General features: G+C 39.5%; 6 protein-coding genes across 6 annotated transcripts; 2 read left to right on the plus strand and 4 right to left on the minus strand.

Moving 5' to 3' along the window:
* Positions 1-12,894: 12,894 nt before the first annotated feature.
* On the minus strand, positions 12,895-18,749 carry LOC138941312 (uncharacterized). Its single transcript, XM_070310875.1, has 3 exons — positions 18,655-18,749; positions 17,979-18,568; positions 12,895-13,079 (listed from the first exon to the last, which is right to left on the minus strand). The coding sequence occupies exons 1-3, from the start codon at positions 18,747-18,749 to the stop codon at positions 12,895-12,897; spliced, it is 870 nt and encodes a 289-aa protein (XP_070166976.1).
* An 851-nt stretch (positions 18,750-19,600) lies between these two features.
* Positions 19,601-20,800, minus strand: LOC138941314 (uncharacterized). Its single transcript, XM_070310876.1, has one exon. The coding sequence runs from the start codon at positions 20,798-20,800 to the stop codon at positions 19,601-19,603; it is 1,200 nt and encodes a 399-aa protein (XP_070166977.1).
* A 3,074-nt stretch (positions 20,801-23,874) lies between these two features.
* LOC138941136 (uncharacterized) lies at positions 23,875-25,315 on the plus strand. The gene has a single exon (XM_070310517.1). It carries the CDS (start codon positions 24,033-24,035, stop codon positions 25,170-25,172), a length of 1,140 nt encoding a protein of 379 aa, XP_070166618.1. The 5' UTR covers positions 23,875-24,032; the 3' UTR covers positions 25,173-25,315.
* A 2,732-nt stretch (positions 25,316-28,047) lies between these two features.
* LOC138941315 (uncharacterized) lies at positions 28,048-28,842 on the plus strand. Its single transcript, XM_070310877.1, has 2 exons — positions 28,048-28,142; positions 28,239-28,842. The coding sequence occupies exons 1-2, from the start codon at positions 28,048-28,050 to the stop codon at positions 28,840-28,842; spliced, it is 699 nt and encodes a 232-aa protein (XP_070166978.1).
* An 11,591-nt stretch (positions 28,843-40,433) lies between these two features.
* Positions 40,434-41,204, minus strand: LOC138941316 (uncharacterized). Its single transcript, XM_070310879.1, has one exon. The coding sequence runs from the start codon at positions 41,202-41,204 to the stop codon at positions 40,434-40,436; it is 771 nt and encodes a 256-aa protein (XP_070166980.1).
* A 134-nt stretch (positions 41,205-41,338) lies between these two features.
* LOC138941317 (uncharacterized) lies at positions 41,339-42,352 on the minus strand. Its single transcript, XM_070310880.1, has one exon. The coding sequence runs from the start codon at positions 42,350-42,352 to the stop codon at positions 41,339-41,341; it is 1,014 nt and encodes a 337-aa protein (XP_070166981.1).
* Between the last annotated feature and the right edge of the window lie 29,737 nt (positions 42,353-72,089).

The following is a 72,089-nucleotide window of genomic DNA, read 5'->3' on the forward strand; positions in this document are numbered from 1 at the left end:
ATGTGTACGTATATTCGAAATCGCTTCAACAACCGAAATATCGATACTTGGAAAATTTGCTATTATCGATCGATGAAATTGGCTATTTTACATTCTCTAATAATAGTGACGTTATTCCACCGAGCGAGGCGCTTCCGAATTCCATTTTTATCTTTGACGACGTGGCGTGCGATAAGCAAGATACGATAAGAGAGTACTTTGCAATGGGTCGACACTCGAGCGTCGACTGTTTCTATCTTTGTCAAACGTATGCCAAGATACCCAAGCATCTTATACGGGACAATGCAAATTTACTGATTTTATTTAAACAAGATGGTACAAACTTGAAACATGTATACAACGATCATGTAAATATTGACATGTCTTACAGCGATTTTCGCGCATTCTGTCAGAAATGTTGGCAACACAAGTATGGATTTGTAGTGATTGATAAGGACAGTTTACAGACTAATGGAAGATATCGAAAAGGATTTAACGATTTTGCAATACCCTAAAGTGGTTAGTCGCTATCGATACATCGATCGAGCAACATGACGACGACGATTGACAGTGACGATCGTGAGAAGATTGCGAGAGAGATTGTAAAAACGAGTGAATCAATCCGCAAAAAATATCGTTCTTTAAAAACCGGTCAAATGGAGGAAGACGTCGCATTGGAGAGGCGCTTTAAACCAATTATCAAACCTCTAAAACAACTTGTCGAAAATACAATCAATGTGGAATCTAATGAAGCGAAAATCGAACCATCGAGTATGCTCGAAGACAAGCATCTGAAAAAAGAGTCTGGAACAAAGCGAACAAGGTCAAATATATCATTGAACGGTTCGCTAATAACTTCTACTCCAAATCAATCGAAACGTAAGCGAATGAAACAATTATCGAATGTGATTACTTCTACTCCGATAAAAGATGTACAATCGAGTCAAATATTGCACGAAAGATCGTCTCCGTATGTGGAAGAAGTTTTCGAAACCACGCCTGAAACGCTTGTGACATCGGTTCAACATCTGCTACAAACGTCCGAGGGTCAAAATACATTGCGCACACATCTGGGTCCACTAGGGCAAAAATATGTTGGAGCTATTTTGAGTCAAGATAAAAATAACAGTATGGATTATGTTTACGGTGTTAAATTTTGCAACGAAGGAATGATGCTTGGTGATCAAATTTTTGATGTGGATAAAGATGACAATATAATTATCGGTGGAATAAGATACATGGGAACACCAGGTCTCTATGAGTTGATTTTCAAGAGAATACCCGACGGTGACGTATACAATGATGATGATAAAATTAAATACAAAAATATATTACTGGCGACAAATGCACATAGACGTGGCAATGATATGCGTAATCCAGTGTTAAGTAACAAGGGATACAAGTATAAAAATATAATAGCACCATTAATCTCTATTAAAAATATAATAGCGCCTGGAAAAAAAGCTGGAAGAGGTATAAACATACCGCGCGCTATGACGTTAAACGATAATAAGATCGATTACGTGCATTGGAATGATCCCAACGAGTTGGTAGATCGCTTGCGATTGCTGGAAGCTTCGCGTCAAGCCGGCAACAACAATGAAATAGCCCACGACAATGAAATATTATCAATTATCGAGGAACTTTACGAAGCTGGCCTTATTATAAATTAATCTATGCGTCGGCGAAACGAGTCAGTCTGTTATTATTGTTTGTATTGAAATGTCGATTAATAAATTTGGATTATCGTTGGGAACACCCAGCAACTCATACTATCAATGGAATGGATTACTAAGAAATTACGTGCGCGATAACGCTCTGTGTCAGACAGCCTCCGGCTTTGACGCAAGGTCGCGCAAGATACGACGCGTAGCGCAACCGGAAGATGATACTGATGCAGCAAACAAACAGTACGTGGAAACACGTGTCAAGCTTTTGGAAGACAGACAGGAAGAACTTGAGAAAAAAATAGTCACGCTCGAGACGAATGTGCAAACGCTGCAAATAATGATGGATGAGATGAAGAAAATGCTTTGGTATGCAACTCACGCGCAGACTACATCTAATTCAGCGCAGGAGAAGAAAGATATATAAAGAATATATGTGGAGGAATTATCTCATTATTGCAAATTATGCCTCGATCAAATATGTCGCAAAAGACCTCTGAAAAACAGCTGCTCGTGGAAGAATTGCATGCTCCAGCGAGAAAAAATTTTCCACGTAGACGTGTCATAGTACGCGGATACGACGATCTGTGGCAGGCGGACGTGGTCGAGATGCGTCTATATGCACGATTCAACAAAGGCTATAACTATATACTCACAGTTATCGATGTGTTGAGCAAGTATGCGTGGGCTGTACCGCTCAAGAGTAAGAGTGGAAACGAGACGGCTGATGCTATCGCAAAGATAATTCGAGACGATGGAAGATGTCCGAAAAATTTTCAAACCGACAGAGGAAAAGAATTTTACAACGCAAATGTACAGAAACTCGTGAAGAAACACAGCATTAATCATTATTCAACGTACTCTATCATGAAAGCCTCGGTCGTGGAACGATTCAACCGAACGTTAAAGAGCAATATGTGGAAAATGTTTACGTTTAATGGAAATTACAAGTGGATCGACGCGTTGTCCCGGCTCGTTAGAGAGTACAATGCGCGAAAACATCACACTATCGGCATGAGACCTATCGATGTTACCCCCGCGATCGCCGATAAACTTTTAAATACGGTATACAACAACGTAAAGATTGCGGCACCGGCAAGATTCAAAGTAAGCGATCCGGTACGCGTGAGTAAATTCAAGACCATTTTTGACAAAGGTTATACGCCAAATTGGTCGACCGAAGTGTTTAAGATCGTTAAAGTGCAGAAAACTAATCCCGTGACCTATGTACTCAAAGATTCGCGCGGAAATGCCGTCGCCGGCGGATTTTACGAATACGAGTTACAACGCGTTGCCAATCCCGACATACATCTCGTGGAAAAGGTAATACGCAAAAAGGGCGACGAGGTTTATGTGAAATGGCTGGGATTTGATGCAACGCACAATTCTTGGATACATAAAAATAATATATTATAAATATGTTAACAATAATATATAATATTAAAGATATTTTACAAATATATAAACAAAATTGTACACTTTATAAAATATACATATAATTTACAATAAATATACATATAATTTTAATTTACAATAAATATACAATTTTTATTTACAATAAATATACATGATTTTTATTTACAACGGTATTTTGTAATGTCCCCACGGTAGCGTGTCGGTGGTTTCGGGTACGATATACCGCTTGTCATCGTACGGACTTAGAGCAATTTTTGTCTCGCGAATAGTGTATACTTCGTGTAATTTAGATCTTATACAAGACTGCTGACGCGTCATTTCAATCTCTTCGTTCAAACACCGCGTGTAATCGTTGAACGTTATCGTTCTCGCGACGACGTTACTCTTGACACCTTTTACCTTTTTTGTGTCTTTCTTACCATCTACTCGCAACGCGTACATTTTTGCCCTAAGCCCGACGAATTCGGTCATGATGGCGCCATTATTTTCATCCTTCATTAAACCCGGTATCTTTTTATTCGCGAGCGGTATACCGTACACATTGTCCACCGCATAATCGCTGGTATCGAATCTGTCAACGTTGCACTTTATGTTCTCATATACATCTTCACACTCGATGTGATATATGAGACTGTCGGTGTCGGTGTACATGACTTTACATTTCTCTCGATACATAGGTATCATATAATCGTGGTGAAACTCGTACAAACATATCTTGGATATGTCGAGTATACACATACCCACGTAGATTGGTTTATTAAATTTCACCTCGAGATTGCGCAATTCAACGGCGATCAGATTCTCCGAAAACACGCTTCTACTATGAAAATTTGGTTTTGCGATCATTGCCTCTGCGCCATATCTTCCATCCCAATGTGTCACGAGCTTAATATTAACGTGATTGCGCACATTTTCCATCGTTTTGCCAAATACCGCATTATTCATTAATTTATATAAATTTTTTTCAAAATCATTTTTCGCGAGTGTTCGGAATTGTGTATTCAGTTCGATATAACTGTGAAGCCATGGAGATTGCGAAAACTGTAATATTCGATGTATTTTTGTAACGCGAAGTCCGTGTCGCGTGCATTGCTGCAGGTTGCGGTAATGTATTACGTAACGTTTCTTATCGTATAAGGTTGCGAGCAGCTTATCCTGCCGCTTACCAGGTGGTTTGTCGCGTGTCGGGCAAAACGGTAGATCAGTGTGCGCATCGTGAACACGTTGCGGATACTCGAGATCGACTTCAAGGATGTAGCCTATAGGCGAATCGAGCGCGATCGATGATGTATCAAAATCGGATACGTCGTCGACCCATCGAAAATCTGCATAGGGCAAGGGTTGGCACATTGCCCATCCGTACAAATTATTTACATCAAAGTAGGTAAGATACGTTGAAGGTTTCGATGGGTCGTACGACTGCATATACTTATTATTAGCATGTGCGTATCTGTTGGAACATTGACTCAAACCACCGCGTATTCCGCGTTCGATAAATAAAACCATGTCGATATCCGTAAGCAATTCGAATGTAATATTTGTATGCTTCAACATGGCATCCCACGTATATCCGGGAAGAGTGTAGTAATACGCAGGGTCGAGCCCATAACTTTTAATACAACTCTCGCGGAAATTTTCAAAAATGTCTGCTAATAACAAGACATCAATTTTGAGATACAAGTCGCTATATTCGCCCAGCGTTCGAATGGAGAACCGCTCCCACACGTTCTCGGCGTGCGCGTAATCGCTCTCGGATATCGTGTCACCGGTCAAGGAACTGTAAAATGATTCGCGCGGCGGTAAACACGTATCTTGCAACCTGTCGACGCAGTCAATATATTCGTATGGAAAGACGCCCTTCCGTGTTAATAAATTGAAATTGTCATTCGATAAATTTTGAAATTCAGATTTTAAAATTTTGAGTTTGTCTTTATTCAAGAATGATGCCAATTTATCGAGACTAGCTGTGAGAAATTTATACGAATCGATAAAACGCAATTTAATATAATGTTTTGATTTCTCTTCGGTAAGATTAACATTTTTCGTAAATGATATATATTTTTCCTTTGTTATTGGAAGTAACTCGATTCCCCCTTCGAACGCTGTAGCTATTTCCTTGATAATGAAGTGCGCGTCGTAACCGGATAAATTATGAAAAACTATTGGAATGCAAAAAGAATCTTTATAATTTAAATTACAATTTGAATGCGCGACACCTCTGTATCGCCCGGTCAGATGGCAATGATCGCGTACGCGTGTATCGTCTTGTACAAATGGTTTCTCGCAAATGTGGCATTGTGTCGCGCTATGAAAATTTTCCCATTCATCAGATGTTAAATTTACCATGGGGACATTAGCTGATAAAATACTTTTTACACGCAGTGCTAAATTTTTAAGTTCTTCGACGAACCATGATATGCAATCGATATCGCGACGAGAATGATACGCGGATAACGAATCATCGTACAAACAATGTACATAATATGCTAAGCTAAATACTTTGTGATGTTGGTAGTTTCTCTCTTCCTCCGTCTTCTCTAAAACACACTCCAGATCGGCGTACACGACGAAAGGAAGCCGCTCCTTCCGATTATAGTTGGTGAATGTGAGCCACTTGTCCTTATCGCTCGGTAATCGGATAGCGCACTCGTTCATCTCGCGACAGTCCACCGTATGTGATTGTAACTTGTTGTTCGAGCCAAAGTAGTGCAAACATCTGTAACAGAAATAATTTTTAATTTTTGTTCAAAGATTTCTTTAATATAATTTATTAAATATATACGTACCGATCGCAGATATATTTCTTGTGTTCTTTTTTGCTCAATTGCGAGCTCACGAGGCGGGATAGATTCTTGATCCACGCGAAATGTCCAACGTTGTTGTCTTCCACGTACAACAGGTTGACGTGTTTGTCTTTTTTCAGCTCACTCAGACGTATCGGGACAATGTTCTTTTCCTCGATACTATATACATTGATTGAGATATTGTTGGCATGTTCGAATTTTTTAATTTGATTCACATTCACTGGAAACTCAATGTCCTGGAGATTCAGCACTGTCGTGTAATGCGGGTACGAAGATTCCCGATAAACATGATCTTCAGCTGGGTATAGAGCGGCAACCACAGACCACGCGAAACACGCATTGTCATTAGATTGCACGTTGATTACTGCTCTTTTCATCGTTATTTCTCGCGGTAATTTTATGTGACATCCCGCGCGCAATGGATTATATATATTTATATTTACATTTAAATCGAGTATTCGCGATAATGCCCACCCGCTATCGCGTTCTTGAAATTCTTCAAGCGATGCTAGAGTGGGCTCGACAACGCGCCGCTCGTACCATTCGCGTAAATCGGATGTGCGAAAGAGTTCATAGTTTCTCGTATTGATACTTTTATTTGCGCGTTTATCACCCGTCACAAATTCACCATTGAACACTATTAATTTTCACATTAAAGTGTTTTTTCAGCATGGTTTGCACGTGTTCGAGCACAATGTCTTTAGCATCCTCGAAAAATTGACGAGGCTCGATGTGATTATGATTTATAACCGCACCAGTCAATATGCGGCTCTCGAACGCCGTATCGATCTCTCGCCAAATCAATCCGTGTTGCCGCGTGCTGCATCCTGCACCCGCGTGTACAAAACGTGTGCGTAACGAGTTCTTCAATCCCTCGAGTCGTGCAATTCGGGCAATCAGCGATTGTCGAATCCCAATCGATAATCGTGGGCGTTTGATTCGACTTTGCCCTTCTAATGATTCGATATATTCGTCGCATCGTTGCTCCCATGCAACGTACTCCTCTATCGAATTCACCCTTGCAGATTGCTCGCGTAGATTTCGTTCGGCATTGTTTTCCGCCATATTTCCAAATTTATACAAAAAATTTTGAGAATGATGTGCTTTTTAACAGCTCTTGTCTCGGTTGGCGAAAATACTGACAGGGTGTGCCTCTTTACCATGATTTTATATTCTATCTTGATGTCTCTTTCCATCATGTGTATCTAAATCTTTATTTCGCGATTTGTCACGTACATTTTAGCTAATGTCGATTATTGCATTTTGTCGTCTAGAGATGATGTCAAATCCCAGATGTATCGCAAAAGTTTCAAATTACATGCAGCTGCCCAATGTTAGTGCAATTTAATCGTGAGGATTATCCTTATATTTTAGAATTTTGTCATGTTTTGACACGCGCGTTTGAAATCTGATATCTATAGGCGATGTCATCGCGAAGCAGCCGCACATCGGCGCTTGCAAATTTTATATTACGTTGCATTTTTGTGCATTTGGCTAAATCTCACACCTGGTGATGATGTCATCGCGAAGCAGCCGTATATCGGCGCTTGAATGGAAAAATTGAAAAAAATATCGCGTCATCAATAATCCCCCACCACATTGCAATTTTGAAACGCTAATACATATTTTAAATATGTTCAATACGTTCAGTATTGCATCAACCACTTGTGTGAAAGGTTCATATAAAAATGTATCCCACTGAAGGAAGCCGCATGAATTATTACCGATTCAAGATGCTGATGAAACTTCACCGTGTAAGAAGAAATGTAACAAGTAAGTTTTAATTAACTTGAATATTTTTTATACTTTTTAAATATTTTTTATACTTTTTAAATATTTATATAAATAATATTGTTTTTACTCCCTAGCATTTCATCCGAGTCTCGTCGCGCGGTTCGTATACTCGGAAGACGATACGCCTTAACTCCGACGTCGTACAAATATTTGGACATTGGAATAAACGTTGGAGCAGTATCTTGCGTGGAATTGGTTCTCGGCGATAATCGGGGCAATCAAATAATATTGCCCTTTGAAACGTGGAAATCGCTAATGCAGAAACGTGCGGACATTGAACGACTTCTACAATCGGCTGAAATCCCATTGCGGATTCGAGATTTGACATTCGAAGTGGTTAAAATATCTGATTCGAATATTATAAAAATTGGATTATCAAATAATTCTTTATATATGAAGCTGCCAACTCTATTCTATTTATTCGATTTTGAAAAATGTATAGATCATATGTATTACTGGTTATGCGAAAATACGCATATTGTAAATGAAAAATTCAAACAATTTGTAACTGTTTTACAACAGAATATTATTGTTAATGTATGCGATGCTACAAAAACTATACATGAAAGTGATATGTTTAACAGCGAATCGCTCATAGATTGTGAGTTATTGACATGTGCTGTAAATGATATTCTTCACGAGGCTTGTAATAAATAAGTGATTTTACTAATTATCTGTGAATTTAATTATTTATCCCATCCTTTATGTATGAATAAAACTGTGTAATAGATATGCACAGTCTGCAAAACTTAAATCTTTTTCTCGACACACTCTGCTAAAGGTGTAGAAAAAATGATGAGGTAGATGAGACGTGATACTCCAGTTAGAAGGAGACAAAAGATATAAAACTACAATATATAATTGAGAGGAGTGTGTAACGTTATAATACGCAACCGTCTTCATCCTTACGACGATCTTAACAATATGTGTTATGGCTGATCAAGAAGTTATTATTATTGAAGATGAGGATGTCATTCTCGAAGATGACAACTTGATGGAAATTGAAATTTTGTCGGACGATTCATCAGACGAAGACCGCATACTTTCTGAGGATTCCGATTACAATAGTGATTGCAGTAGTGTTATTACGGACATAAATCAACGTACTTTAAACCGAGTCGAAATAAATAATTTAGGTGCGATAAAAATGTGCGGTATATACTTTTATTATAAAAGTGAAGACAACAAAAAATTTTGCACATGCTGTTTTATGCGTATTTCAGATTTATTTTCGAATATTCGTGTTGTGCGAGAGCATGAAAGTGCAATTTATGAACTAATCTTGGGATCGTTTTGCAGAGAGTGTGGAAAACCGCTGTACCAGATAATGCCCTGCAATATGTGCCCAATTTGCACAGTATAAGCTGGACAAAACTTGTGTTGTGAAAAGACTTAAATAAGAAATATGGGGGCCTCCGAACATTTTGCGGAATTAGAACAATTTCTATGGGAGGATTTCATACAGGTGAACTCGGTGTGTGCATGTGAGTTATGGGAAAGAACATGCCTTAAATGTCTCGAGTGGTTGGAAGAACAGTACCAACACGAGATGTTACAACAGGGGCATGGAATTCAATCGCTGGCTAGCCGAATCGCGCGACTTGAAAGATTAAGACATTCGTTACGCACAAAATACAAACCTTTAGATGTCCGTGTCCCAGCGCTATCGACAAACACTCCTGTCACTTCAATTGTGCAAATGGTGCAAGGTCAAGCAATCGGTTTGAAGAAATCTCGTACAATAGATTTGGATCATTGTCTGCGAGATCATTATATAGTGATGTCCAAGGATTGGGATTTTGATATATAAAAATGTAAGTATCTATTTAAAAAAATATTATATTAATATAAATTTAATTTTTAATATTTAATATTTTTCTGTTTCAGAAGGAGCGCCGCCTATATATATATATATATATATATATATATTTTTATTATTATTATTTTTATTATTATTATTTTTATTTTTATTATTTTTATTTTTATTTTAACACACACACACACACACACACACACGCACACACACACACACACATTGTAATGTACACACAATTATGAAATAAATTATTATTATTATTATTATTGTAATTAAAGCATCAATTATTTCTACACCTTCTTCTTTCCTTTTCCTACATGCATGCCTCGCGCTATCTCATCGGTATATGCATGCCTCGCGCTATCTCTCTTTATCTCTTTCTCCCGCGAACGTCATCCTCTCCCTCGTGCCTGTGATCGCCTCGCGCCGCCACGCATATGCTCTCTCTCGCACCGCCTCGCGTATGCTCTCTCTCGCATCGCCTCGCGCTATCTCATCGGTACATGCATGCCTCGCGCTATCTCTCTTTATCTCTTTCTCCCGCGAACGTCATCCTTTTCCAACACCATTGCCACACCTACAAGCGGCATCGTACCTCCGCGTTCCCTCTTCCCCGCGGCCCCGCGCCAACCGTTCCGCCGCGGTCCCCTCCCCCTCTCCGCGGATCCCGCGCCAACCGTTCCGCCGCGGTCCTCCTACCCCTCTCCGCGGACCCCGCGCCTACCGTTCCGCCGCGGTCCCCCTCCCCCTCTCCGCGGACCACGCGCCAACCGTTCCGCCGCGGAAATTTTTTCTTGCTTGTATCGTGTGTATTTTGGATTCGATTTCGCGTTCTATGTCTTCGAGTGTGACGTTCGGCGTTTGTATCTCGACTTCCGTATCGGTTGTATTTATGATACTAACGGGACAAGTATAATCCTTCGGTTCTACTAAACAGTTTCCAAGGTAGATTCCTGGAGCTGTTTCCTCTGCTCGTACTATTCCTATCCGATTTTGCTTTGTTATCGCCTTTACGATGGTTTCGCTGCGCGGTTTTAGAATAGTTTTGTTAAACGTATGGAATCTTAGCACGGCGTCTCCTATTTTTAATTGATTTTGATTATAATCACAGGATACCGAATGTTGTCGAAGGAAATCGATTCCTATTATTCCTTCATATTCTATCGGAATGTCGTCTCTTACAACGTAAAATGCATGTTTTACCTTGTGATTGTCCATTTTAATAGTGGCGTACATTTTTCCTATGGTGTGTACTTTATGCCCGGTTATGCCTGTAAGCGCGATTTTACCTTCATGTATTAGTGTGTCATCTTTTAAATGTTTCAATTTTATTAATGAAATGGTCGATCCTGAATCGTACAACATCTGTATTTTTTTGTTTTTCACTTGTCGCATTGGTAATGTTATTAGCAATAAGTCCGTCTTTTTCTTTGCGCGTGGCATATCTTTAATATGTGTAACGCGATACTCAGATGCAGGTCGCGGTTGTCTCTTTCTCGCTTCCTCCTGCTCGTCTTCTCTGCTGCTATTTGCGCTATCGGCGTTCCTTTTCTGTTGTCGCGATTTCTTTCGGTCGCGTATACTTTCTTCGCGCGTTTTTTGCTGATTTCCGATTTTTAGTTTATCTGTACTACTTTTCGGTTTTCCATTTAGACTCCAGCATTCGTCGCGGCTGTGTCCTGTTCTTTTGCAATGCGAGCAGTATTTACTTATCGCGTTTATTCGCGAGGGTTTTTCCGGCTTCGGGAGCGCGTATCGGCTGCTACGGCAATCGCGTCCGAAATGTCCGTTTTTTCCGCATTTAAAGCATTGCGAGTTTGAACTTCGACTATTTCGCGAGTAACTTAATTCGGTTTTATTTTTATTAACAAAACTACTTGTTCTCGCGGTTCCCGGTCTGAGTTTTTCTTCGGCGCTCGCGCCCGTTATCGCTTCTTGGAGCGTCGTATATCGCTGCGCGCGTACGAGCACTTGTAATTCGTCGTGTAGCCCGATCTGGTAATTTATTAACGCCTGCTCTTGGATTGTTTGTTGAATGGTGCGTTTTGATGATGCGGAATGCTCTTTTCCTTCGATCATCGAATCGTATAATTTCATCGCTAGTAAATCAACGCGTTGTCCGAAAGCGTGCGCAGTTTCATTCGGCTTTTGTTTTAACGAGTTGAATTCGATCTGTAAATGTGTCGTGCTTTGTTTCGACTGGTAACACGTCTCGAGTTGTTGCTTTAATTCGTTGAAAGTCTGAATATTTCGTGTCTCGAAATCCTGCATGGCTTTTCCCTTTAGTTTCGTATATAAAATTGCTCGGATTAAAGATTCTTCATCCGCGGGATTTATGTCTTGAACGGCGTACGTGCATGCATTTAAAAATTCTAGTAATTTATGTCGCGATGTTCCGTCAAATTCGGGAATCATTGTTCTTGCTTCTTTTAACGGCAAGTAGTTCGGAGCAATGCTACGTCGATTTCTGATGTCGCGGTCGGTTCGCCCGTATGTGGCATTAAACGCGTCGTTGTCGTTTTCTCGGTGATTGCATCCGTGACGTGGCAAATCCATAAGCGCGTCTTCTACTCGCGTTACTCGCCTATTCAATGCTCTTATTTCTGTGCGCATTTCATTTAGTATTTCGAAGAGTTGCGTATCATCTCTTCTTTCCTCGCGATGTGCTTCTGGAGGCGGCGTACGGTCTGCCTCCGCTACGTTTTGGTCCATCTGGCGAATGGATCGTCGCATGTTTTCTATTTCCTCGTCTACCGCGCTTTTCGGCGGGTTCGCGGGAGTGCGTTCTTGCGGATTTCGCGATTCGGCCATATTATTTTCCTGTTGGCTATAAATCTCTTCCGGATCGAACAGATCGCTCTCGTAGGAAGTTAACGAAAATTCGCGTCGTAATGATACTCTACTTGGAGTTCTGCTAATGTACGGTCGCGTACGTCTAGTCTCGCGTTGAGTGTGGTCAGTGGGGTCAGTCGTATTACGCGGGAGTAGGCTTTCGTCCAAATTGTTAAATGGAAATTCGCGTTCTGTGACGACGTTTTCCGGTAACTCGGGCTCGCTTTCGCTCGAGTATTGCGTTTCTAAGTTTTTTCGCGCGTTATAAATATTTTCTCGCGGTGTTAATCTTAATTGGATCGCTCGTCGGGCTGGTTCGCTCAGTAACCACGATCGGTTCGCTATCGGTTTCGGTATATTCGAACCTTCCGACATTCACGCAATTAATTATTAAATTTTTTCGGACTTACAATATTATGACGGCTCGTATGATCGCTCGCTGTGTTAGTAGGTTGCTGACGCTGCAGTCCTTCGCTCGGCGGCTGATACGGCTGACGATGCTCGTCGTACGGCGGTCGTTGTCCGGCGTCGGTGCGTTGTCCGTAGAATTATCGTAGGTCGTGAGGCTTGGCGGCTCACGTTTCTGCTACAGCTGTTGCGGCGATGCTCGTTCTGTTGTCCTTGCTTCACTTGTGGTTTCCGTCAGCTTACGTTTTACGTGTGCTGGCGTGCCTGTCCTGTTTACACTCTGGGTGCCTTGCAGGTCTTGGGGAAGGCTTAGCTGCTGCTTCCGTCCGTCAACTTCAATTGAATTGATTGTTGGCGTGCCCGCTTTTTAACACAACCGTGTCTTTTGCAGGTCTTAGCGGGACGAATTCGCTGACGTCCTCCGGCAGATCCCACCGCTGCCACCAATTTTGTTATGCCTCGGGTGAGGCACGGTAATTTTCGGGATCGTTGCCGGATTTAGATTTAGGAATCTGGGATACGTCTGGCGGGTTACCCGAAATTCTGGACACTTTTTATATTCAATAAAACTTTTATTCACTACAAATGGTCTTAATTATAATTCGTCCTCGTTTCTATCATCTACTCGTGTCGCGTATCGCGTTATCTGACACTCGCGGACGCGTGTTTGGAGTCGGGTTTACGTCGCGAGACTTGCTTCTCGATCTTCACGATTTTCACTAAGTGTGACTACTCGCGACTATTCGCGTTACGGCCCGCGTAATATTAATTGATGGTAAAGACTGCCCGCCGCTCGTTAGCGATGGGTCTTTTTATTGTCTCCCCTTGGTTTCCCAGGAGGGGATCGTTTAGCGACAAGGCCATGTGTCGTGTCGCTCGATTTTGCGGCAAGATCCGGATGCAAGCTAAGGAGTTCTAAGTAGGACTTCTTTGCTTGCATTTTCGCAATTTCCTTTCTGCTTTTCGGTAGGACTTCTACGTTGCATTTTCGCAACATCCTTATTCCGTGTGCCTTGGTTTCCGCGTTTTCGTAATGGGTGATTGCGCGGTCGCTCGGGCTTCGCGCGTGGCTCGCGTTGTCAGCGCTTCGTTCGGTCAACGTTCGTAACGTGATCTGTATTCGCGTTACACGTTGAGCAATATCTTATTGTATAAAATAATATCTCTCTAAAATAATATGTATCTAATAATTCGTATATAGCCTTCTCGGGCTATAACATCACTGTCATCTGACAATGCACGATCTTCGTCGGACGATTCATCTGATACTCAAAATTATTCTCTATTTCCATTTTTATGCAGATTATCACAAAATCTTCCTCTATACTGAACACTTGACACACAAAAAATACAAGTACCCTACTGTATCTTTTTCAACCGATATACGAACCGCAAGCTTTCAAATCGCATACTGAGTTTTTGACACCCTTCGTTCTTCATTATATATTTTTCATCTATCGCGTTATGGTACCGCGATGGTTCTATCTTGTTTATAATAAATTATAGCAGCAGGACATCTGCGCTAACCTTATCATCTTTTTACGAAATTCAATAATGCCGCACGTGCAATAGTGCAGTGTGAGACGATATTTGTTTATAATGTTTATAAATTCTTGAGCAGCCCAACATCGGCGCTAATCTTATCATCTTTTTACGAAATTCAATAATGCCGCACGTGCAATAGTGCAGTGTGAGACGATATTTGTTTATAATGTTTATAAATTCTTGAGCAGCCGAACATCGGCGCTAACCTTATCATCTTTTTACGAAATTCAATAATGCCGCACGTGCAATAGTGCAGTGTGAGACGATATTTTTGTTTATAATGTTTATAAATTCTCGAGCAGCCGGACATCGGCACTCGCCCTTTGTAATACACCGCGCTGTTTATGCTCCCGCGATAAGCTCCCCCGCCCGCGTGACGTCATTCTCCCGCGCCACCAAAATCCCCCTCCGCCCGCGTGACGTCATGCTCCCTCGCCCGCGCGGTTTCCCCTCGCCCCCGCATACCTCTCGGAGGACCCGGCTTAGAACCCGCATATAATAACTACTACTGCCTCCGGCTTTGCTGCAAGGTCGCGCAAGATACGACGCGTAGCCAGTGTAGCCAGAAACAGGTCCCGCGGCTCACGGCTCAGCAATGGAGGGGATAACGCACACAAGCGCGAACCGCGTACATGTGCGCTCTGCGCTTCGGTTAGTTTCGGAGAGTAGAGAAGAACAGACATATGTTTCCGTCTTCTTCTCACTTTCTACCGAGCTGGCAACGATGGTTGCGTTCCGATATTCACTGCCAGTACTGAAAATCTATAGTCCACGTCACGTGCACTATAGATTTTCAATACTGGCAGTGAATATTGGAACGCAGCCGAAAGCAATGTTGATTGCTTGGCTTATTACATACGATAGCGTTAAATGTTTTTCTGACTCGTGAACTTTTTATTATGCATATATGTATATATATATATATATTTTTTTTTGTTATGCTATATTAGTATAGCATTGGCTATAGTTTATAAGTTTTATTGTGATATAGTAAAAGTAATATATTTACATATAAGGACATATGCAATTTTTTAATTACTTTATATTACTTTAATAATTACTTTATTAATTATTTACACAAATATGTGTTTGTATAAGATTATAAATATTACAATAATATAAGAACAAAGAGTGAATGGACTTCCATACCACCCATGAGGTTCCACTAATGGCGCGTTAGATTTTTTTATTACGTGGATCTTTGCCTGGAGCCCTATTGTACCACATTTTATTCATGTCTTATATAGAAATAATATATTTTACATATTTACTTTATCTTATATCTTATGTGATATCTTTTACGGACAAAATACATGGATGATAAAATTCAAAAAATAAATCTTTCATCAATTAAAATAAATTTTTCCTTTAGACTACCGATATTATTTTTAATGATATTTACCTGAAATATTGTCCAATATGTTCATTGTTTTTCTCGAGCAGATTTCTGCTTGTGTTTACAAATAAACGCACAGCCTATCGTGTCCGCTCGTCTCGATATGCCCAAATCAGCTGACAAAGTATTTTTTTCTTGTTATTGTCTCGGAACAATTTCGTTGTTTTTAAACATGTAGAATAAGCTCTCGTCTCTTTTCTCGCCGAAACGTCTACTAGATAAGTAGTACGCGGGCACAGAATCAATAAATTACATTAATTCAAATTTCATTTCAATAGATTATATCAATTCAAACTTATCTGGAATTCTTTACGCTGCTACCTTTCGTTTTAATAATTTTCTCTAAACAGTGCTCTTATATGAAATCTTAATGTTCAGAAAGTTTATTCATGTCCTTTATAGACATAATATATTTTACATATCTACTTTATCTTATACCTTATGTGATATCTTTTACGGACAAGATACGCGGATGATAAAATTTATGGAACTATTCCAATTGTAAGTCTCAAATTTATTTATATTTTTATCTGTTATATTTATATATTTATATTACATTCTTCATTGTATTTATTCATTATATTTATTCATTATATTTATTTATTGTATTTATTCATTATATTTATTCATTATATTTATTCATTGTATTTATTCATTATATTTATTCATTATATCTATATATATATATATATATATATATATATATATATATATATATATATATTTCATTCTTAGAGTCTTTGTTGTTGACAATTCTATATAGAAATGTGTGATACATTAAAAAAGAAACTTAAGCGAAGCTTTTCAGAAGCTTGGCTTAGTGATGATCGATTTAAATTTTGGATACGCAAAGTATCATTTGACGATAGCCTTTTCCATTGTATTATATGTAATAAAAATTTTTCGTGCGGTTTATCGCACGTTATAAAACATGCGGATTCTGCGTGTCATAAAGAAAATGCATCATTATTAAATAATAACAATATAAGTTCAAATACAATAATACGAAAACGTTTTAAACAACAATGGTTAGAGATCGATTTGTTTAAGCCATAGCTACGCGAAGTATCAGATGACGTTAATTCATTTTTCTGCGCGTTTTGTAATATATCTGTTATTGGTGGTTTGTCTCAAATCTATCGTCACGCAGAATCCAAGCAACATATTATAAAATGTAAAGAAAATGAAACAAACAAATCCAGTGAAGATATGAATGTGTTCAGAAAATATCGCGACTTTTGCGCAAGTAGTAGAACTAGGAGAGTTCTAACGCAGGTCCTCCGAGGGGAATGCGGGTCGAGGGGAAACCTTGCGGGCGAGGGGGCATGACGTCACGCGGGCGGAGGGGGATTTTGGTGCCGCGGGGGAATGATATCACGCGGGTGAAAGCCGATAAGGAACAATCATTCGTCCAAAGTCCTCCTTTTCCTTTACTTAATAAATATAGCATTTCTATTGATTTGTGATAAATGCTTGTATCTATATTTATCACATTTTTCTATGCTATTTGATAAATATTATTTATCAGTATTAATGTTTGATTATTTAAAAAATATGACAGTATACATATATTATTATATTATATTTATATTATATTACAAACAAATAGTGTCTCGCAAGATTGCACGTGCGGCCGAATCGGCGCGGTGTATTACAAAAGCGGGTTATTATATTTATATTATATTATATTATGAACAAATAGCGTCTCGCAAGATATAATGTTGCTTTCATGTATAGCACAATAATAAAAATCAAATAAGATTTGAATATGTTAAACATAAAAATATATTTGATATATACATGAAATTCATTACTTTTTTAACACTTTCTATACTCTCTTCTATATTTCTTTCCGATTCTCAATCGATCAACATATGTACATATCAATAGATATTAAAACTATCGCGTGATACGAACGCCAAAGCGCCCGAGTCCCTTTGGAAGAGAAAGTGGAATTTTTTGGTAGAAAACTAAAAGATACCGACTAGATAATAAAATTCTTCTAACGAAATACCCATATTATTATTATTATTATTATTATTATTATTATTATTATTACTAGATTTTAAAAATGTCGATTATTTCTGTGCTTCCTTCTTTCCTTTTCCTACTCGTGCATGTCTCGCGCTATCCTTCTCCCACACCCATAGAATGCTTTCCTTTTCCTACTCGCGAACGCCTCGCGCTATCCTTCTCCCATCCGGTCGCGCCACAATTACATATCTATCTTATAAGTGGGGAAGGGAAGGGAAGCGAAAGAAATAAACATATTTTTCTTTTCATTTTTTTTTAGCACATTTATTTATGTTAAAATACATCACCTCGTCTCAAGGTTTCAGACAAAATTTCATCCACAGCATAAGCTAATAGTTCGCAATCTATGATAGATGTTTTATCAAAAACATCGCGCAAGATTTTAACAGCGTTATCTTTCTCGGCGCCAAACATATTACCTTGCAAATTAACGACAAATCGATCGAAACTCTCATTTACAGCTTCTAAATTCTCACACAGCTTCAAATATTCATGATTAACACAGTGTTCGAGTTCGAATAAGAAAAATATAGTTGACGGTTTCATGTACAAGCAAGAATCGCGTAACGTAAGTTTTACAACACTCGTATCGTGTATTTTAACAATCTCGATTGTTAAATCGTTAATCCATATTGGTGTATGATCGGGCGTTTGCACAAGTCGTTCAACGTCCGCTCGTTTCAGCATTAGCGATTCCCATGTGTCAATAGATAATACGATTTGATTGCCTCGGTTATCGCCGAGATGTAATTCCACGTAAGATGTGATTCCACGCTGTGATTCAACGCTGATTCCAATATCCAAGTATTTATACGCAGTGCGCGTCAAAGCGAATCTGCGTACCAAAATACGTGGTATACAACGAGGTTTACCGTGTCTGAAAAATACGATTAAATATGAAATAGCATGGAAAAAAAAAAAAATATATATATATATATATATATGAAAATTTGTGATACTTACAAATCAAGCGGTTTCTTGTACGGCCTAATTTCATCTCGAGGAACGTAATAATTCATGCGTCTGCCACCGTTGCTGTTTCCTTCGGCGGAGTACATTTCTCTAAGTTATGAGAAGTAGAACGGTTGACGCGACACTGATCGTGTAAAAACTAACCGATAATACGCTTATTTTCAAAAATATGATGTGGTGGGAGATTAATGCTCAGAAAATTTAGGAGAAGGGGCAACGATCAATGTTAAAAGAATTCTTAGAAACAACTTCTGAGGAAAGGAGTGGGGAGAATAAGAAATAAAAAACATTAAATACGTTTACACATTTTATTTATAAAAATATTTTTTTTTAACGTTGCAACCACCAGTTAAATATTTTTAATACATTCTGTAATGCACAATTCTTAACATGTTTTCCACATCGTATAGTATTAGTAACATCTAGATTATTTAAAGATTCAATATCTTCGTAATCAGCATCCAAAGTCTCGATGATTAGGTTTTCTCTCGCATAATTCTCAAGTAAATCCACCAGCCATTCTCGTTTCTGGCATCCCTTGACGTACACGAGAGTCGACGTATCGCCATTCTCTTCTGTTCCAAGCACGGCTGATGTAATCAAGCGTTTAGCCATGCTGTACGGTACGTTTCCGTCTTCCCATCGTAATCCATGGTGATTCGCGATCAGCCAGGAAGCACACGATTTGTCGGATTTTGTGAGGAGATTCCATGGTAGGGGGTATGTAAAAATGTAATGCGCCAGAACGGTCCCCTTTCTCAGCACCGCCACCTCCTTTACGACAAATTTCATCCCGATGAAGAATCCTTGTAGGTCCACGAACGTTGGTACGGACATGACGTTTTTTTTTATATCAGCACGTCGAAAAGAAGAAGACTGCGATTGATCCTGATGTATTATAGATTTTATATCGTCTCATTCTCCCCTCCCCCCACACTTAGGTGATTTTGCGCACAACATTGGTCAACGGGTTGTACTGAATCACGCGATCGTGTATGATGAGGCAGTACGCTGTGGTATTCGGCGGCACGTTCTCCTTACACTCGAATTCCAATCTCACATCCACGGTTGCGCTTTTGACCGATTCGTTTTGTCGAGAGCAATCGATGATCACGAATGGACCGTTACGTAAAAATTGCGTGACGGTGAGACTCGGCTCGAGATACTCGTATCCGTAATAATTTTTGCAGAAACGTTGATACGTGTCGTACAAAATCGACCATCTGTTTTTATCGAAATCCAGATTCATATCGTCGTACGGATAACATTCCGAGTTCAGATAGAGTTTCACGTTGGTCAATTTGCAGTCGTCGAATCGACTCGTATCCTCAGACATGACGTTCTTTCGACCTGTCTGCAGAACGAAAACAACGTATCGCGGCTTCTCCAGCTGAGTCGCGGTCTTAATGGGCCACGAATGTTTGGTTGTACGCTGCAATAGCGGAAATTCGTACAGATCCCACGAGCGGAAACCCATACTGAGGTATTGTCCGCTTTCCAAGGCACGCAGCATCGATAACTTGTTAATCTCGTTCAATACGACGTGCGGCATTCGCCATTGTATCTTGAATATGTCGATCACAGGCTCCAGCACCAAATTTCCAATCAGGCAATTGTTATCGTTGCGCGATCGTATTAAGATCAATTCGTGACGAGCGTTAATCACCACGCGCCTGTAATCCTCGCAAAATCCCAATAACATGTAGAGCGGTACGCAAAAATTAAAGTATCCATTCGTGTTAATAGGCGAATCCCAGCCGGCGTTTCTCATAATCACGGTTCTATCGGATGATATCGTTACATAGTTCTTGAGTGTGCTGGTTATTCCCACATTTCTGCTACGATCAATCTCCACACCGTCGAGTTCGTATCGAATCTCATCAAACATGAACGCGACGCAATTATTCCCCAGTACAACATCAAATCCTTCAGCTGGTTTGTTTATCACTAATTTTCCCTCGATGTACAGAAAACTCTCATACGGCAAAGTATACAGATCCTGTTGTTGTATGGGTATTCGTATCTCATCGCTGTGCTCAAACGTCGTATTGGCGTACGGGTTGTACGTGTGAGTCTCGATCTTGACGATACGATCGTCAAAGACCGGCTCACCTCCGATATTAAGGATATCGGTCATGTTTTCTTAGATATTTCGCACCGCGAATCCCAAAGATTGTAAAAATTTAACGTTCGATGCGTTGAGCTTCTTTCTGATCTTTTTAGCGCAACCTAATGATGATGATGATGATGATGATCGGATGATATCATCAATCGGTACCGTAAAGATATTATTATCTTTCGCGTGTTTCGAGTCGTTCAACACGAGCATCTCATGTATCGCACGCTAATTTTGTCGCCGTCGTACGTGCAATCTGATGGTAATCTCTTCTCCTCGAAAATCGAGCAATCGTCCGTCTTGATCCGCGACGCGTATCGTTAGATCCGTAATGCTCCGCGCAATGATCGGCAGGTAAATGATCTGCGCCGGTGTTTCCGATATCTTATATCCTGGCGGAACGCTCGGTGAAAATTCATGTATCGTATGAACGCGTTTGCCGTTGCTGAATGCACCCGCGGTCACGTTACACTCTACGCGGATAATGTTTACGTTGATGATATTAATCGGTATGTCCGATTGATACCACTGTTTCGGCTGCAATATACGCTTCGACGAGAATCCCAGCAGCGATCCAATATTGTTAGGTTTGTTAAAGTTTACTCTGAATGCGCACTTGATCTCGCTATTCATCGTATTGTAATTAGCACGGAGCACTATCGGGTATTCTACAGCCTCGTCTTCGTCACCGTTCGCTCGAACGGTCTCCTCTCGCGATATCACCGTGATATCACCGCGATTGTCGGAGCGAACTACGCGTCGCGGGCGTTTCCGTGAAATTGCACGTTTCAAAAACTCGTGTATTGCGTGTATCTCGTACGATCCCTCGGGAATCGTAATTTCCGTGTCATCTTCATCGAAATAAAATTTATTATTCGAGGAATTCACGTTCGATATCGTATGATAAGTTTCAAAATTAGTTAGACCGAGCTCGTAATCACCGTCGCTCAAATCTACAGCTGGATGGTAGTGTGCCGCGAGGACGCTACTCTTCCCGGTTAGCGTGAAAGTCATAGACATGTCGACAAAACTGTTTAACGAATACTGAGTCTTAACGGCGCATCGTCAGGCTTTAAATTCACACCGATTGTCGTCGACCGTTCGGAGAAACCGCAGACACAATTGTCCGCAGATGCTTTGATCGTAAGTTTGAAAGGACGTGCGATTGTACTCGATCTTCGTAACGTACCGTCCGAAATATCGCACCAATTCATTCGGCGGTCGAAGATTACCAAAACCGTCGAAATATATAGCACGATTTCCCCTCTTTGCGTACGCTACCCAATGAGTACCCGGTCCTTTGGTGATATCCAAATTCACGATGCCGCTCTCGTTTCGATATATACCACCGATCGGTAACGAATCACGCATGAAAACCCCTCTAAAGTACGGTATACGCATACGTTTCGCCAATTGTTCTAATTGTATGTTTGTTGTCACACCCGTGGGCATTTTTAGCGTCTTTTCGACGTTTTTTTTTTTTTTCTTCGTTGCCACTCCTTGTCCGCGTTTGTACGGACCGAGATACAGTCCCTGTCCGTATTTATACGGAGCGAGATAAAGTCCGCTGCCTTCCATCGCGCGATCGTGACGTTGCAGCTCCTCCAGCTGACGGCGCGCGGCTTTGCTGTCGTTCACCGCCTTAGCCACGCCGGCTGCTCCACCGATCAAGGATCCGAGCGCGCCCAACATTGGTAGAATCGGCAATACACCGCCTCGTTTCGCTGTCGGAAGTATCCGTTTTTTCGTCGACCTTTTCCGCGTAGTCCTCATCTTCGTCTTCGTCTTCGTATTCGTCTTCGTCTTCATACCCATACCGATTTTTGTCTTGGTTTTCATCGCTGCCCAAACAGCTGTGGCTGCGGCTCTCTCACCGAGAGTCGAATCTTTCGCAACGATGCGTTTTCGCGCTCTCTCGGCGAGTATCTTGTCAGCCGCGTGTCTCTCGGTGAGATCGTTGCTCCGGGAGTACGCTATATCGTGCTCGCAGCACGCCGCGTCCAATGGATTTATACCCCGATTACCTCTCGCCAATCGTTTTTCCAAATGAGTGCCCGGACCGCAAAACTGATAGCCGGGAATATGTAACTCGAAAGGAAGTGCGTTTATCGCACGATTTAAGAAACCACAACCTCTTATAATTTTTGCTGGCATTTGTCACAATTTTTTATTAACGGTGCTGGACCGTCGATGTGCGTTCGCTGCCACGGTTGATTGTAATGTTCGTAACAGTGCCGATATTGTTGAACCTCTGAGTCAGCTTTTATATGTTCGGGAAGCTTGTCCCACATGTAGTGGACGTGATCGCCGCACATTCGCAGCAGAACGACTTTCGGCACAAATTGTAACTGTTCGGCGCTCAAATTGTAAATATCGGAAGGTCTCAACAGCAGCACGAACATTTTTGTTACTGAGCGATTTGCGGTTCCGCGCATCTATAAATAGGCGTTCGATCCAGCATTCCTCAGTCGGCAGTGTGAAAATGAAATTCGTGCGACAACCTTTGGCGATACGCGTGACGAATTGCGACGACAGATTACGATCGATAGGGGACAACGCGGAGATGCGCAAGCATGGTACGATGCTACCGACTACTATACGCGCGATCGTTTGTGGCCCCTCGAATTGCGGTAAAACCAACGTTCTAATAAGCCTGCTGGAAAGTCCGCACGGTGTACGTTTCGAAAACGTGTACGTGTACTCAAAATCGTTGCAACAACCGAAATATCGATATCTGGAAAATTTGTTGACATCGATCGATGAAATCGGCTACTTCACATTCTCCAACAACAGTGACGTCATTCCGCCGAGCGAGGCGCGTCCAAACTCGATCTTCGTGTTCGATGACGTGGCATGCGATAAGCAAAATGCGGTGAGAGAGTACTTTTCAATGGGTCGACACTCGAGCGTCGACTGCTTTTATCTCTGCCAGACGTACGCGAGAATACCTAAACATCTGATACGCGACAACGCGAACCTGCTGATCTTGTTCAAACAGGATGGTACCAACCTGAAACACGTGTACAACGATCACGTGAATACCGATATGCCGTACGATGAATTTTGCGCGTTGTGTTGCGATTGTTGGCAGCGCAAGTACGGATTCGTAGTAATAGACAAGGACAGTTCGCTCAACGATGGTCGATACAGAAAAGGATTTAACGTGTTCGCGATACCGCAAAACGATTAGTCGTTGTCGATACTTCGTCGGGGTGAAACGTGAAAGAGAGATTGACATTTTTGTTTTTCCGCGATGGCTGCGATCGATAAGAACGAGGATATTCGCGAGCGCGAGAAGATTGCGAGGGCAATTGTGAAAACTAGCGAATCGATTCGCAAGAAACATCGCGCTTTGAAGACCGGTAAGATCGAGGAGGATATCGTGTTGGATAGACGCTTTAGACCTCTCATCGAGCCGTTACAAAAGATCGTCGACAACTCTAGCTCGATCGCGGTGAAGAACGAGCCTGCGAGTAACACCAACGCGGGGATCGAAGCGTTGTCCATCCCGAAGCGCGAGAAGGATGATGATGATGATGATGATGATGATGTGCCACCGCAAAAGAGAAAACGATCAAACGTCAGGTCGGATCGCTCACCGACACCGCATAAATCGAAACGATCGGACGCTCCACTGGATGTACCGCTGATAACCTCTACACCGTCCGCGTCAATGAGAACTATACAACCTACGATGCCCGAATTATTCACGAGCCAGGATGTTTTTGAAACCACGGACGACTCGCTCATGACATCCGTTCGAAATCAGTTGCAAACACCGGAAGGTCAAGAAACATTGCGAGATCAATTAGGTCCACTGGGTCAAAGGTACATCTGGCCTATCTTGAGCGGCGATCAAGAGAGCGGTATAGACAACGTGTACGGTGTTTATCTCGGCAAGAATGGAATGATGTTCGGTAATAAACGTTTTGACGTGGACAACGCGGATAGCATAATTATCGATGGCATACGATACGTCGGCACACCTGGTCTTTACGAGCTGATCTTTAAGAAATTTCCCGATGACGTCATCTATACGGTGGATGATAAGCAAACGTACAAGAGCATGCTGTTGACGACGAGCGCGCATAAACGCAATCACGATGCGCACGGTCGATTACTGAGTAACAGGGGATACAAGTACAAAGAAATAATCGCAAAGTTGATACCGATCGAACCCAAAAGAACAAAATCTGGAAAGGGATTATTCGCGCCTCGCGAAATGACGCTAACCGATAACAAGATTGACTACGTGCACTGGGACGATCCCAACGAGCTGGTGGATCGTCTACGATTGCTGGATGCTTCGCACCAAGCGGGTCACAACGGTCACGACAACGAGATTTTGTCGATCATCGAGGAACTTCGCGAAGCCGGCATTATTATAAATTAAACGGTGTCTCGACAAAACTAATCAATCGATCGACCGACATCGCTCGCATCGATGATGCATATCAACAAATTTGGGATATCCGAGCAGAGTAACGACGTGACGAACGTCATTTCGTACCGTCGATGGAGTGGATTCATGAAAAGTTTCGTGCGCGATAACGCTCTGTGTCGCACCGTTACGGACTTTGACGCGAGGTCGCGCAAGATTCGTCGTGTAGCGCAACCTGTGGCTGATACCGACGTCGTCAACAAACTGTACGTGGATCATTGCGTTAAAACGTTGAGAAATCAACTGAAAGAGTCAGACGAGAAGCTTGCTGCGTTCGAGAAAAACGTGCGTGCGTTACAGACTCTGATAAACGAGCTTCGGCATGCGAATATCGCTAGATTAGAAACGCCAACGAACGACGACGAAACGTCAACGAACGCTAACGAAACGTCAACGAAACGACGACGAAACGTCAACGAACGCTAACGAAACGTCAACGAAACGACGACGAAACATCAACGAACGACGACGAAACGTCAACGAACGCTAACGAAACGTCAACGAAACGACGACGAAACGTCAACGAACGCTAACGAAACGACGACGAAACATCAACAAACATCAACGAAACGACGACGAAACGCCAACGAAACGCTAACAAACGACAACGAAACGTCAACGAACAACAATGGACAGCAACAAACGGATCAAGAACGACTACGAACGGCTGACGAATGACAGCGGACGACAACGAACGGTTATTGGACGGTTATCTAACAGTTCAGGAACGGGTCAGGAACGGCTACGAACGAATCAGGAACGACTACCAGACGGGTCAGGAACGGCTACGAACGGCTATCGAACGGCAACGAATGGTAGCGGATGATAAAGAACGACTATTGAATGACAATAAACGGAAATAAACGACTATTATATGGTTAAAAAAAAAAAGGTTAAAGATATAAATCATAATGTAATTTCTTTGCACATATTATTACGCGCCGACTAGCCGTACCACTAAAAACATGACATCGTTAAAATCCAACGGACGTAAAAATATCGAGAAGCTACGACTCGTCGAGGAACTGCATGCTTCGGCGAGAAGAAATTTTCCCCGAAGACGCGTCATAGTGCGGGGTTACGATGACCTGTGGCAAGCTGACATCGTCGAGATGCGTCCGTACTCTCGTTTCAACAAAGGTTACCACTACATACTCACCGTCATCGATGTGCTGAGCAAGTGGGCTGTACCGCTCAAGAGTAAAGGTGGAAGTGAGACGGCTGATGCTATCGCTGAGATAATTCGAGATAGTAAGAGATGCCCGAAAAACATGCAAACCGATATGGGAAAAGAATTTTATAACATCGACGTACAACGTCTCATAAGAAAACACGACATCAATCATTATTCCACGTATTCGGTGTTGAAGGCATCGGTTGTCGAACGATTTAATCGCACGTTAAAGAATGACATGTGGAAAATGTTTACGCTGAACGGAACTTACAAGTGGGTTGACGCGTTGCCGCGACTCGTGTCGGATTACAACGCGCGCAAGCATCGCACTATCGGTATGAGACCTATCGATGTTACCCCCGCGATAGCCGATAAACTTTTAAATACAGTATACAGCAATGTAAAGATTGCGGCACCAGCAAGATTTAAAGTAGGTAACCCGGTACGCGTTAGCAAGTATAAGACGATCTTCGAGAAGGGTTACACACCAAATTGGACCACCGAGGTGTTTAAGATTATTAAAGTGCAGCGTACTAATCCCGTAACCTATCTACTCGAGGACTATCGCGGAAAATCTATTGCTGGAGCATTCTACGAATACGAGTTGCATCGCGCGACTTATCCGGACGTGTATCTCGTGGAGAAAGTACTGCGCAGAAAAGGTGACGAGGTTTACGTGAAATGGTTGGGATTCGAGTGTAAGGAGAACGTGCCGCCGAATACCACAGCGTACTGCCTCATCATACACGATCGCGTGATTCAGTACAACCCGTTGACCAATGTTGTGCGCAAAATCACCTAAGTGTGGGGGGAGGGGAGAATGAGACGATATAAAATCTATAATACATCAGGATCAATCGCAGTCTTCTTCTTTTCGACGTGCTGATATAAAAAAAAACGTCATGTCCGTACCAACGTTCGTGGACCTACAAGGATTCTTCATCGGGATGAAATTTGTCGTAAAGGAGGTGGCGGTGCTGAGAAAGGGGACCGTTCTGGCGCATTACATTTTTACATACCCCCTACCATGGAATCTCCTCACAAAATCCGACAAATCGTGTGCTTCCTGGCTGATCGCGAATCACCATGGATTACGATGGGAAGACGGAAACGTACCGTACAGCATGGCTAAACGCTTGATTACATCAGCCGTGCTTGGAACAGAAGAGAATGGCGATACGTCGACTCTCGTGTACGTCAAGGGATGCCAGAAACGAGAATGGCTGGTGGATTTACTTGAGAATTATGCGAGAGAAAACCTAATCATCGAGACTTTGGATGCTGATTACGAAGATATTGAATCTTTAAATAATCTAGATGTTACTAATACTATACGATGTGGAAAACATGTTAAGAATTGTGCATTACAGAATGTATTAAAAATATTTAACTGGTGGTTGCAACGTTAAAAAAAAATATTTTTATAAATAAAATGTGTAAACGTATTTAATGTTTTTTATTTCTTATTCTCCCCACTCCTTTCCTCAGAAGTTGTTTCTAAGAATTCTTTTAACATTGATCGTTGCCCCTTCTCCTAAATTTTCTGAGCATTAATCTCCCACCACATCATATTTTTGAAAATAAGCGTATTATCGGTTAGTTTTTACACGATCAGTGTCGCGTCAACCGTTCTACTTCTCATAACTTAGAGAAATGTACTCCGCCGAAGGAAACAGCAACGGTGGCAGACGCATGAATTATTACGTTCCTCGAGATGAAATTAGGCCGTACAAGAAACCGCTTGATTTGTAAGTATCACAAATTTTCATATATATATATATATATATATATATATATATATTTTTTTTTTTCCATGCTATTTCATATTTAATCGTATTTTTCAGACACGGTAAACCTCGTTGTATACCACGTATTTTGGTACGCAGATTCGCTTTGACGCGCACTGCGTATAAATACTTGGATATTGGAATCAGCGTTGAATCACAGCGTGGAATCACATCTTACGTGGAATTACATCTCGGCGATAACCGAGGCAATCAAATCGTATTATCTATTGACACATGGGAATCGCTAATGCTGAAACGAGCGGACGTTGAACGACTTGTGCAAACGCCCGATCATACACCAATATGGATTAACGATTTAACAATCGAGATTGTTAAAATACACGATACGAGTGTTGTAAAACTTACGTTACGCGATTCTTGCTTGTACATGAAACCGTCAACTATATTTTTCTTATTCGAACTCGAACACTGTGTTAATCATGAATATTTGAAGCTGTGTGAGAATTTAGAAGCTGTAAATGAGAGTTTCGATCGATTTGTCGTTAATTTGCAAGGTAATATGTTTGGCGCCGAGAAAGATAACGCTGTTAAAATCTTGCGCGATGTTTTTGATAAAACATCTATCATAGATTGCGAACTATTAGCTTATGCTGTGGATGAAATTTTGTCTGAAACCTTGAGACGAGGTGATGTATTTTAACATAAATAAATGTGCTAAAAAAAAATGAAAAGAAAAATATGTTTATTTCTTTCGCTTCCCTTCCCTTCCCCACTTATAAGATAGATATGTAATTGTGGCGCGACCGGATGGGAGAAGGATAGCGCGAGGCGTTCGCGAGTAGGAAAAGGAAAGCATTCTATGGGTGTGGGAGAAGGATAGCGCGAGACATGCACGAGTAGGAAAAGGAAAGAAGGAAGCACAGAAATAATCGACATTTTTAAAATCTAGTAATAATAATAATAATAATAATAATAATAATAATAATAATATGGGTATTTCGTTAGAAGAATTTTATTATCTAGTCGGTATCTTTTAGTTTTCTACCAAAAAATTCCACTTTCTCTTCCAAAGGGACTCGGGCGCTTTGGCGTTCGTATCACGCGATAGTTTTAATATCTATTGATATGTACATATGTTGATCGATTGAGAATCGGAAAGAAATATAGAAGAGAGTATAGAAAGTGTTAAAAAAGTAATGAATTTCATGTATATATCAAATATATTTTTATGTTTAACATATTCAAATCTTATTTGATTTTTATTATTGTGCTATACATGAAAGCAACATTATATCTTGCGAGACGCTATTTGTTCATAATATAATATAATATAAATATAATAACCCGCTTTTGTAATACACCGCGCCGATTCGGCCGCATGTGCAATCTTGCGAGACACTATTTGTTTGTAATATAATATAAATATAATATAATAATATATGTATACTGTCATATTTTTTAAATAATCAAACATTAATACTGATAAATAATATTTATCAAATAGCATAGAAAAATGTGATAAATATAGATACAAGCATTTATCACAAATCAATAGAAATGCTATATTTATTAAGTAAAGGAAAAGGAGGACTTTGGACGAATGATTGTTCCTTATCGGCTTTCACCCGCGTGATATCATTCCCCCGCGGCACCAAAATCCCCCTCCGCCCGCGTGACGTCATGCCCCCTCGCCCGCAAGGTTTCCCCTCGACCCGCATTCCCCTCGGAGGACCTGCGTTAGAACTCTCCTAGTTCTACTACTTGCGCAATCTCCTCACCATCATCTCACTCACTCTAGTCCTTCTCTTTAGTGTTCTTTCTCTCTTCCTTTTCTCTCTCGTACGCGACCTCAACCCAATCCCGATGCCGGTCTTATCAATCCAATCAGCATCGCGCCACGCTATCAGCCAATCATAATCAAGCTTTCAGGAGCTTTTCCGCGCTCCTGCGTCGATATCGACCCTTCCGGTGATCCTCGATCATTCCGTGAGTAACGGTCTTTCATAGCGCACGCTGTCTTTAGAAAAGTCTACAAAGCTCTCGGAATTTGGTTTGCGATTCGGATCGGATCTAGGAATCAATCTCACGGTGTTCTCAAGGATCTCAGTGACCATAAGTACATTATCAACCGGAAATCAATCATCGAAGTAAGTGTAAGTGTGAATATTCGCGAGGTGCGGCTCGGACCAACGTACGTGCGCGTGGATTCTAAACGTTCTTCCCGACACCCCCCGAAACCAGAAACTCCTCGGGTACTTTATCAAACAGAATGTGAACGAATCACTTTTGTCATTTGAAGAGCGAAAGAAATCAGCAGAAATTCGCTATGCCGCGTTAATTGCTGATAAAAATATTTCGCATCGAACGGCAAAAGATATTCTTACTCTTTTCCAAGAAATAGGAAAAAATTTTAATGTTTTGAAAAATATGAGTATGGGCCGAACAAAATAATTTCACAAGTACAAGTATAATTTCAAATGTGTTATGTCCGATTGAGACGGATCGTATAGTTAACAGCATTCAAAACACTAAATTTTCAATTTTTATTGATGAAACATCTGATATTTCAAATGAAAAATGGATGATGTTTCTTGTTCGGTATGTTGATTCGAAAACATTAAACATTCGCTAGCAATTAGTAAAATTAATTAATATTGATGCGAGAGACTGTAGCGCAGAAAAATTGTTTAATGCTTTTAAAGCTGAAATGTGGAAATTGAATATTCCATTTTTAAATATTGTTGCTTTATCATGTGGCAATGCATCCGTAATGACGGGAAAACATTTTTCATTTAAAAAAAAGCTGAAAGAGATGTGTAAAAATTTAATTACACTTCCATGTCCTTGTCATTCCACTGCATTAGTTGCGCATGCCGCATGCGCTAAAATACCGAATTATTGCGAGGAATTTTAAAAAAAAATCGTGAATTTTATTAACGATAGTCTAAAACATTCGGCAATTTATCAAGAGTTCTGTGAATGTTTTCAGCAAACAAACCTAAAAATTTTAAAGTTGTCTGATACACGGTGGCTTTCTCATCATTCATGTGTTGAAAGACTTCTTGAGTCTTGGGATACTATCAAGTTATTTCTGAATGAAATTACCATAAGCGAAAGAACAAAGTCTGGAACATATTTATTATCTATGATGCAAAATCTAGATATAAAAGCCTATTTCTTATTTTTACAGCATATTTTAAATTTTTTAAATTCATTTAATGCATTTTTCCAAGCTGTGGAAACTAGAATACATTTATTGCAGCCAAAGTCAGTAGAACTTTTAACCACAGTTTGCAAACATTTTTTAAAGTCAGAGCATTTGAATAATTTATGTGATAATATTAAATTTGATGAAAAGGAGAATCAAAAATTGTTAGAAGAAGTTTCTTTAGGATCTGAATGTGAAGACTACCTCGATGAATTAATGAAGGAAGGACATGCAGATATAGTTGCAAATGTTCGAAAGAATTGTTTGCAATTTTATGTAACTGCCGCCGAGGAAATTTATAAAAGATTACCAATTAATGATAAATTTTTATCAAAATTAAAAGTTTTCGAACATAACCTAGTATTATTAGATATTGATAGAGAAACATCATTGAATGATGTTTCTTTTATCGCTGAAACTCTTGGCGGGTTTGACGAAAACGGTTTGAAGAAAGAATGGCTTACTTTACATCTAGATTTTACAATAACAGAAAAGGAAAAGCTATTAAAATTAAGCTTTGATGATATGTGGAAACAAATTTTACAAAGTCAGTATTCCACTGATATTGATAAATATCCCAATCTCAAACGTCTTTTGAATGCTGTTAGATCACTTCCAAATTCGAATGCCGATCCAGAAAGAATGTTTTCTGTTTTAACAGATTTAAAAACAAAAAAACGAAATAAACTTTCGTCTTCCTCTATAAATGCTATTTGTGTTTTGAAATCAGCATTGAAAGCAAGAAAAGAAACCATTCTAAACATGGAAATTGATGAGAAGCATTTATCTCTCATGTCGTCGGACAAATTATATAACACTCCTCCTAAAAAACAAAAAAGCAGTCTTACATTATATGCTGCAGATGTTTGTGATATTGCTGGTCCCTCAACATCTACCGATATGCAATAATAATGTTCAGAAGATAATGACTTATATTTTATGGCCATTATTATTCATATAATATAATATAATAAAAATAGTTGCTTTACTTATTTTATTGTAAAAATATCATGTCGGTAATAGATATTATGTCTCCAAAAGACACCATATTTGTAAAAGGCGCGTCTAAAAATTTTCATGTCTGTAATAGACATTATGTTTGCAAAAGACATAATAAAGTAAATATGTAAAAAAATATTATGTCTACAAGATACATCAATAAAATGTGGTACAATAGGGCTCCAGGCGAAGATCCACATAATAAAAAAATCTAACGCGCCATTAGTGGAACCTCATGGGTGGTGTGGAAGTCCATTCACTCTTTGTTCTTATATTATTGTAATATTTATAATTTTACACAAATATATATTTATGTAAATAATTAATAAAGTAATTATTAAAGTAAAGAAATAAGAAATCGCATATGTCCTTACACGTAAATATATCACTTTTACCATATCATAATAAATAATAAAACTTAATATAGCATAACGAAAAAATGTTTTATGTAACTATGTATATATATACATATATATATACATAATAAAAAGTTCACGAGTCGGAAAAGCATTTAACGCTGTCGTATGTAATAAGCCAAGCGATCAACATTGCCTTCGTTGCCAGCTCGGTAGAAAGTGAGAAGAAGACGGAAAACATATGTCTGTTCTTCTCTATTCTCCGAAACTAACCGAAGCGCAGAGTGCACATGTACGCGGTTCGCGCTTGTGTGCCTTATCCCCTCCATTGCTGAGCCGTGAGCCGCGGGACCTGTTTCTGGCGGGAGTGGTGCACTTGGACACAGTATAATTGGACACGGTGCAAATGGACACGTTACAAATGGACACGAGATTTTGCACACGGTTCAATTGGACACAGTGCATTTGGACACAGTAATTTTGGATACAGTAGCTTTTGGACACATAAGAAAATACGCATCGTTTACTTGGACACCGCTTACTTGGACACTGTTCATTTGGACACCGTTCGTTTGGACACAGAAAGATGCGCACCGTTCATTTGGACACCGTTCGTTTGGACACCGTTATTTGCCCACCGTTCGTTTGGACACCGTTCATTTGCCCACCGTTCGTTTGGACACCGTTCATTTGCTCACCGTTCGTTTGGACACCGTTCGTTTGGACACCAAAATTTGATTTAAGTTATACGATGTAATCCATACCAAATTTTTGTTTTAAATAAGAAATAGGTTATATCTTCCGGAAGTGGAGCCCCCCCGCAGGGGGGGCGGAACCTACTGTATCCATGCATGACATCCAAATATGCGAAAGGCTAAACAAAGTGCTAAAAGCAATGTAAAATTAATGACATCAGTATCAGAGATATATAAGTATGAATATATTCTATTTTGACAGATATTATAACCTTCAAATGTATCTCCTTTTCACGATTTCATATTTTACATAGATTTACCAGTATAAAGTGTTATAAGAATACTGATTATATTTTCCCAAAATGATTTTTATTTCTCTCCATCTGTTACATATTCAAACAAACAGTGCGCATGTTTCTGTGTACAAATGAACGGTGTCCAAACAAACGGTGGGCAAATGAACGGTGTCCAAACGAACGGTGGGCAAATGAACGGTGTCCAAACGAACAGTGGGCAAATTAACGGTGTCCAAACGAACGGTGGGCAAATGAACGGTGTCCAAACGAACGGTGGGCAAATAACGATGTCCAAACGAACGGTGTCCAAATGAACGGTGCGCGTCTTTCTGTGTCCAAACGAACGGTGTCCATATGAACAGTGTCCAAGTGAGCGGTGTCCAAGTAAACGATGCGTATTTTCTTACGTGTCCAGAAGCTACTGTATCCAAAATTACTGTGTCCAAATGCACTGTGTCCAATTGAACCGTGTGCACAATCTCGTGTCCATTTGTAACGTGTCCATTTGCACCGTGTCCAATTGTACTGTGTCCAAGTGAAGGCCACTCGTTTCTGGCTACACTGCGCGTAGCGCAACCGGAAGATGATACCGATGCCGCAAACAAACAGTACGTGGAAATACGTGTCAAGCTTTTAGAAGATAGATTGGAAAAACTTGAGAAAAAAATAATCACGGTTGAGACGAATATGCGGACGCTACAAATAATGATGGACGAGATGCAGAAAATGCTTTGGGATGCAACTCACGCGCGGGCTACATCTAATTCAGCGCAAGAGAAGAAAGATATATAAAGATATATAAAGAATATACGTGGAGGAATTATCTCATTATTGCAAATTATGCCTCGATCGAATATGCCGCAAAAGACCTCTGAAAAATAGCTGCTCGTGGAGGAATTGCACGCTCCAGCGAGAAAAAATTTTCCACATAGACGTGTCATAGTACGCAGATTCGATGATCTGTAGCAGGCGGACGTGGTCGAGATGCGGCCATATGCACGATTCAACAAAGGCTACAATTACATACTCACAGTTATCGATGTGTTGAACAAGTATGCGTGGGCTGTACCGCTCAAGAGTAAGAGTGAAAACGAGACGGCTGACGCTATCGCAAAGATAATTCGAGACGATGGAAGATGTCCGAAAAATTTTCAAACCGACAGAGGAAAAGAATTTTACAACGCAAATATACAGAAATTCGTGAACAAACACCGCATTAATCATTATCCGACGTACTCTGTCATGAAAGCCTCGGTCGTGAAACGATTCAACCGAACGTTAAAGAGCAATATGTGGAAAATGTTTACGCTTAATGGAAATTACATGTGGATCAACGCGTTGCCCCGGCTCGTTGGAGAGTACAATGCGCGAAAACATCGCACTATCGATACGAGACCTATCGATGTTACCCCCGCGATCGCCGATAAACTTTTAAATACGGTATACAGCAACTTAAATATTGCGGCACCGGCAAGATTCAAAGTAGGCGATCCGGTACGCGTGAGTAAATTCAAGACCATCTTTGACAAAGATTATACGCCAAATTGGTCGACCGAAGTGTTTAAGATCGTTAAGTGCAGAAAACTAATCCCGTGACCTATGTACTCGAAGACTCGCGCGGAAATCCCGTCGTCGGCGGATTTTACGAATACGAATTACAATGCGTTGTTAATCCGGAGGTACATCTTGTCGAAAAGGTGATACACAAAAAGGGTGACAAGGTTTACGTGAAATGGCTGGGACTTGATGATACACACAATTCTTGGATAGATAAAAATAATATATTATAAATATGTTAACAATAATATATAATATTAAAGATATTTTACAAATATAAACAAAATTGTACACATTATAATATATATATATATATATATATATATATATATATATATATACAATTTACAATAAATATACATATTATTTTAATTTACAATAAATATACATAATTTTTATTTACAATAAATATACGTGATTTTTATTTACAACGATATTTTGTAATGTCCCCACGGTAACGTGTCGGTGGTTTCGGGTACGATATACCGCTTATCACACACATTGTACGGACTTAGAGCAATTTTTGTCTCATGAACAGTGTATACTTCCTGTAATTTAGATGTTATACAAGACTGCTGACGCAGTCATTTTAATCTCTTCGTTCAAACACCGCGTGTAATCGCCGAACGTTATCGTTCTCGCGACGACGTTACTCTTGACGCCTTTTACCTTTTTCGTATCCTTCTTATCATCTACACGCAACGCGTACATTTTTGCCCTAAGCCCGACGAATTCGGTCATGATGGCGCCATTATTTTCATCCTTCATTAAACCCGGTATCTTTTTATTTGCGAGCGGTATACCGTACACATTGTCCATCGCATAATCGCTGGTATCGAATCTGTCGATGTTGCGCTTTATATTCTCATATACATCTTCACACTCAATGTGATATATGAGACTGTCGGTGTCGGTGTACATGACTTTACATTTATCTCGATACATAGGTACCATATAATCGTGGTGAAACTCGTACAAACATGTTTTGGATATGTCAAGTATACACATACCCACGTAGATTGGTTTATTAAATTTAACCTCGAGATTGCGCAATTCAACGGCGGTCAGATTCTTCGAAAACGCGCTTCTACTATGAAAATTTGGTTTTGCGATCATTGCCTCTGCGCCATATCTTCCATCCCAATATGTCACGAGCTTAATATTAACGTGATTGCGCACATTTTCCATCGTTTTGCCGAATACCGCATTATTTATTAATTTATATAAATTTTTTTCAAAATCATTTTTTGCATGTGTTCTGAACTGTGTATTAAGTTCGATATAAGTGCGAAGCCATGGCGATTGCGAAAACTGTAATATTCGATGTATTTTCGTAACGCGAAGTCCGTGTCGCGTGCATTGCTGCAGGTTGCGGTAATGTATTACGTAACGTTTCTTATCGTATAAGGTTGCGAGCAGCTTATCCTGCCGCTTACCAGGTGGTTTGTCGCGTGTCGGGCAAAACGGTAGATCAGTGTGCGCATCGTGAACACGTTGCGGATATTCGAGATCGATTTCAAGGATATAGCCTGTAGGCGAATCGAGCGCGATCGATGATATATCAAAATCGGATACGTCGTCGACCCATCGAAAATCTGCTTAGGGCGAAGGTTGACACATTGCCCATCCGTACAAATTATTTACATCAAAGTACATGAGATACGATGAAGGTTTCGATGGATCGTACGACTGCATATACTTGTTATTAGCATGTGCGTATCTATTGGAACATTGACTCAAATCACCGCGTATTCCACGTTCGATAAATAAAACCATGTCGATATTTGTAAGCAATTCGAAGGTAATATTGGTATGCTTCAACATGGCGTCCCACGTGTATCCGGGAAGAGTATAGTAATACGCGGGATCGAGCCCATAACTTTTAATACAATTTTCGCGGAAATTTTCAAAAATGTCTGCTAATAACAAGACATCAGTTTTGAGATACAAGTTGCTATAGTCGCCCAGCGTTCGAATGGAGAACCGCTCCCACACGTTCTCGGCGTGCGCGTAATCGCTCTCGGATATTGTGTCACTGGTCTGTAAAATGATTCGCGCGATGGTAAACACGTATCTTGCAACCTGTCAACGTAGTCAATATATTCGTACGGAAAAACGCCCTTTCGTGTTAATAAATTGAAATTATCATGCGGTAAATTTTGAAATTCGGATATTAAAATTTTGAGTTTGTCTTTATTCAAGAATGATGCCAATTTATTGAGACTGGCTGTGAGAAATTTATACGAATCGATAAAACGCAATTTAATATGATTTTCCGATTACTCTTCGACAAGTTTAACGTTTTTCGTAAATGATATATATCTTTCCTTTGTTATCGGAAGTAACTCGATTCTCCCTTCGAACGCTGTAGCTATTTCCTTGTTAATAAAATGCGCGTCCTAACCGGATAAATTATGAAAAACTATGGGAATGCAAAAAGAATCTTTATAATTTAAATTACAATTTGAATGCGCGACACCTCTGTATCGCCCAGTCAGATGGCAATGATCGCGTATGCGTGTATCGTCTTGTATGAATGGTTTCTCGCAAATATGGCATTGTGTCGCGTTATGAAATTTTTCTCATTCATCGGATGTTAAATTTACCATGGGAACATTAGCTGATAAAATACTTTTTACACGCAGTGCTAAATTTTTAAGTTCTTCGACGAACCATGACATGCAATTGGTACCACGACGAGAATGATACGCGGATAACGATTCGTCGTACGAGCAGTGTACATAATAAGCAATACTAAATACTTTATGATGTTGGTAATTTTTCTCTCCCTCCATCTTTTCCAAAACGCACTCCAAGTCGGCGTACACGACGAAAGGAAGCCGCTCTTTCCGGTTATAGTTGTTGAACATGAGCCACTTGTCCTTATCGCTCGGTAATCGAATAGCGTACTCGTTCATCTCTCGACAGTCCACCGTATGTGACTGTAACTTGTCGTTTGAGCCAAAGTAGTGCAAACATCTGTAAAAAGAAATTATTCTTTACTTTTTTGTTCAATTATTTCTACAATATTTTATTAAATATATACGTACCGATCGCAGATATATTTCTTGTGCTCTTTTTTGCTCAATTGCGAGCTCACGAGTCTGGATAGATTCTTGATCCACGCGAAGTGTCCAACGTTGTTGTCTTTAATGTACAACAGGTTGACGTGTTTGTCTCTCTTTAACTCGCTCAGATGTATCGGGACAATGTTCTTTCCCTCGATACTATATACATTGATTGAGATATCGTTCACAAGTTCGAATTTTTTAATTTGATTCACAGACGTATAATGAGGATATGAAGATTCCCGTTCCGCGTTTCTTTCAACTGGATGTATTGGGTTGAGTAAAAAGTCATTGCGCATTTTTTGTATGTTTTTCAAAGTCAAATATGTATGAATGACTCTAGTACTGCCAAAACTGAACTAATGCAATTTGTTGTAAAAATACGCAATGACTTTATGGGTGTAGTAGCGATTATACGCATAGTTATATTCTAATCCGCAGTTTTTCACCCAAAGTTATAGGTAGAGAAATAAATGGTATTTTATCAAACATATATATTTTATTACTTTCTCCATTTACAATTATGCCGGTTCTCTTTATCGCAATTTCGATTTCGGGTTTGATTGTTATTGTTAAATAGTAATTTGCGGGCTTTTCCTCCTCTACGCTTTGTCTGCGTTGCCGCGTCGATGCCGATTCTAATTGAACTCGTCTGCGTGGCGATACTCTCCTTCGGGGGTGTCCTTCTCAGCGGTGAAATTAGCGGTGGCGGATACCACGGAATAGGAGGCGTGATACTCCGTGATCGATCAATGTCTGGCGTGATTGGTCGGTCTTTTTTGGTGCCCTGCCCGGTGGTGGATTTCGGCGGGCTGGCGCCGAATAGCGCCAGTAGCCTGGCCTCGTTCTTCTTTCTTCTTGGAAGCGGGACTTCTGGAACTGGTAGCTCGTTTCTGGCTGAGGTTGAACTGGCGCTGAGGGTTAGGTCTACCGTGACCAGAGGAAGCGTTGGCTGTCCACCTGCTGCTGGCGGCGGTCGAACGCCGAATGTTGGAGGCGGCCGAGCGCATAGACTGGCCCCGAATTTGCATTTGGTTGGATTCAGTAGAATTCCATTCTCTTCTAACCGTTTGAAGAGTTTGCGCAGATGATCTTCATGTTCCCTCTCGTTGTTGGATGCGACCAATATGTCGTCAATATACGCGTAGCAGAATTCCAAATCGCTGGTTATTTCATTAATAAAGCGTTGGAACGTTTGTGCTGCATTTCGAAGACCGAATGGCATGAATCGAAATTCAAAAAGTCCGAAAGGAGTGGTGATAGCTGTTTTAGGTATATCTTCAGGGTGTACAGGAATCTGGTTATATGCCCGGACTAAGTCTAGCGTTGAAAAAACTTTCTTATTATAGAGTGTTTGCGAGAAGTCTTCAATATGAGGTATTGGGTAACGATCGGGTATTGTCCTGTCATTCAACCTTCTAAAGTCACCACATGGTCTCCATGCGTCTCCCTTCTTTGGAACCATATGCAAGGGAGCCGACCATGGGCTTTTTGAGGGTTGAATTATTCCTTCTTGAAGCAGAAGATTAAATTCTGCCTTTGCTGCTTTTAATTTATCGGGTGCCAGTCTGCGAGGACGACTTGCTTCCGGAGGACCATCAGTCGTTTTTATGAAATGCTTCGTGTTGTGTTTGATTGTTCGTTCTTTGGTAGTAGCCCTTATAATGCTGGGGAATTCTGCCAGAATTCGATGGTACTTGTCTTTGATTGCCAAGGTCTTAATTGATTCCGTGAATCCAATTTCTGCTGTTCCTTTAGTGCTTAGACTTGTTTTTCCATCTAACAGGACTCCTTTTTGCAGATCTGGCAGCAAGTGATAATATGCCAAGAAGTCGGCCCCGATGATGGGTGTTGTGACGTTGGCGATCACAAAACGCCATGGGAATGGCCGTCGTAGTCCCAACTCCGGTTGTATAGTTATCCAACCATACGTTGTGATAATGGAGCCATTTGCTGCAAATAATTCGTAATTTGTTGATGTGATTTGTCCTGTTAACATTGAACGAGGATATACACTGACGTCAGATCCTGTGTCAATCAGGAAACGTCTCTTAGTTTTTTGGCAAGTTACATAGAGGCGTCGGGGTCTTTGGGCGGGTCGGCTGGCCTCCATCAGTGACTGCCCTGCTCTTTTTCCGATTGGAATGCACAAGGCGGTGTGCATTTTTGGGCCTTATCCCCGAACCTATTGTGGTAAAAGCAGTTTTTTTTATTGTATTCTCTGCTCTGACTACGGGTTCGGCTAACTTTACGGTCGTGCTTTTTATCTCTTGATCTTCCTCGAGAGAGGTGTGTCATGAGGGTAGTGACCTTCTTAGATAAGGCTTGAATTTGTGTTTCAAGTGTTTCTCTGGGTGTCGTTGTTGCTGCGACAACTGTCCTGGACGTCATTTCGTGGATACGGTCAGCTTGCTCGGCCACGTCGTTCAGGCAATCCTCTGTTCGTGTGGCCAGGATCATCTGAGTTTGATGAGGAAGTCTTCCTAACCATAAGGTGCGTAATAGTGAATCCGGTACATTGTCTGCAGCTAGTGTACGTAGATGTCTTAGGAACTGCGAGGGTTTCCGGTCTCCTATTTCTTCTAATTCGAGGAGCTGTCGAATTCGTTGCTCTTGAGAGACTGATAATCTCTGGACAAGTGCCCTCTTGATGACTTCATACTTGTTTGCTTCAGGAGGATGTGTGATAATGTCCTTAACCTCTCTTATCTGGCGCGATTCTAGTTGTGATAATACGTATGAATATTTTGTGGTATCTTGGGTGATTCCACTCAAGATGAATTGACCTTCCAGCTGAGCGAACCATAGTTCCGGCTCTTCGTTCCAAAAGGGTGGTATTTTTATCGCAAGCTTGTTGATGGCGTTTTCTCCGTTAGTGTTCATGGTTTTTAGCGTCGGGGTCACCAATTTATGGGTGTAGTAGCGATTATACGCATAGTTATATTCTAATCCGCAGTTTTTCACCCAAAGTTATAGGTAGAGAAATAAATGGTATTTTATCAAACATATATATTTTATTACTTTCTCCATTTACAATTATGCCGGTTCTCTTTATCGCAATTTCGATTTCGGGTTTGATTGTTATTGTTAAATAGTAATTTGCGGGCTTTTCCTCCTCTACGCTTTGTCTGCGTTGCCGCGTCGATGCCGATTCTAATTGAACTCGTCTGCGTGGCGATACTCTCCTTCGGGGGTGTCCTTCTCAGCGGTGAAATTAGCGGTGGCGGATACCATGGAATAGGAGGCGTGATACTCCGTGATCGATCAATGTCTGGCGTGATTGGTCGGTCTTTTTTGGTGCCCTGCCCGGTGGTGGATTTCGGCGGGCTGGCGCCGAATAGCGCCAGTAGCCTGGCCTCGTTCTTCTTTCTTCTTGGAAGCGGGACTTCTGGAACTGGTAGCTCGTTTCTGGCTGAGGTTGAACTGGCGCTGAGGGTTAGGTCTACCGTGACCAGAGGAAGCGTTGGCTGTCCACCTGCTGCTGGCGGCGGTCGAACGCCGAATGTTGGAGGCGGCCGAGCGCCTAAGGCGGGAGGTGAGCGAGCTTCGAGTGATGGAGGCGACCGTGCGCCTAATGCTGGAGGCGAGCGAGCGCCGTGTGAAGGAGGCGACCGTGCGCCTAATGCTGGAGGCGAGCGAGCGCCGTGTGAAGGAGGCGACCGTGCGCCTAATGCTGGAGGCGAGCGAGCGCCGTGTGAAGGAGGCGACCGTGCGCCAAATGTTGGAGGCGAGCGAGCGCCTATTCGTCTCCTTTTAGCTGCCGTTAAATGGAGCGGCGTAGGGCGAGTTTTTCGTCGGAGGGCGATTTCCGCCACTGAAGGCAGCGTGCTGGCGTTTTTTGTCCGTGGCGTTTTGGCGGCGTTGCGGCGACTGGCGCCGTGACGTTTATTCAACGTGTTATGCAGTTCTTTAGCGGCTTGCGCTAGAAAGTGAAGCGTCTGGCGCCTATAACTTTCTTCGTGTCTTTCTCCGTAGGGGGTCTGACTTATATTACGGCCGGACGGCTTTTCATTCGCGAGTTGAGGGCGCATTGCGTCGCCAAGCGGTGCCGCCCGCAACACGCGGATGGGCGAGCGCTTTCGAGAAGCGCTGAAATCCGAGCGCCTTCGAGAAACTCTTAAATTGTTGCCATTCTTTTTGTGATTGTAGTATGTCACCACAATTTTTTACTCAACCCAATAATACATTGCATTTTTGTTTGTGCGTTTGGCTAAATCTCACACCTGGTAATGATGTCGTCTCAGCCCAGATGCATCGCAAAAGTTTTAAATTACTTGTATATTAGCACAATTTAACCTTGATAATTATTCTTATATTTCACGAATTTGTCATGTTTTGACACGCGCGTTTGAATTCTGATATCTATGAAGGGTGATATCATCGTGAAGCAGCCGTATCTCGGCGCTTGAAAATTTTATATTACGTTGCATTTTTGTGCATTTGGTTAAATCTCCACCTGGGAGTGATGTCATCGCGAAGCAGCAGTACATCGGCGCTTGAATAGAAAAAATATCGTATCAGCAATAATTCCCACTACATTGCAATTTCGCAACGCTAATACATATTTTAAACATGTTTAATATGTTCAGTATTGCTTGTGTGAAAGGTTCATATAAAAATGTATCCCACTGAAGGAAGCCGCATGAATTATTATGTTCCGATTCAAGATGCTGATGAAACTTCGCCGTGTAAGAAGAAGAAATGTAACAAGTAAGTTTTAATTAATTTAAAGAATTTTTTAACTTTTAAATAATTTTAAACTTTCTAAATATTTATATAAATAATATTTTATTATTCCTTAGCATTTCATCCGAGCCTCGTCGTGCGGTTCGTATACTTGGAAGACGATACGCCTTAACCCCGACGTCATACAAATATTTGGACATTGGAATAAACGTTGGAGCTGCATTTTGCATGGAATTGGCTCTTGGCGACAATCGAGGCAATCAAATAATATTGCCTTTTGAAACATGGAAATCGTGCGGACATTGAACGACTTCTACAATCGACTGAAACCCCATTACGGATTCGAGATTTGACATTTAAAGTGGTTAAAATGTCTGATTCGAATATTATAAAAATAGGATTATTCAATAATTTTTTATATATGAAACCACCATCTATTATATTTATTCGATTTTGAAAAATGCATAGATCATATGTATTACTGGCTATGCGAAAATACGCATATTGTAAATGAAAAATTCAAACAATTTGTAACTATTTTACAACGTAATAATATCGCGAATGTATGGGACGCTGCAAAAGCGATACATGAAAATGATGTTTAACAGCGAATCACTCATAGATTGCGAGTTATTGACATGTGCAGTAAATGATATTCTTTACGATGCTTGTAATAAATAAGTTATTTTACTATTTATCTGTGAATTTAATTATTTATCCCATCCTTTACGTATGAATAAAATTTGTCTCTCGACACACTCTGCTAAAAATGTAGGAAAAATGATGAGGTAGATGAGACGTGATACTCCAGTTAGAAGGAGACAAAAGATATGAAATTAAAATGTATGTAATCGAGAGGAGCGTGCAACGTTATACAATAGTACACAACCGTCTGCAACCTTATGACGATCTTAATAATATATGTGTTATGGCTGACGAAGAAGTTATGGTTATTGATGATGAGGATGTCATTCTCGAAGACAACTTGATGGAAATTGAGAATTTGTTGGACGATTCATCAGACGAAGACCGCGTATTTATTGAGGATTCCGATTACAATAGTGATTGTAGTAGTGATATTACTGACATAAATCAACGTACTTTAAGCCGAGTTGAAATAAATAGTTCAAGTGCTATGAAAATGTGCTGTATATACTTTATTATAAAAGTTAAGACAACGAAAAAATTTGCACATGCTGCTTTATGCATATTTCAGATTTATTTTCGAATATTCGTGTTGTGCGATAACATGAAAGTGCAATTTATGACCTAATCCTGGGATCGTTTTGTGGAGAGTGTAGAAAACTGTAGCAGATAATGCCTTGTAATATGTGTCCAATTTGCATTATATAAGCTGGACAAAACTTGTGTTGTGAAAAGATTTGAATGGGAATTATGGAGGAACCCAAATACATTGCGCGATTAGAACAATATCTATGGGAGGATTTCATAGGGGTAAACTCGGCGAGTTTATGCGACTTATGGGAAGAGGAATGCCTTAAATGTCTCGATGAATTAGAAGCACAATATCGATTCAGAGTGTCAAAGGGACTTATGATTCGATCGCTGCCTGGCCGAATTGCGCGACTACAAAGTTTAAGATATTCGTTACGCAAAAAATACAAACGCTTAGTCTGTGTCCCGGCGCTATCAAGTAACATCCCAGTGAATTCGGTAGTGCAAATGATACAAGGCCGAGAAATCGGTTTAAACAAATCGTATACAGCATGCTTGGACGATTACCTGAGACGTTATCCACTATCGGTCGAGTTCAAGGATTGGTGAACATTGTAAGTATCTATTTTTAAAAATATTAAATATTAAAAATTAAATTAGTATACTAATAAGACTTTTATTTTTCTGTTTCAGAAGGAGCGCCGCCTTATTATACATATTTTATATTTTTTATATTTCTATTATTATTATAATTTTATTTTATTATTTTTATATTTTTATTTTATTATTTTTATCTTATTATTATTTTTAATTCACACATACACATACACACACATTTGTAATATACACACATTTTTTAAAATAAGTATTATTATTATTATTATATATAATAAAATGATTATTTTTGCGTCTCCTTCTTTCCTCTTCTCACTCCTGCATGCCTCGTGTGCCTATCTCTCTTTCTCCCTTTCTCTCGCGAACGTCATCCTTTTCCCACGCCAATGCGGGCGCTATCCTTCTCCTACACGCGTGCATGCCTTGCGCTGTGTCTCTCACACCTACTCGGCTTCGCCGCGGTGCCCTCCCCCTCTCCGCGGACCCCTCGCCTACCGGATACGCCGCGGTCCCCCTCCCTCCTCTCCGCGGCCCCCGCGCCTACCGTTTCGCCGCGGTCTCCTTTCCCTCTTCTCCGAGGCCTCCACGCCTACCGTTTCGCCGCGGTCCCCTTTCCCTCTTCTCCGAGGCCTCCACGCCTACCGTTTCGCCGCGGTTCCCCTCCCCCTTCTCCGCGATCCCCGCGTCTACCATTTCGCCGCGGTCCCCCGCGTGACATCATATCCCCGCGACGGTTTCCCCTCGCCTTTTACCCCCCTCAGAGAACCTGAGTTAGAACCGGCCTTACTACTCTACTGACATACATTTCCACGATTAATAAAAAATTTTCTGAATGCCATACATGCTTGTCGAAGAATATCAACGTCGGTACGACAATAGCGAATGATCTCGCGTTGAAAATCAAACACGGTGTTTTTTTGTTGCATATTAGCATACAAGAAAGCGTTCGCGCTCTTCCGATTTCATTGTCTCTCTAATGCGTGTTAGGCAAGGGACCAACATATGATTGATTTTCGACAGTGTTAAACAAATACGGAAAAATGCCTTTATCCGATGTATATTGTAATCCGAAGAGCTTCGGTAACTCGGATAAGCGCATCGGCATATAATTAACACTGTAGATGAATTTTGTATGTTTTTCCGTTAACACCACGATCTTTGTAACGTTTAATATTAATTTAGGTTCCAAGTTGTTAAAATTTTCAACAATATATTTTAAAATAAATTGCGTGTCGAACGCTTTCGCTTTATATTGCTATGCAAATGATCTGCTTGAAGTATTTTGTCATACGCGTTGCAAAATCGACAAATTGTTTCATAGGATCATGTCAAAATACAAACTCTTATACCCCGCACCATCGACACTTCACGGACAAGTTATTTTCTTTCGCGCACGCTTCGCAAATTTGTTGCGCCACGCAAAGAATGGGAATGTGTTTTTTTACGGTTGACATACCTTTGAGTGACTTGTCTTTTCGCGTTTCAAAATCGTAAAATACGAATGCTACACGCTCTTTCTTGCTCGCATTCGTTTGTCACTTTACTGTCAAATTCTGTGCTTTCCTCTGTGCTTCGCATAACTGTCATCGCTGGCTCCATTGCCGATGATGAAGACGACGGTTCGGTAGAGGAGCCATTATCACGTCGAAGACGCTGCATGTAACACAAATGATTCTCAGGTTTTGGTGAACGGCATAATTTGCAGTAAGAAATACCGCATTCGTGTCTCGCACCAAATTTAACGATGCGTCTGCATCCGTCGCAAAATCGCACGACATTGCAGATTCTGATGATTTACCGTCGTACGATTTTACGCTGCGATGACCCTCGAAACACTCCTTACCAAAAAATGCACGATTACACGTTTTGCATTTTATACTTCCAGACTGCTTACACGACGGCACGGTGAAACATTTATTTGAACAGCGATAACCCGTTTTATCGTTTCGATAATCTATATTACACGGCTCGCAATAATTCCTACAACTCGCGGCGGCATTTAAATTTACAATAGGGTTATAATGACGTAAACGCTCATAATACATTATATTTAAGCAAGAGTTTACGGTTGAGAGAAGCAAATAGCGCGATTCCGTCGTACATCGGTTTCTCACCGCGCCCGAAAGTATTGAAATTATAATCTACAATCACGATATTATCAACTGCGAGATATAGTTGAAAGCGCTCGATTTTCGGAATTCCGCATCCCTCTTCAGTAACACCAACATTCCTAGTTAATTGTAATGCGAACTCACGTTGAAGCGGAGATTGCATGTGTCTTATATTATTTCATTTTTCATGTAACTCATTCGTACGTAAGTTACCGCGTTCGCCGTAAATTCGCGCTACAACAAGAGCGTGCGGAATAAATTGTCGGAATTATTTAATGTTACTATTAAGCGCTTCACAACGTTTTCGTTTGTTAATTCAGCACGTCTGCAACCCGAAAGAACCGTAACATTAAAAACACGAAAGTTAAAGTTTTCTGCGATATCAAGCCCCCCAGCACTCTGTGCTGCTGAACTCACGAGTTTCCAAATATCCTCATACAACATGTCTCTAGCCCGACGAAAGGATCCTGCAGAGCCCTGAAATAAATTCACCGAATGGAAAGACATACTCACATAATCTCTCGGTTCGCATAAATTTTTAACGTATACGCGTGTATTTCACGCAACGCATTTTCTAATGCGTGATAAATATTCGAACCTTCACGTATCGGTCGTTCCGCGAAACTCACTTCTCTCCCGATTATGCTGAACCTCCTAAATTGCCGCATATTTTCCGTCAATAAATCTACGTAATTAAAATTAATATTGCCGACCTCATGACGCTGCTGCTCCGACGAGGGATTACAGCGTTCTTCACCGACGACTTCCTCTTCATTCTCATCCTCGTCAGTTACTTCCCCGATATTACGGAGTTGCGTTGCTCGTTCTTCAGGTGTCACTTCTTCATTTTGACCACCACCGCTTCTTTGCACTGTCGAAGAAAAGAAAAATTTAATTATAAATAAAATAAAAATTACGTCTACGTTATTTTTATTCTTTTTAAAATTTTGGATCTTATCTGGTGATGTTGGATATCAGCTTCGCTGTTGTTTTCATCGGAACGTGCTCTTCCTAAAATTTAATATTTTATCAATATTGAATATGGAATTTGTATAAAAATTAATATTTTAATTTTATTTTTATGCGAAACTTACTCGAAGGTCTTGTTTCGAGCTCTTCTTCTGCCGGATGGTTTCGAAGCTGAGAGGCAGTTTCTCGGTCATCAGTTGCAGATGTGTTTCGATCTACAAATTATGATTTTGAAAATTTAGATTAATCATTGTCTAGCGTATTCGATTACATTATATTTGCACAATATAAATAAAAACATTTTGCCTACCATTTAAATGGTTTCCTCGATGATTTGATAGCAAGAAGGCTATAAGGCCATCTGCATCCTCCTCCTCGTGGTCAAATGCCTCGCGCATTTCTATTATCGCAATAGCAATATGTAACAACTCGGCATAATTGCCGAAATAACCTAGCTTATATAGCACAGCGAGTATAGTATTCAAACTAGCACACGCAAATGCCCGAAAAACTGAATAATTTATTTCCATCGACTCGTCCGATAACGCTGATAAATAGCATCTACTATTTAACGTATGTGACAAATTTGAGCCTATAATTATGCACTTGCCTAACACCTCTCTGAGTCCAGCCATTTTGTCATTCACTCACAAAATACACGATATCAAGCGACGTGGTAACGTCGCGACGCCAAGTATATAAAAAAATTCGTTCCAGCTTGTCAACAGTGCCTATGTACAGGGGCCGCAGCGTTACCAAGTAGCTTATCCGGAATTTTAGGTCTAGTAAACTTTCGATTAAGATATTTTAATAACTAAAGCCGTAATCAAAAATCTAACAGCACTTTTCTTATGCAATGTGGATGCAAGCTTTCGATTGCGATCAGTTTGAATAAGATTGGTGCAGTCAATCCTGAGGAAAGATAATCATATACCAGAAATGACATTTTTCGTTCTTCATCATTATCATAATAATAATCAGGATGATCATCATAAGATTGCAGACTCTCACGTACGTACACTTGTAGGCACACATGCAAAGCGATTTTGTCCCTCAAGGCGCGCTTGCAGCGCTCATGTACGATTATTCGCTTGAGTGTGCAAATACGCCTTGAGAGACAATGTGTATGTGCGTGCATACGTATATGATATGTATCAGCGATGCGGAACGCGGTAGTATCGCGATGTCAAGATATAATAAGGTTAAGGTTATATTTAAATCTGTTGTAGAAAATATATTTGGTGCTATCAAGTAAGTAGATTGAAATTTCGTATATATATATATCTGCTTATATATGTTTATTTATTGTTTTATAAGTTATTTTTTGATTATATATGAATATTATCTAAATTATAGCACTTATTTGCAGGATAAAGCAAAATCAATTCTTTCGAGAAGACCGATACACTTTTATAGCTAGGATTTCTTCAGCTGGAATTGCAAACGATTTTATACGATATGCAATCTCAACTGAAGAATTTTGCTAAACAGCGTAACATATTGGGTTACAGAAATTTGATAGTAACAGACAGCAAGCACAATTAATTAATAAATAAATACTATGAATACTTTGGTTTTCTTTGCATACGTATAACTAATATTATAGTAGCATGTTGTGCAAAGCCAGATATTTATAAGCTTTCCTTTTTTTGTAAAATAATGTAATATAGTTATATGTATGCAAAAAAATCAATGTATACATATTATGTATGTATACTGACAAAGCGAATAACATTTTGTTGCAGTAAGATCCACTTTAAGAATAATAAGTAAATACTATGTATAAATACTTTGGTTTTCTTCGGATACGTATAACTATGTTATAGTAGCATGTTGTGCAATCCGAGATATTTATAAGTTTTCCTTTTTTTGTAAAATAATGTAATGTCGTAACTCAAAATCGAATAACGTAATTACGACCTATAAAAGTAAAAAAAAAGCATAGCGCAAATTCAGCACTTTGTAAGCTGTTGCGCGCGCTCCCAAAACCGCGATTAAATGCAAGATATACAATTCGTTGCAATATGCAATTAAGACATCGCGACCTAATACCGAAAAACCACCTGCTTTCGGACCATAAAAAGAGAGGTAACGAGTACCTCGAGGCCGTATTCCGAAACTAAGTGGTGACGCGTGTACTTCAAGAAACTGTGAGATTCTGCAAGCGCCGACACTGTTACATCACCGAAGCATCACCGAACCGAACTCTACGATACTCTACGATAAGCTGTACAAATAAATCTCTTTGCACGGAATCGTTGCCTCGTGTTTCTCGACACTCGGAGTCCCTACTCCTAAGATGAGCCGAACCCTTGGATCATCTCCAAAAATCCCGTTGTACCCGGAGAGGCACAACAAAATTGGTAACAGCGGTGGGATTGGTCCAGTTAAAGGAATAAATAAGAATATGTGGGATACGCCCAACTATTTCAAGACACAATCAATAACAAAAAATTGATTGAGCAAATCAGCACAAAGTGCGAGCCAAAACATCGTCAGTGCCTGAGACCTGGAAGAAGAACCGTGACAAGAAGCTGAAGCGCAAAGGAAGGAGCAATCCAACGCAACGCCCAGCAACTAGCCGATCGTAGCAAACCGAGGACGCCGCCCATGCAACGGAGAACTCACCGACGCTGACCTACAGCAACGTGCACCGCCGAGCGATTCAACCACAACAGCTGACCGTGCAGAAGCAACGAGTAAGCGAAAGAAGAATGCGTATCATCGTTATACTGTAAGTCAAAAACATCGTACAATAAAATAGCGTGAATGTCGGCACAACCGAAAAGAGTTACGTTCCACCGTCCGCGATTTTTAAGCGCACCAGCGCGACTAGCAAATAGGTTCGTCTTTGCAAAGTAATCGAAGGCGCGGCCCGCGACATTCGCAATAACGTACGGAGAAATTTAGATAACCATTTTTCAAGCGAGAATTCACCCGAATTAGAATCCCGCGAACTAGAAATAAACCAAGTAGCGGAAAATACACTCTCGCTTAACAATAACAATAACATAATAGAAGTAGACGGACCTGATATAAATCGTACATCCATCGAACGCGTTGCCGTTAGGAGAAATTACTCTCCCGTATCATACGACAGTAGCATCTTCGAAGCAAATAACGAAGAAAACATGCAATGTAATCCATTACCATCAACTGTCCCCCCCGAAGACGTTGATAAGGAAATAGAACACTTGCGAGCACAGGCTAGAAATAACGCCGCCGCGGATTATGAAGACGCCGGACGTCCCCTCGAAGATCCGAGCAATGCACTGATAATCGAAATCGTGCAAACCGTTCAAGAAATGCGAGAAGAAATAAGAGAATTACACGGGCAAATATACGATCTACGCGCAAATCGGGAAGATCTAAATAGAACGCGAACGATACCGAATGACACTAATCTTGATGTCACATACAGACGAACACTTAACAATGTTCGAAATCAATCGGCACCTTTAAACGGTCATTTACGATTAAAAGAAGCAAGAGATATGATTCCGGAATTCAACGGGAATTTACAAGCTAAACTTAAAGAATTTTTAAGCGCATGTTCATACGCGATAAAAAATATTAATCCCGCAGATGAAAGAACATTATTAGAAGCAATACTTTGCACAAAGCTAAAGGGAAAAGCTATGGTAGATTTTGAAACGCGAAATATAAAGTTTCAGACAGTTTAAAAGAGAACCCGAAATCTGCTATTTAAGCAAGAAGAGCATCACTCACTTGCAAATCGAGTTTAACTCCTTAAAACAAAAAGCCAGAGCATACGGGCTGCGCGCCGACAATTTGGCCATGGAATTATATGAATCCACGATCGAAGGCCAAGATTACGGCAGCGAACGAAAACGCATTATACTTGAAACTATACAACAGCAAGCTCTGCAAAATTTCCAAATAGGTCTCCACAAAGATATCAAATTGATAGTACGAGCACAGCATTACTCAACGCTTCAAGAAGCAATCGCAGGAGCCAATGCGGAAAAGAAAGTCAAGGGTCCATTAGAACATGCATTGCGGCATAAGCCCGATCATACAATTTCGCAAGCAGCGCGAAATAAAGTATTACAATGCAATAAATGTGGAAAACTAGGACATCACGGACAAGAATGCCGAACAAGCAGATATTCAAACCGATTCTCCTTGCCGAAGCCACAGGGACAATCGAGAATAAATACATTCGAAAAACACTGCACCTACTGCAAAAAATCAGGTCATGGCCGAGATGAATGCTGGAGTCTACACGGACGCCCCGATTGTACTATCCCAATAGTACAATCTAACCGGACGAAATCAAACAAAGATAAAAAGCCACAAAATCGTAATAAAACGAATGGGCAACGAAAAAAAATACAACGCAAGACGAGGATGAAGAAGAAGATGAAGAGAATACAAGACAGCCGAGATCAGCCCTCGAGTATCAAATATCGCAAGTAACAGAAAAACCGCAAACAAAAACTGGATTAGATCTAGTAATTCTTCCCCTCCAGGAAGTTAAAAAAGGGAAATTAAGCCTATATATATATACTGTTTGACACAGGACGGTTACATTAATAAAGTTAAGAAATCTAAAAGGATAAACCATGATTTACGAGGAGCAAATGGTACTCACTGGAGTTACAGAACACAAAATGAATACAATAGGAAAAATTAAGGCAACAATAATCCTGAAGAACCGAAAAATACGGCACTCAATTTATATCGTGAAGGACGACTTCCCAATTGATTATGAAGGAATCCTAGGAGTAGACTTTCTACAAAAACACAAGGTAACGTGCGATTATAATAAGAAGCAGATATAGCTAGCAGATACGATATTAAAATTGTATCGAGCATTAACCTTAAAACCGCGTAGCGAGACAATTATTCAAGCTACTACCGACTCAAATAAAGTAGGCATAATATGTGCTGAGGAAACACAGCCTGGAGTTTTTATTGGCTATTGCCTAGTAAAGCTAGAAGAATTTTCCTGCCCAATAAGTGTTATAAACACTACTAAAAAATATATTAAACTACCAACTCCATGCGTAACAGTCGAAGAAATAAAAAATACAGCGGCTCAAAAATGCAATACTCAAAAAAAACAAGAGGCTACAACGCTTTTCCGTCGCGAACAAATAAAAAATTTACTGCGTATACAACACCTAAATCAAAAAGAGGAAAGAACATCGCTAGAAATTTGCGAAGGTTTTAGCGACATATTTTATATCGAAGGAGATGCACTCACTTATACTCCTACTATCACACATGAAATTACGGTTCAAGCCAACAGTGCACTCGTAAATATACGCCCATATCGCTTACCAGAAAAACAAACAAGAAGTAAATCAGCAAGTAAAAGGCATGCTGAAAGACAAAATCATTAGACCAAGTACCAGCCAATGGAATGCTCCATTGTTAGTGGTCCCTAAGAAGACCGATGCGTCAGGTAAACAAAAACTACAAATAGTCGTAGATTTTCGAAAGTTAAACGATTTAACAATAGGCAATTCCTTCCCATTACCTAATATAATGGACATACTAGACCAACTGGGAAATGCAAAATACTTTACCACCTTAAAAGCGTCAGGTTATCACCAGATATCCGTGGCCGAAAACTCTCTTTGGAACAATGGATGCCAACGACGAAAAAATCATCAAATAACAACTAACCCTTTTAAAAAACCAAGAGTAAACGCTACATCATACAATGAAAAATCAAGTTAAAATATTAAACGCCACTATTGCTCACATTGATAATTTAGAAAAAGTAACACAATATAATGTGTAACCGTAATTTCTTTTAAATTATTTAAGTAATAATTATTTATTCGGCAGGCGGTTCTTCGATTGCCACGGTACACCTTCGGCACGTATTTCGAATATCGATCTCGCGATCCACAAAAATTCACTGTATCGCAAAATAAACCGAGTTGGGCGCCAGGTACCGCAGGCCGCACCATTCATAAACGCAACACCGAAAAACAATCGCGCGACCGATAATTAACGTGACGGCAAAATTCCGCGGCTATTCAGTATACCCGAAATGGTAGAGGGGGAGTTCGGGGGAGACGGGAGAAATCTTGAGAGTCGAGAACACGGGAGCCAAAATGAGCATTCGATATGTTAAAATAGAGATAACAATAATATATTAAAAAGAAACAAGAGCGGATATAGAGCGGTTCGCATAAATAATAGCCATTGATGACAGTAATTATTTTACAGGCGAATAAGATATATTATTTCCGCGGAGATCGGCACGATCGTGCGCAACAGTATCAAATTACCGGGCGTCTTACTCGCTTTAACTCGACTTTTTGGTCGCGAGGATTTCCGCCGTACGAGACTTAATTAGGCCGCGACAACTAAAGAAATCTTTCGAATGCGCCGGTAACTACTTTACGCACGCCCGTGAATCCGCTTCGATATAATAGAAAATTCTAGATTGTACGACCCGAATCGGTCCGTTGGTCCGGCTCGCGGTAAGCCGATATACGTCTCGATAACAATGACGATGACCTTTGCGTTGAAATGCCGAATATATAACTCGAATGACTCGCGGAAACTAATAGCGGACTCAAAGACACCCGATAGATTTCTTGCACGAATTCTTAGGATTTCGCTTTCTCCTGACTCCAATCTCTTACAATACATACAAGATACGCGCTAACAATACACAGAAATAATACGGAAACTATCGATAACGACTGTGGTGTACGAGTCGCGCGGCGTAATACTTTGCGCGAGTCGGAATATCGATCGCGTGAACGCAAAAATCCCGACAATTCACAACATACAATTATTACAAACGCGAGACTAACATTGATGACTGTCGGCGGCGGCGAAGTGAATAGAGAGAGCCTATTTCACATAATTCGGATGAGCGACGTGTGCCCGTCGGCCGTGCGACTTAATCTACCAAAATATTCACAAAGTTAATTCATCAAAAGGCGTGGCTCGACAACTATTAAGGGCGCGACTCATCCGAATTAATTATCTACAATTAATCGGCAACAAAATCGGTCGATGACGCTCGTCCCACCGGCAGGAAGTTCTCGGTGCTTCCCTTGACCGGGCTAATATTCCGCTCGCTCTTCGGAAAATCTGCGTCCTCTCGTACAGCTCTCCGAACAGTGCCAAGCGAGAATCCTGTAGGAGACACGCTGGTGCGATAAATCGCTATCGCGCCACTTGTGGCGCTTCCCCGTTATGCAGGGCCGTCCTGCGGTCTTTGCGGTTGTCACAGCCGTGTTAGTGGGCTCCTCGCCCCGAAATTTCCAAGATCGGTTGTTGTTTGTGAAAGGATTGTGGATCCGGTAATACTCGGAGTGAGAAACAAAAGTTTATTTAATAATTATTCTTGTTGTACATTAATAAATGCTCCATTCTCTACGCGGGTCTTAACAGCAGTGTCTCGTGAGTTACTTTCTAAATCCGCTCTCCCATCACGTACCAGCACACACACAGGGAAGGGGACGTGTACATGTATGCCACTCCTACTAAAGCGCGCTCACATATCGTACAATATAGATGTACATATTGGATGATTGCATAAGTTCGTGCCCGATTTTCATAGATGACATTAAGTTATTGCATGGCGGAGTTCTATTGTTTTCGTGTGGTAATTGTTGCTTACACAATAGATGTCGTTGTCTTATGTCAATTTAGCGTCAGATATTGTTCAGATAAGTCCATTTGTGCATAAGAGAAATCATTAAAAATGGAGAACGAAAAGGTGCATTTGCGGCATGTAATGCTATATGAATTTCGGAAAGGCGTGAGTGTTGGGATTGCACAAAAAAATATTCAAAGCGTTTATTTGGACCGCGCTCCTGCTCTCCGAACAGTCAAAAAGTGGTTTGGCAGATTTCGAAATGGTGATTTCAACATGGAGGATCAACCCCGCTCTGGACGGCCTTCTGGCATTGATGATGACATTGTGCATGCCTTAGTGGAAAGAAACCCAAGGATTACAACTGAGGATATTGCTGAGAGGCTGAACATCGATAATTCAACCGCTTTTCGTCATTTAAAAAAGCTTGGATACATTTCCAAGCTTGATACGTGGGTGCCGCATCTCCTGACTGAAAGGAATAAGCTAAACCGGATGACTGTGGCTCTTTCTCTTCTTGAGCGTAACAAAAAAGAACCTTTTTTAGATCGAATGGTAACAAGCGATGAAAAGTGGATTCTCTACAAAAACGTACAACGAAAGAGGACATGGAAAACAGCAGCTAAAGGAGCAGAACCCGTAGCAAAGGCTGGCTTGCATCCGATGAAGGTGTTGCTGTGTGTTTGGTGGGATCGCAAGGGAATTGTTTACTTTGAGCTGCTCCGACGCGGCGAAACAATCACGGCGGACAAGTACTGTGAGCAACTAACTAGACTCGCTGCAGCTATTCGAGAAAAACGTCCGATTTTGGCCAATCGAAAAGGCGTCATCTTCCACCACAACAATGTTAGGCCACACGTCGCTCAACAGACGCTGCGAAAATTGCAGGAGTTGCAATGGGAAATTCTGCAGGACTCGCCATATTCTCCAGATATTGCGCCTTCAGATTTTTATCTGTTCCGGTTTTTGCAGAATAGTTTAAATGGCAAGAATCTCAATTCCGAGGAAGCTGTCGAAAACCACCTTACAAACTTTTTTCAAGAAAAACCAAGTTCTTTCTTCAAAAATGGAATCGACAAGCTTATAGATCGTTGGAAAACCATTGTAGAAAAGAATGGAGACTATATAATTGATTAATAAAAGTGTTATCTCTAAAATATAATCTATTGAAGTTTATATTTAAATCGGGCACGAACTTATGCAATCACCCAATATATTCTAACACACCTCCTTACATTTATATTGTACGCTTTCATATTTTCTTTAACTGATATTCATTAACATCCTACATTTTTTAAACTTTTCTTTACACAATGCCTTAGTAAATATATCTGCAATATTCTCATCCAAAACAACCTTACATACTTCAATCAAGTTTTCTTTCACACTTTCATGTACATAATGATAATGTACTTCTATATGCTTTGAATTTTTTGTGAAGTTTCCATAATTCGCAATGTTTATTGCTCCATAATTGTCTTCAAAAATCTTTACAGGATCACTCACTTGTACATTAAACATTCTTATCAGCTCTCGTGTAAATTTCACTTCACTGATTGCCTCAGATAGTGCTACATACTCAGCATAAGTAGAAACTTTTGTTACACACTTTTGTTTCCGCGATTTCCAATCAACTACATTTCCGAAAAATCTAATAACATATCCAGAAGTAGACTTTCTATCTACACTATCGCCAGCCCAATCTGCGTCTACATAACAATCGATAATATCGCAATTTTCATTTCTTTTATACTGCAACTTCAAATCTTTTGTTGAGTATAAGTATTTCAAGATTCGCAAAGCATACTTCCAATGTGTCTCATTAAAATTATTCTGATATCGACTCAAATAGTTTACACTATGATCAGGTCTTGTACTTGAACTTATGTAAAGTAGAGTACCTATCAAATTTCGATATTTAATATCTGACTTGCATTTTTCAGTCTTTTCAATTTTCAGTTTCGTTTCCATAGGAGTACTATATAATCTACTATTCTGTAATCGATATTTATTAACTAATGACTCTATATACGTAGTTTGGCTTAATTTTATTTCGCATTTTCGATAATCATACTCTACATTAATACCTAGGTATTCTTTAATTTCACCTAATTTTTTTATTTAAAATTTTTCTAATAAAACCTTTTTTATACTCTGAATTTTCTTTTTGCTTTTACTGCATATCAATAAATCATCGACATAAATTAATAGATATACAGCCTCTATTCCTTCTCCATAAGCATATAAGCAATAATCAACATTACTTCTTTTAAATCCTAATCCTGTTAAGCATTCATCAAAGCACTCATACCACGCTCTTGGACTCTCTCGTAGTCCGTATAACACTTTTAACAATTTACAGACTTTATTTGTTCCATCATTGTAACCTTTAGGTTGACTGATATATACTTCTGAGCTTACTGTACCATTAAGAAATGCTGTGATAACATCCATTTGTTGTATAATAAAACCAGCCTGGCAACAAAAAGATAACAGGATTTTTAGAGTTTGAGTTTTTGCTACAGGGGCGTATATGTCGTCAATTACATTTGCCTGTTGAAAGCCTCTCACTACTAACCTAGCTTTATACGTATCATCGGACTTTTTTGTATATTTCCATTTTACATCTAAGATTTTTTTTCTTGTTTTTTCTCAACTAACTCCCATGTTTTATTCTCTTTTAAGCTTTCTATTTCTTTGTCCATAGCTTTTATCCAATTTTCACAATCATTACTGTTCAGCGCCTCCTCAAATGTGTATGGAGTATCTACCCTACAATAATTTGCATAAATATTACTAGTGCTGTTCTCTAGGTATCTTATGGACTTTTTCTATCGTGTGTAGATTTTCGTGGAATTTTTAACTCTAAATTTTCAGTAGCTTCCTTTTTTGTTTTTATTTTCTTTTCTTCGGTTTCGCCTTCACTTTCGAACACATTGTCGCTTAAATTTTTATCTAGACTAGCGTTGCTTTCAATATCATCATCATTATAATCAACACCAATACATTTTACGTCTCTTTCTACGATATCAACGTGTCTCGCAACTATTATTTTATTATTTACCAGAACTCTGTATCCAACATCACTATAACCTAATAGAATACCCATATCTGCCTTTTCGTCCCATTTAGAATCTCTACAATGTTCAGGTCTTTTTACAAAAATTTTACTACCATACAATCGTAGATTTTGTACATTTGGTTTTCTCTTGAAAAATATTTCATACGGAGTTTTCTTTTCTATTGTATTCGCTAACGTACGATTTTTTAAATAAATCGATGCACAGATTATTTCTGGCCAAAATCTTTTATGTACCTTTGCCTCTGCTAATAGACAACGTGCCATATTCATTATTGTTCTATTCAATCTTTCAGCGGTACCATTCAGTTCATGTACGTACGCTGGACAATTGTTTATAATTATTCCTTTCTCTTTTGCAAATTTGTAGAATCGGTTATTTAAATATTCTTTACCATTATCACATCTCAATATTTTTACTCTTTTTTCGGTTAAATTTTCAGATTCATTAATAAATTGCACTAAACAATCAAATACTTCATCCTTAGATTTTATACAGTAAACTTTGGCGATTTTACTATAATCATCAATGAAAGATACGAAATATCTTTCTCTATTTAAACCCGCTGTTTTAAAGCTACCACATACATCAGTATGAATAATTTCTAAAACGTCTTTAGCTTTTGTTCTATTGTTACTAAATGGCAAGTTATGCATTTTATTTTCAATACAAGTCTTACATTTCATAAACTCTGATTCAAGTTCATTTGGAATGCCCGTTAATAACTGTTTTTTACTTAATGTATTGAGATAGCCAAAATTTACATGTCCTAACATTCTATGCCATTTCTCTTTCGAACTCATGTTATTATTATTCTTACTGTCGGCGGTATTTACTAACCTTTCTCCGTATTTCAAAGTACTTGTTATCTTATACGTTCGATTTTCTTTGTATGCTACAGCTATTAATTTATTATTCTCATCTATTATTTTCGCTATATTTCCCTTTGAAATAATCGTATTTTTATCTGTTAATTTTCCAAAACTTATTAAATTTGTATTCATTTTTCCGGCGTAAAAAACATTACTCATATTTACTTCATTCTGTTTTTCAAACGCGTTGAAATAGCTTACTACATTTCCTATTTTCGTTGCTTTTATATATCTATTATCCCCCAAATAAATATTGACTGGTTCTTTAAGTAGAATACTTTTCTCAAAATAATTCTCATTATTAATTATATGATCGGTACACCCGCTATCCAATAACCATTGGATTTCATTACCTAACCTGTCTTGACTATAATCGCTCTTCGCCACGTGTGACGTCGCTATCCATGCGCTCGCGCCTGATCTGCTCTGTTCGCTCGTGCTCGATCCTTGTTGTCCACGAAAGTTACTGCGCCCTCTGTCGTAATTGCCTCTTCCGGCTCTGCCTCGGCCGCGACCACGTGTTGAGTCTCGCCATGTTCCACCGTTGTGTCCTGTTTGGCCGCCATCGTGGCACTCTCTTGCAAAATGCCCCATTTTTCCACACTTGAAACAGTTTTCTTTTTGACTCTTCTTTGCTGTAAATACATTCCATCTTTTTTCATCATGGTCGTTATTGTTCTTCATTTCAGCAATTTGAGTTTTATTTTTTACGTAGGCTGCTGTTTGATCCTCTTCTTTTAATGTGTCTATTAAATCAACAATGTAGCTATATTGGCTCGGCAACGTGTTCAACATGTAATTCAATTTTTCCTTTTCATCTATTTTAGCTCCCGCGCTTCTCAATTCATTGACTAATTTCTCAAAATCACTAAAAAATGTTGCTGTATCACTATACTTTTCCAGTTTCATCTGTTCCATTTTATTTCGACACACAATTTGCAATGCCGTAGACTCTTTCAAATATATCTCGTCCAATTTTCTTATAATTTTATAAGCTGTAGCTTCTTCGCAAATAAACTCCAATTGTTTATTCGATATGGCACTATAAATCAGGTTTATTGCCTTCAAATCATTCTCATCCCAGTCTTCTGTATCTGCTGTTACTTTTGCTCTTGTTATCACTTCATCACAATGTTTTAACTTTAGATACATCGTAATTCTTTTTTTCCACATGCTGTAGTCTTCTCCATCAAACACCGGTATCGTGATTTCCTTTTTCTCCATCTTGGTTGTTCTCGAACGTTCCTTCGTGTTCGAACTCTTCTTCTGTATAACACTTTTGCTTTATTTAAACCGATGCTTGATCACTCACACAAGCCAGGAAACCACGCTCTGCTACCATGAAAGGATTGTGGATCCGGTAATACTCGGAGTGCGAAACAAAAGTCTATTTAATAATTATTGTACATTAATAAATGCTCCATTCTCTACGCGGGTCTTAACAGCAGTGTCTCGTGAGTTACTTTCTAGATTCGCTCTCCCATCACGTACCAGCTCACACACAGGGAAGGGGACGTGTACATGTATGCCACTCCTACTAAAGCGCGCTCACATATCGTACAATATAGATGTACATATATTCTAACAGTTCGACTGACAGATGCGGAATTCCGGCAGCGTCTGATCGGTTCTCTTTCCTATCTCGTAAAATAGGTCCATGGTCAAGAGTCCTTCCGCCGCTTGGGACTCCCTCGCTTCGCGCGGATGGAGTGGCCGGCCCTTCGGCCGGTTCTTTCTGGCCCTTCGCCTCTGTTCCTGTCATAATAATATAAAATTATCGGCAACGAGGTATGTTGGCCACTATGAATGTAGTTAATATTGAAAAACTACGACCTGACGTCTCTCGCTCCTTGAAAGTCTCGGACTCCCGCCCTCGGCCGCTCTTCTTCCTTCTTTCTTCCTCTCTGCCGGATGGGATCCGTTCGACCACATGCCGGCAACCATTTCGCGGGCTCATTTCGAGCTTACAGTTTCGATTTTACCTAACCGAATGTCAGATCTCGCTGATCTGACCATCGGGCCGCTCTCTCCCTAAATTAGGAAGACGCAGGCCCCCGAAAAACCGCCCCCGATCGGGTCATTCGACCCTTGTGACGGGCGTCCCGAAAACGTCACGTCACAAATGAACAATTACTACTCAATTTCACTTCCAAAATACAAAAACAATTGACAAGTCAGATTTAACGCGAAGAAATACATGAACACTTTTACATATTTAACACGATCATAACGGATTTAATGAGAGACACTGAGGATATAATACAACATTTAATGGCAATAAAGGACGGAAAAGTACGTCCTAGATTAATCCCATTAGAACGAGTTATAGATAGCCTCAAGAAAGCTACCTCACAAGTACCACAAGGACTACATTTTCCCTTTAGTATCTTCGAAAACAATTGGCTAACGATTGAAAAATTCATAACGATTAGCGCTTACTACGACACACCCTATATACATACTATCTTACGCTTTCCACTAATTTCTCATCCCAAATACAATATAGTAAAGGCAATACCTCTACCTATATACAGTCAAGGAAATTTATTCACTTTCGTAGAAATAAACCAACCCATTATAGCTATCGACAGCAAAAATCAAAAATATTTAACAACAACACAGAATAATTTAGATAAATGTATCGAAATAAGTAATCATTATGGTATATATGCGAACAGAATAGACCCATATATCATATTAACGACAATTCACTATGCGAAATCCAAGCGTATTTACAAGTCGCAGCGGACAAAAGATTTTGTAATACGAGATACATTCATTCTAACCATACTATATGGATAAGGCTGACTAACCTCGTGGTTGTACTCTACGCTCACCGAACAATTTATAACTATAAGCTGCGAAAACCAAGAAGAAAATAGAATAAAAATTTCTAGAACAGGGCGAATTGCACTAATGAATAACTGCAAATTAGTAACGGCTGATATGATAATAAAAACTTCTGGAGTAATAGATACTACCTATCTTCCAACATATTTGCCGGAATATAATATATCAAACTAAAAATTTGACCTAACTATCACGCCAACAAAACCTAATGAAGTAAAAATAAAGAAAATAATACAAAATCCGAACGAATTAATGGATTTAAGCACTAGACTGCAGAAGATAACAAAAGAATTAGAGAGAGAGAGAGAGAGAGAGAGAGAGAGATAAAACTAACAATTATCCATTCTTACAAAAGCAAGTTATATACCCAATATCAGGCAGCTTTGCAATACTTATAATAAGTATCATAGTAATAGTATTATATATATATGGCGAGCCCACAAAAATTGTAAACGTACACCACGCATAGAATAAGAAAGAATTGTAAACAAAGTCTCACATACAGTCTCAAATAGAAAACGTCACTACCCTTCCGTTTTCTCCTCCAAAGGGGGAGGGATGTCGTAACTCAAAATCGAATAACGTAATTACGACATATAAAAGTAAAAAAGAAGCATAGCGCAAATTCAGCACTTTATAAGCTGTTCGCGCGCTCCCAAAACCGCGATTAAATGCAAGATATGCAATTCGTTGCAATATGCAATTAAGACATCGCGACCTAATACCGAAAAACCACCTACTTTCGGACCATAAAAAGAGAGGTAACGAGTACCTCGAGGCCGTATTCCGAAACTAAGTGGTGACGCGTGTACTTCAAGAAACTGTGAGATTCTGCAAGCGCCGACACTGTTACATCGCCGAAGCATCACCGAACCGAACTCTACGATACGTAAGCTATACAAATAAATCTCTTTGCACGGAATCTTTGCCTCGTGTTTCTCGACATTCGGAGTCCCTATTCCTAAGATGAGCCGAACCCTTGGATTATCTCCAAAAATCCCGTTGTACTCAGAGAGGCACAACAGTAATATAGTTATACGTATGCAATGGAAATCAATGTATACATATTATATATGTATACTGACATAACGAATAACATTTTGTTGCAGTAAGATCCAATTATTTTATTTCATCTCTACCCTCCAGGCAAGCCTGCCGAGCGTTCCCCTATCCGCCACCTGGAGACCTGGTGCCTAGGGGTTACAGACTCCCCCGACACTACAGACTCCCCCGATGATCTCATTGCTTTTTGTAAATTAATATATACCAAACGAGCTTGTTTCTTTTTATAATATAATGTAATACAGTTATACGTATGCAAAGAATGTACATATATTATGTATGTATAGTGACAAAGCAAATAACATTTTGTTGCAGTAAAATCTACTTTAAAAATAATAAGTAAATACTATATATGAATACTTTGGTTTTCTTCGCATATGTATAACTAATATTATAGTAGCATATTGTGCAATGCGAGATATTTATAAGCTTTCCTTTTTTTGTAAAATAATGTAATATAGTTATACGTATGCAACGAAAATCAATGTATACATATTATGTATGTATACTGACAAAGCGAATAACATTTTGTTGCAGTAAGATTCACTTTAAGAATAATAAGTAAATACTATGTATGAATACTTTGGTTTTCTTTGCATATGTATAATTAATGTTATAGTAGCATTGCACGACATGCCACTATAATATTAGTTATACGTATGCGAAGGAAACCAAAGCATTCATACATAGTATTTACTTGTTATTCTTAAAGTGAATCTTACTGCAACAAAATGTTATTCGCTTTGTCAGTATACATACATAATATGTATACATTGATTTTCGTTGCATACGTATAACTATATTACATTATTTTACAAAAAAAGGAAAGCTTATAAATATCTCGCATTGCACAATATGCTACTATAATATTAGTTATACATATGCGAAGAAAACCAAAGTATTCATACATAGTATTTACTTATTATTTTTAAAGTAGATTTTACTGCAACAAAATGTTATTTGCTTTGTCACTATACATACATAATATATGTACATTCTTTGCATACGTATAACTGTATTACATTACAATTTACAGGCTGAGAAATGAATGAATGAAATGAATGAGATCATCTAAAAAAAACCTCACAAAGGTAAAAGAAATACGCCAAATATATAAAAAGATCCCAATTTGTACGTAAAAAAAGTTTAATATCTATTCCTAGAAAATAACATTTAAAAAAGTTTTTCCTTGAAAAATAATTTTCAAAATAAAAAACTAAAAAATGATTTTCATCTAAAAAATAAAAATCTTTAAAAAATCAAAAGTCAAAACTAAATATAAAATCAAGTTAACTGCCAAATACATAGAAGCATTTCAGTTTGTGAGAGTTTGTAATTTGAAGTAGTATTTGTTTGATAAAATCAATCTTGCATTTATACAAATATTATAAATTCGCTCGAGAAAATTAAAATGCATTCTATTATTATAAAATTACGCTATTATGTCCCCCCCCCCAAATAAATATTATATATATAATGGATAATCACCACAAAAGCACGGGCACGCGGACAATCAACATGCGCCCCTTGCGAAATGGCGGCAAGGTGACCAACACCTCCACTTGCAAACAGTCCATGCAGACGGACCTCTCAGACTGGGAGGAGGCCACACACTCTTCCGCTATGCAGACAGACGAACCGCCGCTGCCCGAGAGGAGTTACGCTCCACCCGGGACTCCTCCAGCATTCCGTACGAGGTGGGGTCCACCCCGTTACACGTCGACGGATCCGCGCTCCAGTGGCGTGAACGCCTGCAGTAGGGCGCAAACACCAGCGACCAATCGACCCTTTTCAGGGCCAATCAAAGATCAAACTAAAATTAAAGCTTGTATATACTTCTTAACTGTATATAAAATAGAAATATATTTTTGTACATAGTACTATCAAGTGGTCATTGACGACATCCCGTCCAGCGACATCCTCCCTTTGCGTATTGTGGGACGAAGGAAGCGAGCGCAATTTCGAAAATTATTTTTCAAGGAAAAAATTGTTTTAAATGTTATTTTCTAGGAATAGATATTAAACTTTTTTTGCGTACAAGTTGGGATTTTTTTATATACTTGGCGTATTTTTTTTACCTTTGTGAGGTTTTTTTTAGTCGCTATTTTCCGTGGAACGACACGTGTTACGTCAGACGATATCCAACTCGAAATTATCTTTTTTACTTTGACGCGGAGAATTTATTTAGTCGCATATCCCCACTTTTTTCCAAAAAGGAACGGCGTTGAAAAATTTAAAATTTTTTTTTCTAGGTAATTAGATTAGTTTAAGAGAAAACGAGCAAAAGAAAAAGCTCCCGCATTTTCATTCCGGATGTTTTTCATTCGTTTGGGGAAAAATTAGACAACAAAATATTTTATTTTTATTACGTTATTAACATCTATTATTATTTATTTAGTTTTATTACTTTTGTTATAACTGTCCCTAAGTAAAAGTTTTGTTACAAAAACTTTTTTAAAAATATTCGCAGAAGAGACAGGATTATGTCAATTAAAAAATTTTTTCCTTATAAAATTTTTTACAATATAATCTTTTTACAATACAATTTATAAAAATTTATTATACGGGTGATAAACATTTATTTATGCTTTATAACATATCGTAAATGTATTTAGAGAAAAAGTTTGAAGAAAAATTTTTCCCTTTTAGCGAATCTAATTTTTAGATGATTTTAGATGTTTTTCCGCGTAATTTTTAGCAAATTGAACAAGATTGAACATGAAAAATCACGATTTTTCCTGTTATTTATTGGGTTGAGTAAAAAGTCATTACGTATTTTTGCAACAAATGGCATTAGTTCAGTTTTGGCAGTACTAGAGTCATTCACACATATGTTTATCATATATCGTTTAACAGCTGACGGTTTAAGAGGATGCCGGAGCGACGGCCGAACTCCGACGGGTTAGCGCCCTCATCTAAACATAACTAAAAGTGTCGGTATATTACCAACGCTTTATAGTTACGTTATCGACAGTATTACGTAGAATAATTAGAGTCAGGGACATATGCATATTTTAGACAGAGCAATAAAACCCAACTTTTTCGCGTTGTATTAAATATGTGGAGACAGAAAAAATGTTGTATTTCTACTGCTCTATCTCGTACAAGCAATTTTAGAGCACAGATGTCTGTGTCGCATACATATTTTGAACACAATAATATATAATTGCTCATATTGGCTCTTTTGATTTTGTCATGATGTACATATATTATATATATATATATATATATATATATATATATATATATATATATATATATGTGTTATAATTTTAAAGCGTTCGAATTATTTGCCTAGGTGTGCAATGCAAATATAAATTATTAATTATTCTTATGGTCTATATATGATGGTTATTTCTGCGTCACCCGCTGGCGCGCTCGAGCGTTGGCTACATACGGGGTGACTCGCAATGAATACTATTTTACAAGTTAGATCTTTGCTTTGAACGAATAGTTTTCTCTGGATTTTTATTTCTTTCACCTCCTGTGGGTGTATTAACAATAAATATGTTATTTAAATAAAAATTTGACGTGCGGTTAAGACGTCACACCTTAGTATTAAGAATTTTATACTCCTTATATATATTTGTATTAACTTTAAGAATTTTTATATTCATATTAATTTTAAGAGTTATAACACTGCGTCGCATATTAATAATATAAATAACGGTATAGAATTAGGAATAAGAAATAATATTTCACTCATGTAATATTCTTAAGAGTTTTATAAGAGTCTTAGACTGTGCATGGTATGCGGGTTAGCCATCGATCAATATTCTTATCCGCCCGCTCGATAAGATTAGGCCGGACAAACAAGTTGGAATGCGTGAGGCAACATTGTAGCTGTCTTTCTCGCACGGGAAAGTCCCCATATAACTCAAAGATCCCTACAAACGATGCTCCCACTTGCCACTGCCCCGCCCATGAAACTCCCGCCAACACCCAGAAGACTGAAGGAAGAGTATAAGAAGAATATCCCACCTTGCACAAAGAGGCGCTCCCACTGCAGCATCTCCCCACCAACACATGAAGACCGAAGTAGCTCAGTGCGAGCTCGGCATCCAGCATTACTATTCGCGACGGCAAACTGTTAACACGTTTACTACTTTGAGCTCCGAATCTCTTTGTCAAGTGACAGTAATCCGGCGTTTCACGTCGTCAAACTCTTGCATAGTCTTAAGAGACTTATTTTATACTCTCGAGTATTCCTGACGTTAGCATAACGCCAGTAATATTAGCATATTACATTTGAATTAAAATAAAGTGTTATATTCTACTATATTCCGCTCTACAATTATTTCTACGTTCCGGCTACCTATTTATCCAACATCAGCCTTCATTATTATAATTAAAGAGCGCACATATTGATATTCAACGTCGAAGGGATCGCCGCAGAAGGAATCCGACATAACGACGTATACTCCTAAGTAAGTTAACGCCTTATACTGACAAGTTATCAGTCTTCTGGTCCCCGGTAGACCCGGTGAATGCAGGGTGACCGAAAAGAAATAAAACATCTAAAAGGCATTAATATTTTATTCAACTTAAATAAGTAATTTCCAACTTATTATTATTATAAAATTAACATAGTCACGTTTAGAAAATTGCTTTGCATTAGTAATTTAGATTTAATTTTTTTTTATCAACTTTAAATACTGAGACGTGACATCTTAGTTACGTGTCAATAAGTGAAACTAGTCGAAAATTCTTGTACAACATCAAGGGAATTGAGGTGAAACGCTTTTCTGCGCAAAGAGCTGAGATCGCTATGTACGCATGTTTTGTTCGTTCGGAACGTCTTAGTTACGTGTCTAGTAAGTGAGACTAGTCGAAAATTATTGTACAACATCAAGGAAATTGAAGAGACACGCTTTTCTGCGCACAGAGCTGAGATCGCTATGTACGCATGTTTTGTTCGTCTTAGTTACGTGTCTGTAAGTAAGACTAGTCGAAAATTCTTGTACAACATCAAGGTAATTGAGGCTAATCGCTTTTCTGCGCACAGAGCTAAGATCGCTATATACGCATGTTTTGTCCGTTCGGAACGTCTTAGTTGCGAGTCTGAAGGTAAAATTAGTCGAAAAAATTTGTACAACATCAAGGAAGTTGAGGATAAACGCTTTTCTGCCCACAGACCTGAGATCGCTATGTACGCATATTTTGTTCGTTCGAAACGTCTTAGTTACGTGTCAGTAAGTAAGATTTGACGAAAATTCATGCACAACATCAAGGAAATTGAGAAGAAACGCTTCACGGCACGCAGAGCAGAGTTGGCTACGTACGCAAATTTTCACGTCGGAACATCTTAGTTACGTGTGTGTAAGTGGGATTTTCAGAAAATTCTTGTGCAACATTAAGGAAATCGAGAAAAAACGCTTCTCGGCACACAGAACTGAGATCGTTATGTACGTAAGTTTTGTCCGTTTGGAACATCACAGTTACGCGTCTGTAAGTGAGATTTGCCGAAAATTCATGTACAACATCAAGGTAATTGAGGAGAAACGCTCCACGGCACACAGATCTTGGATCGATATGTACGCTAGTTTCCTTCGTTCGGAAAATCACAGTTACGCGTATGTAAGTGATATTTGCCAAAAATTCTTGTACAAGATCAAGGAAATTTAGGAATAACGCTTCTCAGCACCGAGAGTTAAGATCGCTACGTACGCTAATTTCCTTCGTTTGGAACATCACAGTTACGCGTCTGTAAGTGAGATTTGCCGAAAATTCTTGTACAACATCAAGGTAATTGAGGCTAATCGCTTTTCTGCGCACAGAGCTAAGATCGCAATGTACGCATGTTTTGTTCGTTCGCTTCGTCTTAGTTACGTGTTAGTAAGTGAGATTTGCCTAAAATTCTTGTGCAACATCAAGGAAATTGAGGATAAACGCTTTTCTGGGCAAAGAGCTGAGATCGCTATGCACGCATGTTTTGTTTGTTCGCTTCGTCTTAGTTACGTGTTAGTAAGTGAGATTTGCCGAAAATTCTTGTGCAACATCAGGGAAATTGAGGATAAACGCTTTCTGCCCACAGACCTGAGATCGCTATGTACGTATATTTTGTTCGATCGAAACGTCTTAGTTACGTGCCAGTAAGTATGATTTGCCGGAAATTCATTTACAACATCAAGGAAATTGAGGCTAATCGCTTTTCTGCGCAAAGAGCTGAGATCGCTATGTACGCATATTTTGTTCGTTCGAAACGTCTTAGTTACGTGTCAGTAAGTAAGATTTGCCTAAAATTCATGTACAACATCAAGGAAATTGAAAATATTCGCTTCTCTGCACAAGAAGCTGAGATCGCTATGTACACATGGTTTGTTCGTTCGAAACGTCTTAGTTACGTGTCAGTAAGTGAGATTTGCCGAAAATTCTTGTACAACATCAAGGTAATTGAGGCTAATCGCTTTTCTGCGCACAGAGCTAAGATCGCTATATACGCATGTTTTGTCCGTTCGGAACGTCTTAGTTACGAGTCTGAAGGTCAAATTAGTCGAAAATTCTTGTGCAACACCAAGGAAATTGAGGATAAACGCTTTTCTGCCCACAGACCTGAGATCGCTATGTACGCATATTTTGTTCATTGGAAATGTTTTAGTTACGTGTCAGTAAGTGAGATTTGCCGAAAATTCATGTACAACATAAAGGAAATTGAGGCTAATCGCTTTTCTGCACAAAGAGCTGAGATCGCTATGTACACATGGTTTGTTCGTTCGAAACGTCTTAGTTACGTGTCAGTAAGTGAGATTTGCCGAAAATTCTTGTACAACAACAAGGAAATTGAGGATAAACGCTTTTCTGCGCACAGACCTGAGATCGCAATGTACGCATGTTTTGTTCGTTCGAAACGTCTTAATTACGTGTCAGTAAGTGAGATATGCCGAAAATTCTTGTGCAACATCAAGGTAATTGAGGCTAATCGCTTTTCTGCGCAAAGAGCTAAGATCGCTATATACGCATGTTTTTTCCGTTCGGAACGTCTTAGTTACGAGTCTGAAGGTCAAATTAGTCGAAAATTCTTGTGCAACACCAAGGAAATTGAGGATAAACGCTTTTCTGCCCACAGACCTGAGATCGCTATGTACGCATATTTTGTTCATTTGAAATGTTTTAGTTACGTGTCAGTAAGTGAGATTTGCCAAAATTCATGTACAACATAAAGGAAATGGAGGCTAATCGCTTTTCTGCACAAAGAGCTGAGATCGCTATGTACACATGGTTTGTTCGTTCGAAACGTCTTAGTTACGTGTCAGTAAGTGAGATTTGCCGAAAATTCTTGTACAACAACAAGGAAGTTGAGGAGAAACGCTTTTCTGCCCACAGACCTGAGATCGCAATGTACGCATGTTTTCGCATGTTCGTTCGCTTCGTCTTAGTTACGTGTTAGTAAGTGAGATTTGCCGAAAATTCTTGTGCAACATCAGGGAAATTGAGGATAAACGCTTTCTGCCCACAGACCTGAGATCGCTATGTACGTATATTTTGTTCGATCGAAACGTCTTAGTTACGTGCCAGTAAGTATGATTTGCCGGAAATTCATTTACAACATCAAGGAAATTGAGGCTAATCGCTTTTCTGCGCAAAGAGCTGAGATCGCTATGTACGCATATTTTGTTCGTTCGAAACGTCTTAGTTACGTGTCAGTAAGTAAGATTTGCCTAAAATTCATGTACAACATCAAGGAAATTGAAAATATTCGCTTCTCTGCACAAGAAGCTGAGATCGCTATGTACACATGGTTTGTTCGTTCGAAACGTCTTAGTTACGTGTCAGTAATTGAGATTAATCGAAAATTCTTGTACAACGCTAAAGAAATTGAGGATATACGTTTTTCTGCGCACAAAGCAGAGATCACTATTTACGCAACTTTTGTTCGTTCGGAACGTCTTAGTTACGTGTCAGTAAGTGAGTTTAGTCGAAAATTCTTGTACAACATTAAAGAAATTGAGGATATACGTTTTTCTACGCACAAAGCAGAGATCGCGATTTACGCAAGTTTTGTTCGTTCGGAACGTCTTAGTTACGTGTCAGTAAGTGAGTTTAATCGAAAATTCTTGTACAACGTTAAAGAAATTGAGGTTATACGTTTTTCTGCGCACAAACCAGAGATCGCTATTTACGCAAGTTTTGTTCGTTCGGAACGTCTTAGTTACGTGTCAGTAAGTGAGTTTAATCGAAAATTCTTGTACATCGTTAAAGAAATTGAGGGTATACGTTTTTCTGCGCACAAAGCAGAGATCGCTATTTACGCAAGTTTTGTTCGTTCGGAACGTCTTCGTTACGTGTCAGTAAGTGAGTTTAGTCGAAAATTCTTGTACAACATTAAGGAAGTTAATGATATACGTTTTTGTGCGCACAAAGCTGAGATCGCTAAGTACGCAAGTTTTGGTCGTTCGGAACGTCTTAGTTACGTGTCAGTAAGTGAGATTTGCCTAAAATTCTTGTGCAACATCAAGGAAATTGAGAAGAACCGCTTCACGGCATACATTGTTAAAATCGCTATGTACGCAAGTTTTGTTTGTTCGGAACGCCTTAGTTACGTGTCAGTAAGTGAGATTTGTCTAAAATTTTTGTGCAACATCAAAGTAATTGAGAAGGACCGATTCACGGCATACATTGTTAAAATCGCTATGTACGCAAGTTATGTACGTTCGGAACGTCTTAGTTACGTGTCAGTAAGTGAATTTAGTCGAAAATTTCTGTGCAACATCAAGGAAATTGAGAAGAACCGTTTCACGGCATACATTGTAAAA

Source organism: Polyergus mexicanus, unplaced genomic scaffold (genome assembly GCF_030449975.1).
Source record: "Polyergus mexicanus isolate NDT 795.1 unplaced genomic scaffold, iyPolMexi1.0 SCAF_18, whole genome shotgun sequence".
Lineage (NCBI taxonomy): Eukaryota > Metazoa > Arthropoda > Insecta > Hymenoptera > Formicidae > Polyergus > Polyergus mexicanus.

What these genes read in the sequence shown, in the direction of transcription:
- LOC138941312 (XM_070310875.1), bottom strand. Translation starts at nt 18,749, where the DNA reads ATGTACTCCGCCGAAGGAAACAGCAACGGTGGCAGACGCATGAATTAT. An exon ending in TACAAGAAACCGCTTGATTT is followed by an intron (nt 18,569 to 18,654) that starts GTAAGTATCACA and finishes CGTATTTTTCAG; the next exon opens with ACACGGTAAACCTCGTTGTA. An exon ending in GTCTGAAACCTTGAGACGAG is followed by an intron (nt 13,080 to 17,978) that starts GTGATGTATTTT and finishes TGTGTTAAAAAG; the next exon opens with CGGGCACGCCAACAATCAAT.
- LOC138941314 (XM_070310876.1), bottom strand. Translation starts at nt 20,800, where the DNA reads ATGACCGATATCCTTAATATCGGAGGTGAGCCGGTCTTTGACGATCGT.
- LOC138941136 (XM_070310517.1), top strand. Translation starts at nt 24,033, where the DNA reads ATGGCTGCGATCGATAAGAACGAGGATATTCGCGAGCGCGAGAAGATT.
- LOC138941315 (XM_070310877.1), top strand. Translation starts at nt 28,048, where the DNA reads ATGTACTCCGCCGAAGGAAACAGCAACGGTGGCAGACGCATGAATTAT. An exon ending in TACAAGAAACCGCTTGATTT is followed by an intron (nt 28,143 to 28,238) that starts GTAAGTATCACA and finishes CGTATTTTTCAG; the next exon opens with ACACGGTAAACCTCGTTGTA.
- LOC138941316 (XM_070310879.1), bottom strand. Translation starts at nt 41,204, where the DNA reads ATGAACACTAACGGAGAAAACGCCATCAACAAGCTTGCGATAAAAATA.
- LOC138941317 (XM_070310880.1), bottom strand. Translation starts at nt 42,352, where the DNA reads ATGCGCCCTCAACTCGCGAATGAAAAGCCGTCCGGCCGTAATATAAGT.